Genomic DNA, 60,948 nt, shown 5'->3' with positions numbered 1-60,948 from the left:
CTGACCACCTCTTCGAGGAACTGTGGTTCTGTTTTCCTGGGCTGTGAGCCATCCGAGGTCTGACCCAGCACCTGCATCCCTGGGAGCAGGTCTCTGTTCCCACAGGTGCACTCCATCTGGGGGCTCCCCGGTAACACAGCGTCTGAGTTAGCCCTAGGTGACAGCGTCTGAGTTAGCCCTAGGTGACAGTGTCTGAGTTAGCCCTAGGTGACAGCGTCTGAGTTAGCCCTAGGTGACAGCGTCTGAGTTAGCCCTAGGTGGGAGGCCTGGGTCAGAGGCTGCTGGGGTCCTGCCTCTGAGCATGGGTGGGTGGGGGTCCTGTGGCCAGGGAGACGCCTCAGAGCAGGTCCAGGCAGTCTCAGGCAGGCATCTGGCTTGGGTTGGACGGCGTAGGACCGGGGGAGGGTTCACGCTCACCGAGCAGCCCACCAGGCAGCCCACCAGGCTGCGATGTGTCGGGCCCTGCTTCCTAAGCTGAGGATTGAGGGAGGGTACTGTCCCTGGTCCAGATGTGGAAACTCAGGCTCAGAGAAGCCCCGGAATGGGCTCAGCGGCCCAGGCAGTGTGGCTGCGTCCCTGATGCCGTAGCAGGTTACGTCTGAGGCGGGCCAGGGTGAGGCGCTGTGATTGAAGGGACACCGCTGGGGACTGACGTCTCCCCACAGCTGACTAGAAACAGCACACAGTTCCTCTCTGAGCAACAGGGAGCAAGGAGGACAGACAGAGGAGGGTGGTTGCCAGGGGCGCCGGAGGGCGGGAGGAAAGGGAAGCGCGGGCTTTGTAGGTGCAGTGACTCCGCTCTGCGCGGCTCCTCCTGGCGGTCCCTGTCATTCTGCACTGGCTCAAACCCCTGAGACACGCAGCACCCAGAGCAGACCCCAGCGTAAACGGGCTCTGGCTGACAATGGTGTGTCATGTAGGTTCATTTAACAAGTGTGCCCTCGGTGGGCTGTCGGCGGCAGGAGGCAGTGGGTGGGGGCAGGAGGAATCGGGATACTCTCACCTTCTGCTCATTTTGACTGTGAACCTAAAACTGCTGTGAAAAATAAAGTTAAAAAAATAAAAAGGACAGAGGCTGGGAGAGGGACAGGGCCTGAGGACTGTGCGGACCTCCTCTGGGGACAGTGTGGTGCGTGGAACCACGGCAACTGCTCAGAATGACTTGGGTGTGGGGGGCTGTGGGTTGCAGGCGACCAAGGACAGTTCCAGCTCCCCGACTCAGGCCCTGGTGCCTGCAGGCAGGTCACAGAGCCTCTGTCTTTCCGGTGAGGCTCCTGGGCCGAGTCTCCCTCTGGGCTCACCTCCGAGGAGGGGAGGAAAGCACCTTCCGATGGGTCACCACGCAGTGGCAGATGTGCAATAAACCAGGCCAGTGCCTTTATTATCATTGAGGGAAAGAACCTGGGAGGAAAAGGAGTGGGGAGGCTCCCGTAGTCAGGTCTTCACTGTCTTCATGAGCCGGGCCATCAGCCACCCTGGGGGGACTTGGCACCACGCTCCAGCGGGAGGCAGGTGGACCAGCATCGCAGCCCAGGTCTGGGGATGTCCTGAAGGGCTGCCCTCCTCCGGCCGAAGCGGCCCACAGGCCTGATCCCACGGCCCCTGTACCAGGCAGGATTGATGTCAGGAGCTGAAAAGGGAAGAGCAGAGCAGCACGTGGGTCCCCTGTCCCCAGGGTGTCCTGTGCCCCCAAGGTGCCAGGTCCAGGCATACAGGCAGCACCCTCACAGGGACCCTCAGCTGGTTACCAGGTCATGCTGGAACCCACCCTGAGTAAAGGGCACCTGGCAGGTCTGGCCAGGCCACTTGAGGTGTGGCTTTGAGAAATAGGAACTTAGACATATACCAGGGTCAACTTCTCCTTCTTGCCCTTCCTTCCAGGTTCAAGAGAGACCAGGCACAGCTGGGCAGAGGTGGGGATGGAGGGAGGGGACAGGGCTGTCCTGGGGAGCGGACTGGTCCAACAGGAATGTCCTAGCAGGAGGTCGGTCCCCAGAGTGAGAGCATGTGGCGCAGGAAATGGCCAGGCCCCACCCGCAGGGACTGAGCACCCAAGGGGTCAGGTTGTGGGTGGGGGGATGAGGCTGCCCAGTCATGGTCCCTGCACTCACTGCGGATCTCCATGGAGTGCTGAGGGGCTCGGCTTGCAGCCCCCCGAAGGACAAGGCACAGCAGCAGCAGGCACAGGAAGCAGGCGTCCAGAGCCCTCATGCCTGGCTTCTTGAACAAGGAGGGATGACACAGGGTGAGGGCGCAGCCTGGGGGCAGAGGGGAGGAGCAAGTTACACATGCTTGAAAGTGTGTGTGTGCAAAGCCCAGGAACTTGGGAAATTCACGTGCAAGTGTCTGAGCGTGTGCCCATGTGGAGCAGTGTACTGTGCACGCACGTGCGCGTGTGCGAGAGTGTGTGTGTGTGGGTGTGTGTGTGTGTGTGCAGCCACGCCTCCCGTGTACTCCTCTGGTATGTGCTGGACCTTGTCCACGCCCCTCGCTCCCCATGGGCCCCACGCTCTCCTCTGTACAACCAGATGCCTGTGTGTGCCTCAGCCTCTGACGCGCTCGGTCACGTCGGCATGGCTGCTTTGTCAAAGAAAGGCCCCAGCAGGGAGGCGTGTGAGCAACACATCTTAAACGCAGCTGTCCTGGGGCAGCCTCGGATCCATCCGTCCTGTGCCAGGATCCAGGAGGAGCATACCAGCCTTGGGTTTGTAGGGAGTTGGCTCCAAAGAGTCCCAGCAGCCTCAGGGTGGAGGGAGTGCCTTGCCAACCCAGACCTGCCTGGGGTTTGGGTTTGAGACCTCAGTGCTCAGTCCTTTACCACCCTTGGCCCAAGGCCTGCAGACACTGAGGCCCAGCCTGCCACCCTGCCCTGCCATCAGAGGATGGCAGCTGGCAGCTGGGCGTGACAGGACACTAGGCATCCTATGTCCTCATGAGCACCCCCCCATGACCTTCAATCCAATCTGCTGAAGCTCTGAGCCGGACCTGCAGCAGCTGGGACCTCTTCTCTCACACAGGACGGCCCCTACAGGGTAGGAGGGTCACTGGGGTCGAGAGCAGGAACCCCAAAACCCTCCTTTGCCCTGCCCACCTACCTAAACAGTGTCCATCTGGGAAGGCCTGGCAACACTGGCCACAGGCGACCCCTCGTCCCTGCTCCCACCCTTGGCATTTCTGTCACCACTGGAAGAAGCCTGAGAGCCCTGTCTGTTTCAGAGGAGGACCCCTCAACTGACCTCGACTTTCCAGCCCCTCCCTGAGCCCACCAGAAAGACCTGTCCATCAATGTTGTATAAAATGTTCACTCCTGTTTTTGGGGGAGTCCCACACAGGGCAGGGAATCCCAACCTGGAGAAAATGGGGGTGCCTCTTTGAAGAAGAATATAGACATGCACCCAAATGGATTGGCCCCTCTGCTTGTGTCCCTGGAACAGGATGCACACTAGGTGACGGGCATCCTGGGATTCGGCAGTGCTGGGTCCTGATCCCCAAGAACCTGCTTCCTGGAGTTGAAGACTTCCTCCGCCCAGCGGGGTTCCCGGGTTGAGCTCTGTGGACACCTTTGCTCACCTCTCCCCACAACAGTGCTTGAGTGTCAGGGGCTCCAGGCGGCCTGGATGTGGAGACCGAGGGCAGCTGCCACTCCTGTCCTGCTCAGCCCAGCCCCGGCTGCCAGGAGAGCAGGCCGGGTCTCAGGTAAAACCCAGCCCACGGCCGACAAAGGAAAGATTTCACAGAGCAGCCAAGCAGAGCCCAGAGCCAGGCCAGCCTCTCCAGCGCCTGACGCGCTACTCACCGATCGATCTCCCTCCGTGTGGCCGAGCCTGCCCTGGCCATGCAGTGAGGTCCAGGCGGCAGCCCGCTCACCTTTATAGTCCACGGGGGGAGCGGCGACGCCCCCAGATGCCCTCTCCGAGCCAGCGCCTTTGCCTGCCGTCCCTAGCTGCATCGTCTCCCTGAAGGGCGACACCAGGAGAGAAGTTGTCTTTTTTCTTGTCCTTCTTTTATTTTTTTAAGAACTCTCATCAGCGAGGTGATTTGTTCCTTCCTGGATTATATAATTTCATTTGGGCCAAGTGGTTTCAAAGCACATTAGCCGCCCTCTTCGCGCTTGCCTCTGGCCAGGCTCCAAAGTCAAGTACCAGGAGACAGTGGCTCCGAGAGCCACGGCCTCGCACCAGGAAACGCCCTGCACCAGGCTCCTCTCACCCCTTGCTTGTCCCTCCCTAAGTGGCGGCATCCCGCCCTGCTCCTCCGCCTGCTCGGAGCTTCCCTGGCTGGGCGCAGACCACTTCCATCCGACTCCGTCACGGAGAACACGTCCTCCAGGCTCCAGTCCTCACGGCTAACGTTCAGCCCAAGCTCATCCTTCCTCTAGAGCAAACAGCTTCATTTTTATTGTAAAAAATGTTTATTTCATTATAAATGCAATTCACACACTCTGGGAAAAAATTAGTGCCTACCAAAAACAGAAGGAAAAGCACAGAGAATGTCCCAGATGCGGCCACCTTTCACGTGTGGTACTTTCTCTCCAGGCGAGCTTCCCACACACCTTTCCATCAGTTCAGCTGACTCGAGGCTCATTCTTTCCACCTCATGCTATAACTGTTGCATCCTCAGTTGCTAAAATATCTGCGTATTTATGTCACTTAGAATAACTGTACAACATTTTGCCATTTAACGTGGGCCTAAGAAGCTAAGTCACCAGTGTTCTGAGTGATTGTAGATTGCATTGAGGGTCTTTTGAGCCAGTTGAATACTGTCTTCTTTGGGAAGCTGAGCTGGTGGAGACGCAGCAGGCTGCCCCTCTTGGATCCATGCCGCTGGGCGGTTGGGGTGCTGCTTCCTGGGCTCCAGCAAACTTCTAGGGAGAGCTTAGGACAATTCTGCACCCTGTGGGGAATCTCTCACGACTTCTCCTTTCTCCAGGCCTGGCTGCCTGTTCCTGGACATGAGGATTTCTGGCTGGTGGGCTGCCTGAGAGATCTGGTAGGGGCTGGGTCGGGTGAGGAATCTGGAAGGGTCGTGTGGGGCACGGTGTTCCCCTGCAGATTAGAGTCACAGGGAAGTTTTAAAAACTTTCCCAGTGCCTGGGCTCCACTTCTGGGAAATTCCACCTGAATTCCTGGGTGAGAACTGTGTGGTGGAGCGTGATCCTCTCTTGGAGGTGGGTATTCTGGGTGGTCCCCGTGGATGTGTGCTCTGTTGGAGGGCCACCTGGGGCAGTGGAAACTGAGAGACTTCAGGAGCCGGAGAGAGAGAGCTGAACTTCACCATGGGAGTGTGAGTGTGTGTGTGAGCATGTGTGTGTGAGCGTGTGTGTGTGCACATGCGTGGGCGCACGTGTGTAGGTGTAGTCATGAATCCTTTCAGCAAAGCAGCTTCGTCTCAGTGTGTTGTGGGCACCTTGCTACTTTTCCACCAGTGAGAGGCAGCAGGTGGCACAAGGATCTTGGCATCAGCTGCCCCATAGCCGATGACCCAAGCTAGAGGACCTGGAGCTATTGAGGGCACGGCGGATGGCTGGAGATGTTGTGACAGCAGGTGACACAGAGCACAGGCCCAGTGTGGGCTGTGACGTCTCTCTTGGTAGCTTCTCAGAGCCCTGGGCCACAGGCCTGGCCAGGCCGTCTCAGGCTGCACCGGCTTCTTAGAGAAGCAGATCCCACAGGGCTTCGGCCCAGTGGGGAGGGGCAAGCTCTTCCCCAGGCCTCTTTATTGGGGCCATGGACCTGCGGCAGGGAGGGCCCAGTGCTCTTGGTGCAGCAAGGACTTCACATGGCCTCTTCAGTTGTAAGTCCCTCCTGGAGAAGTATAACCCCCACCCTCCCTCCCAGAGCACCTGGGAACAAAAATGCTCTTAGTCCTAATTTGCTAGGCTGTTGTGATTGTATGCTCTTCCTCACTGGTTGAAACGGACTTAGTGGTTTTCCCATTTAGTTTGTTACCACAAAAATAGATTTTTTTCTAACATCAAAAACTCTTGACTCTCCCGGAATGAATTTTACTTGGTTAAGATACATTCAATTTTTAAATACATCATTGATTTTTTTCACTGAGTTTTTATTTAGAATATGTGTATCTTTGATCTGTTGTTGCCTTTAACTTTCCTTTTTCACAATGTCTGTTTGGTACTGAGGTTTCTCTAACATCACACAGGAGCAGAATGGTCCTCTGAGGGACTCTGAGGGAGGACAGCAAGTCCAGCACAGGGAGACACCAGGGGAGCTAGGAGCACATGAGAGGAGATGGTGAGGGTGAAGGGGGTCCTGGGTTGAGGGTTTCTAAACCCAGAGTTGGTGGCTGAGAGAGGAGCTTTGGGGACAGGGTAAGGATGTGGCACTGGAGGGCAGGTGTTTCAGGGCCTGGTGGACAGCCATGGGCCACTCTGGGTCTGAAGCTTTTAACGGAGGTCTTGGCCTGGACTTGAACCAGGGTGTGAGCAGAGCACAGGGTGCTGTGAACCACTGGGAGCAGCAGAGGAGAGGACGGGGCAGAGGAAGAGGATCTGTGGAGGAAACGAGAAAGGATGGTGGAGGACAAGGGAGGAGCCCCGGGCAGGACTGCTGGACAGAGGCACCCGAGCCAGGCCCGGTCTCTGGAGCCCCTGCAGCCCCTTCAACGGCTGGTCTGGGTGACTCTCCACCTGCCCTTTAATGTGCTTCATTTTCACCTCCGTAGGGGCTGACGAGCTTCTGCACTGGGCCAGAGAGCTGTGGCCCTCGGTCTCAGGGGCCGCCGGGCAACCCAGCGTGGGCCATGCACAGTGGGTGCATGAGCCGGGTGTGGCCCCTGGCTGCATCTCTTACTGGCAACTTCTTCACAACAGATGTGTGTCCTGGGCAGGGCCTCAGCCCCTGGAGGCTCTGCAGTCCTGATTCTGAAACCCGTTGTGTGAAATGGGAGAATGATAGACCCGAACGTGGGTCCTCATAACACACAAGCAGGCCAACACAGCCTGCCGCCCCTGCTGAGAGGCCTTCATCTGGCACAGGCCACCTGTAGGTTGGCCACTCTGAGGACGAGGCTGGCCCGGTGCCTTCTCTCTGTTGTCTGGAACAGGGAGCCGTGGTGTAGGGGTGGGTCTTCACGGAGAGCTGGGCCTGAAGAGCCAGGGGGCACTCTGAAAGTCTGAGGAGCGGCTGCCAGTCAAGAGGGACAGAGGGGGCACAGGGAGGTGGCGGGCGGTGAGGGCCCGGCCAGGCCGCTGGGCTTCCCAAGGCTGGAGGAAGCCCCATGCTGCCCCAGTATCTCACTTGGGCTGGTTTGAGTGGATTTCTGCTCCTTGCAATGAAAAGAGCCCCAGGCTGGGGAGGTTCCCAGGAGGAGCCCACCCTATTCTCAGGTCCCCCACCTGGAGAGCCTGAGCTTTCACCCTCATCATGGAGAACGTGTGGCAAGGCTGGTGTCCTGTGAGGTCAGGTGGTGCCCCTCCAGCTCAGGTTCATGTGGAAGCTCAGAATACGGCCTCACACGGAAATAGGATCTTTGCAGATGTAACCAGTTGAGGAAGTCACAGTGGATTGAGATGGGTCCCAAGTCCCATGATGGGGGTCCTTATGAGAAGGGGACAGACACAGACACAGGAAAGGTGGGGCAGAGACCAAGGGCTGCAGCTGTGAGCTGGGACGCCAAAGTCGGAGGAGCCAGGAGGGGACTGGGTGGGAAGCTCGGAGGGGGCCGCCCCTGCCCATGCTGCGGTTTGGACTTCTGGCCCCCTGACCTAGGACAGTGACCGATCACATGCTGTCCAGCGGTGTGCTCTGTCGTGGTGGCCACAGGAGGTGAATGCCGGCTCCGTAAGCGTGTTTCTGAGTGGAATGACCACGCTTTTTCCTGGAGAAAACCAGTGTTTGTGGCTTTGGCTTGCATGTGTCCTAAATGTGGGGTTCTTCTGGGGCCCTAGGAGGGCGCCCACCCCCTGATGGGAAGAGGGGACTGGGCACTGTGGTGAATGGCCAGGCGCCAGGGAACTTGTCAGCACAGCCGTTTCTGAGGCAGATGTTGCCAAAATCCGAGTTCTTGAGAAAATTTCCAAGTGCTCACACTGTGAGTTAGAAAGCCGGGTCTGAAGTGCGAGTTGTCTACAAGGACAGTCCCCAGAGGCCCCAGGGGTGATGCCAGGAGGGTGGCACCTTCGAGAGGGCGTCCTGGTGGTGAGCAGTGTGCCTCTCCTGCCTGTGGACCATGAGGAACTGCAGAGCGGGGCCGAGCGAGGGGGACGCCCTCAGCATTCAGTGGGTGGTGCCTTCAGTCACTTGTCCTGATGCCCAATTTCCAGCCACCCCACACAGACACGCGCCCGCCCTCGCCCCGCTCCATGCCCGCAGGAACACGTGCCTGGCCGTGGCCTCCCCGCAAGGCCTGTCTCCTGCTCCACGCACGAAGCAGCACAGAAAGCAGGAGTGGAGGGTCGGGTCACATGGGAGAGGGCTTCTGGGTGTCCCTCTGGGTTGGCAGCCTTGTCCTGGAGGACAGCACATCTGCTCAGCTGTGTCTCACAGGTCAGAGGCTGGCAGGGCGCCTGGCCCTGGTCAGTGACCTGGGCAGGCGCTGAGGCCTGCGGGCCCTGCACTGACCAACGTTTCTTCTGGTTTCTCTCTGGGAGGGTGACTGTGTAGCAGAAAGCCCAGAGCCCGTGGGGGACAATGGCTGTGCGGAGGCACAGTGTGGCTGCCCAGCTGCTCTGTCCTGGGCCCAGGGACCTCGCCGTTCAAGGCTGGTGAGCCATCACGGGTTTCTGAAGAGGACAAAGACACATTCACAGGTGAGTGTGCCGCAGACTCCTGTGCACCACATGCACACAGGCACACCGGCAGGCAAGCGACAGATCCACAGGCAAACCAGAGAAACGTGAATACACAGGTGTGCACACAGACCCCCTTGATGTTCAGGAATGGGCACATGCACACTCATGGTGTGCTGCAGGTGCACACACGGGTAGCACGCACACTCATGCAGCACACATACCCCTGTGCACACACAGTCCAGACAGGGGCGTGTGCACAATACACATGGGTGAGCACGGAGAAATGTAAGAAGCATGTACGCAGGCAAACTCAGATGTAGGTGCTCGCACACGGTACACGTGAACACGAGAGCACACACAGGCCGAGCTGCTGCTGAGATGCATGGGCTTGCTTTCCTCAGGCTGTACTTAACCCCTGTCTGCCCTGTCCCTAGTCCTGTCCCCAGCTAGGGATCTGGGTCAATGACAAGGGCCCTCAGATAATGGGTTGGTTAAATTGGAAGATTTAAGGCTCAAACACAGAGACAAATTTTTCTGAAAGTGCTGGCAGGTACTTATTTCAAGGTCATCGGTGCTCTGTGGGGGATGGCCATGCTCTGGCATGGGGTCCAAATGGCTGCCTCCTAGCTGGGTGTGTATCGCAGGCACCTCTGACCCAGTGCTGGCTGGATGGAGCGTCCACCCCATCTCCCCATTGTTACCAGGGAATTTCTGCAGAAGCAAAGCTCCTGGCAGGGTTGGCTGCTTCATCCTGGTTTTCGTGGGTCTCTATTATGAGATACTCTGTAATTACTTAAGGTGGAATTCATGACCAGCATGGGCCATGACTTGTGTGGGTGCCCCTGACTAGGCTCCCAAAGGACCAACAGGACAGGGCTGCAGGTCGGTGAGCTGGGAGACTGCTCTGCAGGCACTGCTGGGGCGACCTGCCTCGGTGAGGGTCAGAACTGCCTGCCTGGGGCGACCTGCCTCGAGGTGAGGGTCGGAACCGCCTGCCTGGGGCGTCCTGCCTCGCGGTGAGGGTCGGAACCGCCTGCCTGGGGCGTCCTGCCTCGCGGTGAGGGTCGGAACCGCCTGCCTGGGGCGACCTGCCTCGGTGAGGGTCGGAACCGCCTGCCTGGGGCAACCTGCCTCCTGGTGAGGGTCGGAACCGCCTGCCTGGGGCGTCCTGCCTCGGTGAGGGTCAGAACTGCCTGCCTGGGGCGACCTGCCTCGGGTGAGGGTCGGAACCGCCTGCCTAGGGTGTCCTGCCTCCCGGTGAGGGCCAGAACCGCCTGCCTGGCACACCTCTGCTGTCTGGTTTCTGCCTCTGTGGCAGTTCTGCTACCACTTTGGGAAAGGGATTTAAAATATGCCCTGAAAGTCACCTCACTTGGTCCCATTTTATGTAGAAGTCTGCAGAACAGAAGCTAAAGACCTGAGCAGAGTTCTCTGGAGAAGCAGAAAGAGGAAGTCCAGGCTGCGCCATGCCACTCCTGAGCCCCTCTGGGGCACACCGATTTAGGAAGAGTGGCAGGTATAGGAGCTCGAATGGTGGAATTCAGCTAAATGCCCACTGAGCATGCTCCAAGTCCAGGCCATCTGCCTGGCGCATGGAGACCTGCCCTGGAGCACGGCGCCTGGTCATGTGCAGCTGTGGGAAGGGATGGGGCCGCAGGCAGAGGACTTCCCAGACAGGACACCACCCCCACAGCACCAGCACTCAACCCTGACGCAGGGCAGGTTCAGATGCATGTTCAAGAACTGCTCTGAAAATTCCCACGCGACTTTCTGAGAGAAGAGTAAACTGGGAGCACAGTCTTCCTTAGACGGCTCCTCCCTCCCTCCCTCCCTCCCTCCCTCCCTCCCTTCCCTCCTTCCTTCCTTCCCCCTCCTCCCTCCCTCCCTCCCTCCCTCCCTCCCTCCCTCCCTCCCTCCCTTCCTTCCCCCTCCTCCCTCCCTCCCTTCCTATGGTGCTGGATACTAAACCCAGGGCCTCCCATATAACTAGGCAAGTGCTCTGCACTACATCCCTAGTCCGTCGGTTGGACAGCTTCTGAAAAGACTGGAGTCAGTTACTCAAGCCCTGGTAACTGGTATCAAGTTGAAGTGACCGTTGGGTGGCAAGAATTGTGGTCAGCAGGCTGAGCTTGTGGTTAGCAGGCTGAGCTGGTGAGACATGGGGCGGGGAGAGCCGAGGGGAACCGGGGTGCCATGGCCTGGACCTGACGTAACCCCAGGTTCACACACGGAGGCCTGGTTCCCAGTGTGGCAATGTTGAGGTGGGACACCTTCAAGGGATGGGGCCTAGTGGTCCCAGTGTGGCAGTGGTTAGGTGGTACACCTTCAAGGGATGGGGCCTAGTGGTCCCATTGTGGCACTGGTGAGGTGGGACACCTTCAATGGGTGGGGTCTAGAGGTCCTAGTGTGGCAGTGGTGAGGTGGGACATCTTCAATGGGTGGGGTCTAGAGGTCCTAGTGTGGCAGTGGTGAGGTGGGACATCTTCAAGGGGTGGGGTCTAGAGGTCCCAGTGTGGCAGTGGTGAGGTGGGACACCTTCAAGGGGTGGGGTCTAGAGGTCCCAGTGTGGCAGTGGTGAGGTAGGACACCTTCAATGGGTGGGGCCTAGAGGTCCCAGTGTGGCAGTGGTGAGGTGGGACATCTTCAAGGGGTGGGGCCTAGAGGTCCCAATGTGGCAGTGGTGAGGTGGGACACCTTCAAGGGGTGGGGCCTAGAGGTCCCAGTGTGGCAGTGGTGAGGTGGGACACCTTCAAGGGGTGGGGCCTAGAGGTCCCAATGTGGCAGTGGTGAGGTGGGACACCTTAAAGGGGTGGGGCCTAGTGGTCCCAGTGTGGCAGTGGTGAGGTGGGACACCTTCAAGGGGTAGGGCCTAGAGGTTCCAGTGTGGCAGTGGTGAGGTGGGACACCTTCAAGGGGTGGGGCCTAGAGGTCCCAGTGTGGCAGTGGTGAGGTGGGACACCTTCAAGGGGTAGGGCCTAGAGGTCCCAGTGTGGCAGTGGTGAGGTGGGACACCTTCAAGGGGTAGGGCCTAGAGGTCCCAGTGTGGCAGTGGTGAGGTGGGACACCTTCAAGGGGTGGGGCCTAGAGGTCCCAGTGTGGCAGTGGTGAGGTGGGACACCTTCAAGGGGTGGGGCCTAGAGGTCCCAGTGTGGCAGTGGTGAGGTGGGACACCTTCAAGGGGTGGGGCCTAGAGGTCCCAGTGTGGCAGTGGTGAGGTGGGACACCTTCAAGGGGTAGGGCCTAGAGGTCCCAGTGTGGCAGTGGTGAGGTGGGACACCTTAAAGGGGTGGGGCCTAGAGGTCCCAGTGTGGCAGTGGTGAGTGGTACATCTTCAAGGGGCGGGGCCCAGCAGGAGCTCCTTAGGCCATTGGGGTGCTGTCTTTGAAGGGGTTAAGGGGGTCCTCGGGGGTCCTGCTCAGTTCTCCTGAGAGTGAGTGGCTTAAAAGCCTGAGTCTGACCCCAAGTGTTCCTTGGTGTCATCTGGTGTGACCCCACCTGAACTCGTGGGGTTTGGGAGGAGCCTGGGAAGCTAACACCCCTAAGTCTGGAGTAACCTTCGATCCCGACACCTCGCACCTGATTCAGCTGAGGAGACTGTGGTGCGGGGGGCCCAAGGGTTCCCTGGAGGGTCCCCACCACCTCATAGCGGCCCCTCCTGGACACAGCCTCCCCGAGGGAGGCGGTCACTGGGCCACACCGTCTGTTTTGGCGTTTCTTCCTCATTAGTACGCTGTGTCTTTAAGAAACGTCTCCAGTTTCCTTTTGCAGATTTTACTTTGCCTTTTGTTCTGATTCTTTTTTGATGCTGGGCTGACCCCAGGGGTGCTCCACCACTGAGCTGGCACGGCCCTTTCTATCTTTCATTTTGAGACAGGGTCTCGCGTTGCTGAGTCTGGCCTGGGCCTGTGACCCTCCTGCCCGCCGCCCGAGTGGCTGGGATTGCAGGTGCGCCCTGCTGTTTTCAGTTTTACCCGTTCACTCCACTTCCTGTCACTCTGAAGACGTAACACCAATATGTAAATCAAAGGAATTTTAAAGGCTCCTTAGAAAGCGAGAGAACTCACCGCGAAGAGGTGGTTGGCCACGCCTTTCCTCCCGTTGGGGTTTCTCTGTGTCAGGGAACCGCAGTAGGCGGATTTCCGATCAAAAGAAACATCGTCCTTGCCTTTGGGGGAAACAGAAAAGGGAAGGCATTTTGTTGGGCACAGACCTACCCTGTCAAGTGCTTCTGACACCCAAGAAAACTTAAGAGTACCCGCCAGTGGACATCATCCCTTCTGGGAAGTTTCGCAGCGTGAAATATTTTTAATGAAGCATTTACATTTTGGCAGTTGTACAAATAAACAGTTGAGAACATTTCTTCTCTTCTCTGGAGCCAGCGTTGACCCCAACCTGGCCATGTCCCCAGGAGTGCTTGTATGGGCAAACCAGCGTGGGGTCCTGTGTCCTCCCTTCCCCTTGATCTGTGATGGGACAGTGGGCCTGCAGGGTCTTGGGGCTCTGACCTCAGAGCAGAGGTCTCTGCTCGGGGCCACAGTGTGGAGCGGGGGCCCCGGCCTCAATCTCAGCCAGCATTTGCTTCTGGGGGTGCAGAGCCAGCCTGTGGCACTCCTGGGTCAGGTGGGCACCTGCTGACCTGGGCATGTGCCGTGGAGAGCAGAGCGGGCCAGCACACAGGGCTCGCGGAGCCACCTGCAGGCACCTCCCCGGTGCTGTGTTCAGGGACGAGCTCCACACCGGCCCCTCCCGCCCTTGTCTGCTTCCTAGAGTGGGCGTGCCAGCACGTGGCTGTCCCTCACGCTGTGGGCACCTGCCTGGCTTTGAGTGTGTACGTCCTGGCCCTGGGGCCAGCCTCTGCGAGGGCGCTGCCCAGCCCAGCAGTCGTAGTGCTGAGAAGTGAGGACACAGGTGGCCCTCTGGACCAGGGACAGGCCTGAGCACCTGCCAGGGTGCAGGGGTGCAGCTCTGGCAGACCTGGTGACCAGCTGCCCTGGCCCCAGGCTGGCCCTGAAGATGGTGGCAGGAGAGACCTGGGAGGGCGGCTCAGACCCTGAGAAGCTTCGGTGGCCGGGTGGGGAGACATTCTGGCCTGGGCCTGAACAAGAGGCCTCTTAACAGAGAGGGCCGTCCCTTCCCAAAGCCAGTCACAGACTCAGGGATGAGTCCTGCTCTCTTGCTGCAAGCATGAGTCTCCGTTTGGATGTCAGGCCATGGGCCAGGCTGGACGCTCGCCTTGAAGGTCAGCTTGGGCACTCCACAGTTGCCCCTGGCTGGGCCTCAGGCCCTTTCTGGTTTGAGCTGAACATGTGCTGGCGGCTCAGGCATGGGAGCTGTGGGGGAAGGGGCCGCGGGCTGTGGGGTCCGTGCTCCAAAGGGTGCTCTGAAGCCCTGGGAGCACGCTGTCCCCGAAAGAAGAGTGCACCGGGACCCGCAGGAGGCTGGCTGGGCTCTGGAGGGCAGGGCCATGAGTCTGCAGGGCTGTGCTGTGTGGTCTTACCTGGGGAAGCAGGTAGGTGGGAGCCAAGGGCTGCTTGGGAGCAGAGGAGGGGCACGGAGAGCCCTGCCGTGAGGAGGCTGGCACGTGCAGAGAAGGCCCCCAGGCCCCATCCCTTCTGTCCAGGACAAAGCTAATGTCCTTGTCTCTGTAGGACTTCAAGGAGGGCCACATGCCTCCTGTTGGAAGCACCAGAGGCACCGTTGCCACTGCATCACCTTCACAAGCTCAGCCAGCGATTCCAACCACCCGGGACACCAGGGCAGTGGGCCCCGAGCTGGCAGAGCAACAGGGCACAAGGCGTGTGCCACAGGCCACAGGGAAGCCCACGGAACCTGACTGGCCACTCCCTCCCCCGGCGCTCCCAGGCCTCCTGGGGACAGGCCCTTCTCACCTGGAGCTCTGGGGGAGCACCCCCCCCTGGGAAGGCAGGGCGCCGTCACCTGTGGGAAGGAGAACGAGGGTGGGTGCCACTAGGCCTGATGTGCGGGAGCCCCGCCCGCCCCTTTTGGATTTTGTGCTCTTTGGATTTTGACTTAACCAGCAGCCATTTTCCGTGCTGTGCAGTATCTGAACTTTCAGCCGTGTCAGAGCGTGCCATCTGTACGGCAGCACCGCAGGCCCGACTCCAGGAGACACCCAGCTCCAGGGCAGCTGCAGGCCCTTGGCGGTGCGGTGGAAGGAGCGCAGGTCACAGCCCGAGGACCTGAGTTCAGATCTCAGGGGACCCCTTACCCCATGTGACCTGGGCTTATCCTCTGTGAGCCTCAGTCTCCTCCTCTGTAAGGTGGGGCGGTGGGAGATTTGACTGTGGGAGATACCCTCCCAGTTCCGCCTGGCTGCTGGTCCCCGCACCCGCTCTCCCTCCTTTCTGGCAGGCTGCTCTCTGCCTTGTACTAAGACTTTCACTCTCTGGCCTTCTCGGTGAAGAGAGGGAAGAGAGCCCACTGGCCTCCTGCCCCCGTGTCCAGGCCCTGGGATTTTCCTGCCTCCTTCGTGGGCTCTACCTTCGTGGGCAGCAGAAGCCTCAGGGCTGGGCTTCCTGGGGCTCTTTGGTCAGTGAACCCGCGGATGGTGGGGCCTGTGGGCCTGGCCAGGACCCCACCGCCTCTCCCTGTGATCGCGGTCCCGAGCTCCAGGGCCATCACCGTCCGCCCCGGGGTTTGTACACGTCGAGTGGAATGATGGAGACAACACAGTGTGTAACAGGACGTGATGGACAGGCCATGGCCCCCGGCGGGTCCTGGCTGCAGGCAGGCCCTGGAGCAGACCCACTTCGCATAGCGTGCTGGGAATGGCAGCCAGACCCTGCCACCTAAACACAGGCCATCTCCCTCCCGCCGGCTGCCCCCTCCACGCCCCATCTGGGAGTGTTCTTCCCATATCCTCCCACGTCCCAGGGACATTTCCTGGGAGTTCAGGTGCCCATACAGGGGAGGGCCGGGTGCTTGGGGGGTTGCCGCCCTGGGCACAGCCCTGACTCTAGACGGGTGGGTGTGGAGGGACCAATGCTCCTGTGATCCCACTCAGGTACACCCCCAGGGTGCGACCCCGTGTCCCCGAAGCTCCCAAGCCCACGAGGGGTCTGCTGGCCTCTGTCTCTCTGGGACCCCGTCTCCATGCCCCCAAAATACTCCTGCACAACCCTGTGCGTGCGCCTCAGGGAGCCGCCCAGAGCTGCCAGTCCTGGGGCAGGGTGCCCGCCAGCCCCTCACCCCATGCTCCATAGAGAGCACTGAGCTGTGGCTCCGTCCAGCCTCAGGAGGGTCGGGGACGCACCTTGCCCTTGTTCCCAGGGTCTCTGCTCGGATCCTCTGGACTCCCGCCACGTTTCCCAGCGACTCGAGGAAGGAGTATCTGGAGGCGAGGGAGGAACTAGGCTGTTGGCGCCCTGCTGAGCGGTGAGCCCAGGGCAGGGCTGGGAGGCTGGTCGGTCGGAAGCAGGCTGGCATTCTCTGGGCTTGGTCAAGGATGCTGGGACAGCAGTTCTGCCCCCAAACATGCTATCCCGTGTTTCTGGGGGTAGGGCTGTGGGCTTAGTAAATTGAAACACAGGATGCCCACTTCCCTTGCAATTTAAGACAAACAGTGGATAATCGCTTAGTGTAAAATGCATGTCCCCAAAGTCGCGTGGGACATACTTGCATTTAAACATTACTGGCAACGCTCACTGGGCATCCTGTGTGTGACCTGGAACCCCCTTAGGAGTTCCTTAAAAACATCTTCCGGCCTTGTGCTGAATTTCCTCCCTAGCGTGGTGTGGTAGGCAGCCTCCTGACTGGGCTGGGAGGGAGGGTGCTGGGTGCAGATCCTGCCACAGGTCCCTTCGCCCGTACCTTCCATTGACTATTCTGGCCACGCCCATCTTAAAATGGCCACTCGGCAAGTCTAGGCATCTAGGTTTTCTCATCTAGGCATCTTTTGCGTTTTAAATCGCATGTGCTTCAATTTTCAAAGCAGGGCCTGGGGCCCCTGCATAAGGGAGAATGACAGAACACGGCCAAGCCCCGGCCTGAGCACTCGGCGGGACTGGCTCCTAGGACACACACTGGCTCAAGGCGGAGGGTGGCACCTGGCGCCCGGACCCCCCGCTGGCCCCACTCACCGGCAGGTTCGACTTCCGCCGGGGCTTCCCTGAGGGCTTCACCGTGAGCCCCGCGGCCCTCAGGGCTGCGATCCTGGACTCAATGTCTGAAACCTGGACGGGAGCAGACAGACAGCTGGACGGTTAGACAGACACCACCGGGCTGCCCCTCCCAGGGTCGCGGGTCAGAGAGCAGGTGGACTCAACTGGGGTGGCTTCCCTGAAGACTGGCGCCCCACCACATGCACAGCCTGCTGGTCCTGCGTGGTGGCTAGGGGTGCTTTCGGGGGCACCAGGCCGTTGGAGAGGGTCTGTGAATTTTCGGGAGGCATTTCGCTGGCTCCTCTCAGGAAGGGGCCATGCCTGGGACAAGGGCAGCTCTGGCCTATGCTGACCTAGACTTGCCACCCCCAGGCCTCTCCCCCGAGAGACACCAAGCTGGCCACTCCGGCCCCTTCAGAGCACCCCAGCATCTCCTCAGGTTCATCTTTATTTCCTTTCCTTTTCTTTTTTCTTTTTAAGTTCTGGGGATCAAGTCCAGGACCTCGAAAAAGCGAAGTCTGTGCTCTGCCACTGAGCTGCACCCCAGCTCCTCCCCACCTTCTTCTCTGTGGCCTCCAGGCCCTCTGAGACCTCCCTCCTCCTCCTCGGGGACCAGCCTCCCTGCCCTGTCCCCGTGCTTTGGTTCAGGTGGTCACTGCTGACCCCTGAGTGTGCCCCGCTCAACCCCAGCTGGGCCTTGCACGTGCTGTTCCCGCTGCCTGGACGCCATCTTGGGCGCCCCTCCCCCACCTTCCCTCCCAACCCTGCCCGGGCACTCTGGGGTCAGCCTCGCTTGATGTCTTCAGAGCTGTGTTCCTCCCGCTGGAAACGTGAGCTCTGTGAAGGCGGGGCTGGACAGGTGTTCAAGGCAGTGTCCTCTGGGCCAGTCACGCACCTGCCACACTCCAGGAGGGACTTAGGAAACATCCTGACCCTGCCCCGTTCCTGCGATGTGAGTGTCCTCGTGGGGCACTTAGTAATTAGAGAAGAGAGCGAAGGGCCAGGGCCACAGGCTGTCCCCGATGACTGGGTGCAGGGCTCCGGGGGAGGGGAGGGCAGTGTCCAGGTCACCATGGCTGTCCCTGGGGGCTCATGTGATGGCCTGGCCTTCGACCTGTACACTGGGTGTGTCCCTCACCCAGCTCAAGCTCTGCAGCCACAGTTCCAGCTCCCGGTGGCCCTGGGCCAAGTCCCGTCCTGCAGCCTAGCTGTCCTAACTTCTCAGCCTGCTCCTGACCCTCCTGCGGGAAGGGAGCCGTGGGTATCCACACCTTCCCTGTGGCTGAGAGCCCACCTGCACGTCCCCCAGGCCTGGGCCAGGAACGGGGTGCGCGTGGGGAGATCTCATTCTGCCTTCCCTGGCTGGGCCAGGTCTCGGACCTTTGGGGCTGGTCCCAGTCACTGGGGCTCTAGCTGTCTTTGGAACCTGCGCTCCCTGGGCAGTTGGGGCTACCTCACTCTCCGTCTGCTGAACTTCGGAGGCTGTCATGGCCACTCTGTCCTCCAGCTCCGACAGCTCCTCATCCGTGGTCCTGCTGGACGGGACGGGATTTCTGGGGCTCCTTTCCTCGGCATCTATGGCTGTGCACACCTAGGAAGGGAAGGGCTGGGGTTGGCTACCAGCAGGAGGGACCACCGGACACTGCTCTTCTCTGGGAACTGCCCAGGTGCGTCAGATCTCCAGGTACCCAGAATGGGTCACTCCATTGTGCTCTTATCAAGGGCCTTTGGTGACCCTCTGTGGTTGTGAGAGCCCATGGCCTGCCTAGAGTGTCCACTGTGCTCCTGCCTCTGCTGGGTCCTGCAGAGACGCTGGGGAGGCCTCACCTCTGGGGCTGCCCTGGGGAGCACCCTGGTGGGTGTGGCCCCATCCAGCTGGGCCTCTTCTTCCTCAACCCCCTCCTCCTCGGATGAGGTGCCCTGGTCGCTGATGTTTCTGGTCAGCTCCTCGAGCTTCCTCCTCAGGACCTCCTCCTCTCTGTCCGCCTCTGTGTGTGCAGCTAGACCCTGGCAGGAACAGGCAGGTGGCACTCAGGCAGGCTGGGAGCTGGGCTGGTCCCAACACATCCAGCCCTGCTGGAGCTGAGGTCCCTGTCCCTTCTCTAGGTGAGCCTGTCCCCAGGCCCTGAGGGGACACCAGGCCCATGGCCATCCAAGACCTATCATTTTATTTTCCTTCTCTACCCTAAGTCTTCTTCATCCAGTCACCACACTTATGAAATTTACTGTCTGAACCACTTTAAGTCTACGACTCTGGCATTAACACTCACATCGGCGGCCATCACCACCCCCTGTCCGCAGGACCTGGTCTTCCCTGACTGAGACTGTCCCATTCAACACCAAATCCGCAGCCCTCCCCAGCCCCGCGGCCACCACCGCCTCTGTCTCTGTGAACCTGGCCTCACGCGCGTCTGTCCGCTGACTTGGCTTCCACCAGCTCCTGGGGCCTGGCCTTCTCCTTTAGGGCTGACCCGCCAGGCTCCAGCAAGACCTGAGCTTTCCTTGGTGAAAATTCTCACAGCCAGAGGACAGTTCTTCCCTGTCCCCAAAAGGGCCCCCAGGCATGTCACTGGCCCACAGCCCTGGGACTGAGGTGCTAAACCCCACCAGAGCCCTGGGCTGAGGGTTGGGGATGGATCCAGGCCCCTGGGTTCTTTCCGCTGTTTGGGGTTCAGACTGAAACACACAGGCGGTGACAATCAGGGTCCCCTCCACGGGGCTCTGAGTTCTGTCCTGGACTTGCGTAATTACAAGACTATTCAGGTCTCACATTTATGGTAAGTCTTCGAGGTCCAGGGATGGGGCAAGATGCCAGGCCATATTCTCGAGTCACCTTTCAGTAGGGAACAGGCTCCTAGACGCCCACACAGGCTGCCGGAGAGCAGCTGTGAGGCCTAGGAGCCTCCGAGGAGGTCTGGAGACTCGGCAGTGGAGTGTCCTTTCAGGGTAGGGACCCTGCTCAGATTAAGAGGCAGGAAGGCTGGCCAGCTGAGGGAACCTGCTTCCTCATCTTAGAGGAGATTTCTAGAATCAGGAATATGTCTATACGCTGTGCTGGTTAGAGAGGAACTCGGAGTTCCTTCATCCCCTGGCTCATTTGCCCACCCACCACCCCTTTCCTCTGTCCCACACAGTCGACTTTGGGGACTGTTCCCAGGAGAATTCCAGCACCTCCTCCTCGCTGCCTCCCTCCTTCAGGAGTGAGTCACCTCGTCAGTGAGCACCCAACAGAGGGACAGGCCTCTCCGCCAGGAAGCTCTCACGGGGCCCCCCTCCAGGCAGCATCGATCCCTCCCTCGCCCGGCTCTCCTGGGGAGCCGAGGGTGTTGCTCGTGACCATTCAATTTTCTGTTTGAACGGAACCTATTAAGACAGATGGACAAGCCTCACTGCTAGAGCCTCAGAGACACCACCAGGTCGATTGGACTGGGCTGGGGCCTGTCTCATCTGGGTCTCGTTCTGCTGAGGCTCGGAGGCCCCGGTCTCCTCAGAGACCAAGCAGGAAAGAACCCTGGTGACAGGCAGCCTGCAAGCCCTCCTGGGTCCTCTGGGAACCAAACTTCTTCCAGACCACTCGGAATGAGCAACTGCGGGCCCGTGAGCAGCAGGAGGACAGGGTGAGGCGGGGTGGCGTCTGTGGCCCTCCGAGAGAGCAGCTGGTGCCTCCACCTTGTGAGCGAGCATCCCTGCAAGTGCAGAGGTGCAACGGGCCTCGGCGTGGGCGTGCACCCACACTCCCCGGACAGCACACAGAGCACCCGATGTGGCCTCGACGTGGGCGTGCACCCACACTCCCCGGACAGCACACAGAGCACCCGACGTGGCCTCGACACTCCCCGGACAGCACACAGAGCACCCGACGTGGCCTCGACGTGGGCGTGCACACACACTCCCCGGACAGCACACAGAGCACCCGACGTGGTGGTCCCTAGGCAGCGAAGCAGGACACGGCTGGGCAACCACCACGTCCTCGCTGGCTAAGGGTTTCCAGGCGTGCGCACCACACGTCCCTCGCGTCCCAGGATGTCAGCCACCTAATCCAGCATCCTTATGATGCTCAGGGGTCTGCTCCCCCACTGTCAGAAACTTCACTGGTTGTCAGGGGTCCAGGGTCCAAATGGCCCAGCAGGGTGGTCCTGTGAGCAGTAGGGAGCAGGCCCCCACTGCAGGCCCTGGGCTCATCCCCTGCCTCGGATCCACTGGACCCTGCCCTGGGATTTGTACCAGGAAAAGGCCAAAGTGAGGAGACACTTACCAGAGTGGAGCAGAGCAGCCTCCTGCAGGCCACAGGAGTGGGTAGACTGAGGGACAGTAGTCCTGGGTCAGGAGGAGGAAGGAGTTGAGCAGGAAGTGGGCAGGAGAGGTGAGTGACACATGGACAGTGCCTATCCACCAGGCAGAGCTGGGGCCTGAGGGTACCTGGCCAGCATCCAGCAGGAGCCCCGGGGCAGGCTGGGGGCTGGGTTGCTGGGGTGGGCCCTGTGGGTCTGCGGGGTCACAGAACCTGGTTCAGGACCACCCTCACCCAACTCAGGTGACGGATCTCCCCGAAAGCATCCCGAAGGAGGAGCAGCTGTGCCCCAAACGGCGCCTTGCCCCTGGCTCCCCAGCCCACCATGGGCGGAGTCCCTTATGAGAGCGCAGCCTCCAGCTCCTCACGCGCAAACCCGGGAGAGCACGTCTACCTGACGCGTGCCTCTCCAGAGCCCCGGCCCGCGAGAGGTGCACAGCTGCAAACCTGGGGGCTGCAAGGAGGCGTCCAGGCACTAGGTGGGAGTGTGGCTGGGGCTCGACTGGAAGGGCGACCGAGCCCCTCCTGTGCTGGCCCGGGCTGCTGTCTCGCAGGCACACCTGCATCGGGCCAGGCTGAGTGTGTAAGGCTGCCTGCGCCTCAGATGTGTCCCCCAAAGCTCATGGGAACCTCATCCCAGTGCTGCAGTGTCAAGAGGTGGGAGCCCTGAGCAGTGACCAGGGCCGAGGCTGAGGCCTGATTGAGGGTCAACGCCATCAGGAGAGTGGGCCTGACGTGACCGAGGTTAGGCCCTCTCTGGGCCTTGCTCTCCTCAGCCTTCCACACGGGGCGGAGCGGTACCCCTGCTGTGGCCCCTGCACCTTGGACTTCCCAGACCCTGAACCACCACTCAGCCAGCCTCTGCTCCTTTGGTATCACCCGGGCGGCGACACTCGGTGAGGGCGGCACAGACAGGCTGAGGCTGTGCGGAGACCTCACCCTGCCGTGGACTGGCCTTGGGACTGCGGGAACAGGCAAGTCCCATGGGTTCTCCCCGGCTGGGCCTTCCCGGCCGCCCCTGGCTGGTCTCAGGGAAGTCTGTGGGTCTGCTGGGCTCCCACACCTGCGTGCAGGGCGTTGGGGGGTGGGCCTGGGTGGGGTAGGGGCTCTCGTGGGCGGCCTGTGCAGGGAGGCAGCCTTGCCCTTTGGGCAGTACATGTGGGTTTGGGCCCAGGCGCTGTGAGGCCTCAGGCAGGGCTGGCCTCGGACCTCAGCCTCCCACCTGGGGCTGCGAGCACCTCCTGCTGCCCCCAGCGTTACCTTGGCTGGGGGAGGCACGACCGTGTTCTCCAGGCGGACCAGCAGGTGCTCCACGGCCGCCACACGCTTACTCAGCTGGAGGATCTGCAGCAGAGGGAGAGGAACCGTGGCCACGGCCAACCTGCTCCCTGCAGCAGGACCCTGGCCCACCACCTCCGAGCCCGAGTTCCCGGGAGGAGAAAGGAAAGCTAAGGCTGCCCACCACAAGGCCTGGGCAGGTGAAGAGACAGCAGGGAGGCGACCGAGCCGGGGACGCAAGGAAGCCACACTGAGGCTCTGACGTGTCCTTGCCGCCGGCAGCTATTGTCACTGCCGACACCGATCGGCACAGGAAGGTGTGAATTAAGCAGGACACAGTGACCAAACCGAAGCCATTAGCTAGCAAGAGCCCTGGGTCACTCGTGGGCCAGCGGTGACTCCAGGTGACATGGCAGAATGACCAAAAGCCCCACTTCCTCATCCTTGAGTCACCAGACCCTTGAGTCACCCGAAGTCTATTAGCTCCCAGATTGAGACAGGAAAATCAATTTCCTTTGGTTGCCGCAGCAGAGGCGCGGTCCCTGCATTAGCTCACAGGCGGCCGCCTGGCTTTCAGAGCGGGAAATGGCACGGGCTATTTCCCAGCGCGTCGTGGGGAGGGGATTAGTCTGATCTCAGCCCTGAGAGCCTTAAGTGGGAGAAGGTCAGACGCTGGCGAGGGCCATGCCAGCCAGGTGCGTGCTGGGAGGTGGCCCTCGCCCGCCTGAGAGCCGCTGCACACCAAGACCAGCCTGGTGGCATCAGTATCTACAGGGTGGTGATCAATACCCTCAGGAGCATGCTCACTGGGTGGCAGGTGTGGGGACTTGGGAGAGGACGGGAGCTCCACCCAGCACCTGCCACAGAGAGCACTCCCCGCTGAGTACCCCTGGAGGAGGGTGGGCGGGCTGGGCTGGGGAGGTGACTAGCTGTGGGGAGGCCAGCGCTGGAAGGTCAGCTCGGGAGGGGGGCTAGGTGCTGCCTTCTGACAGGACCCTGGCTGGGGCTGGACTCTCCCAGCAAGGAGGGGCTTCTCCCTGGTGTCCAAAATATGACCCCCTTCCAGACAAATCCAGGGCACAGTGGCTTCTTGGGCTCTCGAAAGGACTTCAAGCCTCTCTTTTTGCCTCTTGCCCAAGTGGCAGAAGGAAAAATCAGCAGCTTAATTCTCCATGTTGATAATAAGGGAAAAGCTGGGGGTGGAGCATACTTGTAATCCCAGGGACTCAGGAGGCCAAGGCAGGAGGATCTCAAGTTGGAGGCCAGCTTCAGCAACTTAGTGAGACTCTGTCTCCAAGATAAAATAAAATGGGCTGGGGTGTACAGCACCCTCGGGTAAGGGAAATCTGTCCCCTTCCTTCCTCTCCGTTTCCTTCCAGGATTTCCTTCTCTTTCCTTTTCATGTTTGTAAATCTTAATCCAAAGGCCTCAGTCAGTCTATAACTCAGGACCCCGGAGCTGCCTTTTGGAAATGCAGACAACAGGACAGTCTCCAGGCTAATTGGGTGGGAAAGAGGCCAATTGCAGAGGGTGCCTTGTAGCAGTTTGCAGAACTTCCTCCTCCTAAGGACAGAGCTGTGATTCTCCTCCTGATAAAACCACACAGGAGGTCTCCCCTCCACTGCAGGACAAAATTAGGACTGCCTGTGTGACAAGGGGCTCCTTCAGGTCCTGTCCCTGGGACTGCCTGCCTGCTTATCCTGAGGGCACGGAGGACAAGGGATGCTGGGTAGGGGGTGGGACCCCTCTCAGCTTCCCAGCCTCCCAGCCTCCCACTCATTGCCTGGGTGCATCAGGCGCTGGTTATATATTTATTCAATAATAAACCTATTTTTTTCTCTCGTGGAGATGTTTTCTGGATTGGGAAAAGATTTTTAGGGTCTTAAAAAGCTGTGCAGTGACAGCATCGTCCCCGCATGATCCCCTGGTGTTGGGTCTGCCTGGTGCCTGGACAGGTATGCTCGGGAATCGGGGCAGGAGGGTCCTCTCCCCTCCTGGCAGCCTCTGGGGGCTCCTTCTCGGGGCCTGCTGTGCTTTTCTGATTGCATCACCCAGAAAGTGGCAATCAAGAATGCGGAACCAGTGGCCACAGACAGATGGACAGCATGAAACACCCGGGGCTCTCGGGCCCCAGCACGTGTCCGTGAGCCCTGGTTTAGACACTCTGGCCTGAGGGTGGGTCGACTGAGGGTTTTCTCCGGGGTCCTGCAGAAACCCGCCAAGGACCCCAAGACAGACTGGGGTCTCCACGCTGAAGGGTGTGCTGTGGCCAGCAGGGGCTTCACGCTGACTGCCTTCGTATGCAGGCCGCCGAACATAAGGAGGGCAAATGAGGTTACAGCACACGAAAGCAACTGGGGATGAACACGGAGAAAGGGTTCCAGAGGTACGGCCTGCACAGTGGACACGGGGCTGTCAGCCTCCCCTCCTGTCCAGGCTGAACTGTGTCCCGAGTGTCTGTCCAGCTGAGGGTGGACATGTGGGTGGTTCCCCAGTTCAGCCATGTGAATCGTGCTCCACACTTGGGGACACAAATACCTCTGAGTCCCTCCTTTCAATCCTTTTGGGGACATATCCAGAACTGGAGTTGCTGGGCCAGATGGCGGCTGTATTTTTATTTGACTTTATTTATTTTCTTTTAGGAACTGCCATACTCAAACTGCTAGCTTTACGTTAAGTGAATCACTTCAATAAAAAATGTATTTGATGATGGGCATGATGGTGCATTACTGTAATCCCAAGCAGCCCGGGAGGCTGAGGCAGGAGGATCTCTCATAGTCTCCAAGCCAGCCTCAGCAAAATCGAGGCGCTACGCAACTCAGACCCTGTCTCTAAATAAAATACAAAATAGGGCTGGGATGTGGCTCAGTGGTCGAGTGCCCCTGAGTTCAATCCCTGGTACCTCCCCCCAAATGCACTCGGTGCCATGTCTCCAGGATCTAGGTGATTTCAGTTTGAAAGCCCTGAAGCTTTAGTTTTTCCACAATGGCACGTGTGAAGGTGCACACCTTACACTGTTCCCGAAAGCCGGGACTCTTTCCAGCCCGGTACCTGACTCTGAGCTGCGGCCGGGCCTCTCCGTCTGCACTGCTGGGCAGCCGGCCTGCTGGTCCAGGAGCTGTCTTCGTCAGAGCTGTCCACGTCAGCCAGGTACTGTGAGGGCGGCTGCTCGTTCCTGATGAGCTTTGTCCCTGGAAGCCAGAGAGGTTCGAATTACTTGGAGGGAAAAGCTAAGAGTCGACAGACGCGATCTGTCCAGATGAAGAGGAATCAGAGAACAAAGTAAAGCCACAATTATGTTCCTCTGCTACTCTGAAGCCACAGTGAGAAGGTGGCAGAATCCACAGCCCCACACGAAGGTCTTCGGGGAACAAGGGGCCCCTGGCCAGCGCTCCGCGTGCCGGTGACTGTAGACCTGTCCGCTTCGGCACGGCCTCTGCTGCTGTTTTCAGTCTAGACCTGGGTTCACAGGCCTTCCTGGTCCTGCCCCACAGTGTGACTTGAGATGCTTATTTCTGGGCCCCAGGGGGAGGTGACATTGCTATCACCATATCCTCACCAGAACGTACCCTCTGCACTGCGGCTGGCAACACGCACAGCAATGCGGGTGAGTCGCGTGGAGGCTGCTGCACACCAGCTCACTCCCCAGAGCCACGGCACCTGCCTCGTGCAGCACCCAGAGCGCAGGGAGCCACACTGCACCGTGACTCCTGCCAACCAGCTGAGCGGGCGAGCGAGACCGTGCAGAGGGGCCACGCTAAACCCGCCTGCCCTCCCAACACCGGTGAGATCACAGGCACGCGTCTAAGCTGGTGAATGTGTGGCCGTTTGTCATGCAGAAGTGTCCACAGAGGCCCCCCCCTCGTTCTCTCTGTGGGGCCAGACATCACCAATGTCTTTGTTCCCGTGAGGACGCTGAAAAGCCCACCAGGGCTCGATCCCGTGGCTGGCTCGCGTGGGTTCACTCATTCATTGTTTTGGGGCAGGAGAGCACAGCCCCATCTTCCAAAGCCCCCGGGTGCTAATCAGTGTGAGGACCACGAGGCGGGGTCCCTCCAGTACAAGGAGATGGAACTGGAGAGGTGTCCCTGCGCCCAGCTGCACGCGGTCCCAGAGGCGCTGCCCCTGTGATCCCATGTGCTCTGACTCACAGGGTGTCTGAACTCCTGAACCCAGCGCGCTCCCTGGGGCACAGGAAAGGCAGCCGTTCAGGGATTTCATTTAGAAGCAAAACTGTCTGACGACATTACACTGAACACATTTAGGCTCTCTTATTCCAGGGGCCCTGATTGGTAGCCAGGGGCGGCTCGGCAGGACCCGCTCCATCCATACCCACGTGCAGCCTCCGGCCTGTGGAGCTGGCCTGGCAACCAGGTGACCTGGCCAATCTGGGAAATCTGCGTGTCCCTCTCCCAGACAGCAGCAGTGAGCTGGGCATGGTCAGCCCCTCTGCTAGAATTCTGGGTTCACAGGGCCGCACCCAGCCCAGGGAGAGCTGGGGTCCATGCTGTGTGCCAGGCAGCACATGCTGGTCAGCTGTGGGGAAGAGGCTTTTCTGATGGCCCGGCGCATCTGCACTAGTCCCATGGAGAGCCGAGGCACCAGCCACCCGCCCTGCAGAGCCCATCGGGGACCCTGGCCAAGGGCACCCACCTAGCGCAGCAGCCGTCCCCGCGGTCGTCGTCGGGGAGTCTCCGGGCAGGCGCAGCTCTGCAAGGGCGTCCTGTCCGGTAGGCGAGGTGCTGTCCGGCTGCTCTTCTGGACAGGGGTGGCAGCCTGAGGCCCCAGCCTGAGCCTCTCCCGGGACAGCATCCTCCTGGGAGGCCGCGTCCTCTGAGCAGGGCTCTCCTGAGAGGAGCTGAGCACATGGGCCGTCAGCCTCCACAGCTGCTGGGAAGTGGTCTCCCCAGTGCAGGTCTCGAGGGGCCCAGGCCTCTCGTGACTGATGGAACCCCGACACCCACCCGCTCGGCCCTTGGCCGCTCAGTTCTCTCGTCAAAACTCACGCCCCGGGCGCTGGCTGCCTGTTCTGCACTGTGCACCTGCAGAGCTGGGGTTCCCAACGGCCCCCGGCATCGCACAGGTCTGGGCACAGCTGATGCTGCCCCGGGATCGGGTTCACCGAGGGCAAAGCCCCACGACCCCACTGGGAAGCCCTGTTCTCTGGAGAGTGCGCTGCGGCTCCCTCTATTGCGGTAACCCTCGAAGGGTTATCCTTGGACGGGACAGCGCTTCCTGAGCCTTCCAGCAGAGGGGTCTCTGTACTGTGCCACCACCCCGGGAGACAGGTGCCCAAGGCATCTAGAAGTGACACGCCACAGCTCCCTTGTGACCTAACTGTTAGTGGGTGGTCAGGAAGGAAGCAGTGGCTGGCCCTGAGGCTGCTGGACGTGGTGACACCGGGCCCAGCCGCAGGAGCAGGGCCTGTGGCCTGGAGTCCACGTGGGTGCTGGCATCTGGGGCCCTTCCCTGGCATCCCTCCTCCCAGCAGTGGGCAGACAGCCCTGCCCAGCCCTGGTGGGCACTGCCTGAGTCTGGGGGACACTGGGAGCTGGAGTCTGGGACTCACTGGGAAGCTGGGTACCTCTCCGGGCCTTGTCCTGGCTCTTGTGCCCACAGCTGCCCTCACTGCCTGACTGAGCATCTCATGAGTGCTGGGCACAGTCTCCAGCCCTGGAAATGCCCTGCAAGGCAGAAGTGGTCACCCCTCTTCCAGAGGAGGGGTCAAGGCCTCACAGCTGATGAACAGTGACCACAGGTCCTGGTTCACCTGAGGGCCACGTGCATGCTAGGTGTCCAGGGGTCACCATTAACAGCAGCCTTTTTCATTCCCAGGACTGGCCAGCCTTGGCAGCAACAAAGTATATGGTGCCCTACCGTGAACCAGAGACTCGGGCACAATGCCGGCCCCTGTCTGGCTGCACTGTGGATGCCACTCTCTGCCCTGCCCTCCCAGGGTCGGCCAAGCACTGACCCCCACGGCCTAACTGCTTGCTCAGCCTAGGCCCTGCCTGGCCCACCTCTCCAGGATCTCTGGAAATCCCAGTCCGGGGAGGGATGGAGTATCCTTATTCCTTGTCCCAACTGTCCCCGGGCCTGAGAGCCTGGTACGACTGCATGGCTATTCAACACTCCCAGAGCGCCGCCCCACCTGGAGCCGAACACCTGCTGCCCCAGTTCCCGGGAGGGGCAGGGTCTGCTGACCTTCGGGGAGGCCGCAGCCACAGGGACTGAGGACAGGCTCCGGGGCTGATGGCAGGCCTGGGAGGCGGGGTCCAAGTCCTCCTCGAAGTCCACGTCGCGGAAGGAGAGGAGGCGCTTTTTCTTTGCAGGTGTGAGATGCGGAGACTCAGCTGGGGGCCAGTGACAGGACCGGACCCTGCCCACTCCGCCCTGGGGCTTGGGGCACCTCCGAGGGCACATCCACCTCCTATGCTAGAACAACCCTGCACGAGCTCCCGTGGCCAGGGGGCCACCCCGAGCCCCGAGGAGCACCACCCTGAGACCCTTGGGGTCTAGTCCCTGCCTGCCCGGCCCCTCCTCCAAACCACTCCCAAGCCCGGGGCCTGCTTGCTGTGTCTACCGCCAAAAATAAGTCAAGAAATAAGTAAAACCAGGCATGACTACCAACGAAGACAAGGCTCAGGATTGGTGCCAGAAACAAAAGGCCCCAGAGGGCCTGGGGGTCTTCTCTGAGGTGCCAAGGCAGCCTGCCTGTGGGACCCCACTGGCCCGCAAGCCCGCTGGCCAGCCACCCTGTGTGCCCTCGCTCTGGCCCCGCAGGCTGGGCCTGCCCTCAGGCAGCTGACTGGCCTTGGTGGGAGGTGGGCTCTTTATACTCGGCTGCAGGAGCTGGCTTTCAGGCACTAAAGCCCGGGCCAGGCGGGGAGGGGCCGGCAGGGTGCTGGGAGGACTCACTCTGCTGCCGGGGGGCCGGGCCTGGGCCTCGGTGCCCCGTTCCCCATCCTCATCTGTCTCCTCGCTGTCTCCACTCCTCTCTGCCAGGCTTGGCTCAGGCCCACCTGCAACAGACCCCTGCATGACTCCACGCCGGGAGCCACCTGGGACCCAGCCACACACCTATCTGCCACCCACCCGCCTACCCTTCCTCCCTCCAGGAATTCATCTACCCTCCTCCCTCCTCCCTCCCTCTCCTCCCCCTCTCTTCCCCTCCCCCCTGCAGCAGTCCATTCATTCGCTGGGAAATAACCAGGCAGGGCCTCCGCCGGCCATTCCAAGACCTATCCAGACATGAGTTAGGAGTCGGCCTGCCTCACAGCATACAGCTCCGACTCCGCATCAGCTGAAGGACGGGTTCTGGCCACATCTTCAGGCGTTCACCCTTCACGACCGACCACCTCTTGGTCAGTCTGAAGTCCCTGGGGCTGTGACGGGTGAACAGGCTGATCACACGGCCTCATCACTCGATGTCAGCAGTGCTGCAGGGGAGGTAAAACGTGGTCTCGGCAGCCCTTCGTCTTCTGTCCCTCGGGCCCTCTTCACCAGGACACCCAGGCCTGGCCTTCCCAGCCAGCCTCCCATCTCCCCTCTTCTTCTTCCCGTTCACACCAGCTGGTCTGAGCTCCATCTCCTTAGACCACTGCAGAAAGCGGCCAGTGAATGGATCCCTGGGAGTCAGAGCTGAAGAGCCTGGTGGATCGTCTGCCTTCCAGTTTCTGGGGTCACAGAGGGCACAGGTGGCCTTGTGCAGCTTGGGGAGCCAGGTCTTGCTGTCCTCGGACACCCTATTTCCCATTCCTTGGTCTCTGTGTCTCAGGGGTCTCAGGTGTGAGCCAGCAGGACATTTTGGTGCACAGGAGGGTCCCTGTCAGCTGGAAAGGGAAAGGCCACTTGGGGTCTGTCCTTTCTGCAGACCCCTCACGTTCTGCTCCGAGACGCAGGACCGGCACTCTGCACACCTCGGCGGCCCCTCCGCAGCAAGGGGGAGAGGGGGAAGGCGTGAGTTCCTTCCCGGGGCTTCCAGCCCAAGGGCCCTTGTCCTGACAGCTGGTCCAGCTTCACGGCCCCCATACCGGCCAGCAGTGTTCCCTCCTCAGGGGACTGGGTGCCACTGTGATGGCAAAGCCAGGCCTGGTTGTGAAATGAAATCACAAAAACACTGTGGGAAGCGTCCAGCGCCGGGGAGGTGTCGGGTCCGCCCCTCTGCCTTTCTCCAGGAGGCCTCGGTAACCAGGTCCCTACCTTCTGCCTGTCAATACCGCCCCAGGGGTCTCACTCCTCCTCCCGAAACTAACCCTGCCGTGAGAAGAGCCCCTTCTTGTCTGTTCGGTGAGCAGCTTCATGCTAGAGGCCCTGCACAGGCCCTCAGCCGCAGGTCAGGGATCTTCCTTTAAAAGAGGAAAAACTTCCAGTGACAGGATGAGTCTAAGATGACGTCAAATAACCTACAAATATGGTGAGCAACTGTGGAGCAGGCTCAGAATCTGCAGGCCTTGTTCTCTGGACCCCCGCGTGAAGCCCAGTCCTCCTCTCCGCGTGCGGCTTGCTGCTTCCTGTGACGCCCCTGGGCGGCCTCCTGGGGCTCGTCTCTATAAATCACGCCTTGGCTCCCGGCCTGGGGGGGCTGCCGGTGCTCCCCCCAGGCGCCCTCTCCGTTCCTCTTTCCACTCTTCCCTGACCCGCCTGCTGGCCGCCTCCACGGCTCTGCCCCGTCTCTGGCCCTGCGCCTCCTCCGGGAACCTCCTCGCAGAAAGTTCCTCTCTTGCAGCACTCGGTCCCTGGGTGCCCGTGTCCACACTTGCTGGATGGGCCGTGCAGGCCTTCCTAGGGGGCAGCAGGGCCTGCCTCTTCCACACGCTTCTCCTCGGGATGCCTGGGACCCAATGCCCGTCAGGGTCCACAAATGCAGTGGCTGGATGGTCAGTGCGTTTTCCAGAAGCTTCCCTGACAGGGACCTCAGCGTGCATCGTCCGACCACGCCGCTCAAGGTCCTGGACGGTGAGCACGCAGTAGAGAACTCTGAAGTGAACGGGCCTTGGACTGCGCTGCTTCTCAGCTGTGTCCCCACCCATCAGTGACCTTACTTGAAGTCGGTCTGGTAGCCTGGTTTTCCATTTATAAATCAGAGAGAGAGAGAGAGAGACAGAGACAGAGAGAGGGAGACAGAGAGAGAGAGGGAGACACAGAGACAGAGAGAGGGAGACACAGAGACAGAGAGAGGGAGACACAGAGACAGAGACAGAGAGAGGGAGACACAGAGAGAGGGAGACAGAGAGACATAGACAGAGAGAGGGAGACACAGAGACAGAGAGGGGGAGTCAGAGACAGAGAGAGACAGAGGGAGAGACAGAGAGATAGAGGGAGACACAGAGAGAGAGAGAGACAGAGAGAGAGAGAGAGGGAGACACAGAGACAGAGACAGAGAGAGGGAGACACAGAGAGAGAGACAGAGAGAGAGAGGGAGACAGAGAGAGAGAGAGACAGAGAGAGGGAGACAGAGAGAGAAAGGGAGACACAGAGACAGAGACAGAGAGAGGGAGACAGAGAGAGAAAGGGAGACACAGAGACAGAGACAGAGAGAGGGAGACACAGAGACAGAGAGAGGGAGACACAGAGACAGAGAGGGGGAGACAGAGACAGAGAGAGACAGAGGGAGAGACAGAGAGATAGAGAGAGGGAGACACAGAGAGAGAGAGACAGAGAGAGAGAGAGGGAGACACAGAGACAGAGACAGAGAGAGGGAGACACAGAGAGAGAGACAGAGAGAGAGAGAGGGAGACAGAGAGACAGAGAGAGGGAGAGAGAACCAGTGGGAAGCACTGGATGTCCCAAGACACAGGTTCTTTGCTGGCCCTGTGACGGCCAGCTTGCCCAGCAGTGTGCTGCCCATGGAGAAACACCTGGGAAGACGCTGGCAGGACAGAGGGGACCCTGTGGGACATGGGCCTGGGACTCGTAGTTTGACTAGTGGAAGGAGGGACAGGGCAGCTGCCTGGCTCATTCCTTTCTGAGACCTTCCTCTTAGAGATTAACACTGCCACATTTCAAAGGGGCCCACTGCCTGTCCTTGGGGACACAGCAGAAGCCTGGAGAGCAAAGGCAGAAAGCAGACCTGGCCATGGTTCCTGTTCCTGGGACATTGGCCAGTCAGAGACTCACCCCAAATCTGCAGGGGGAGGCGCAGAGGCAGGTTTCCTGCATTGAGGGAGTGTGGGCCTTGGAGGGGAGGCCAGCTAGCCGCCCACCTCAAGTGAGGCTCCTGGGCCTCCAGACCTGTTTAGTTTGGCTCCTGATGTCTCTACACTTGGGACAAGGGTTGGAGCCATGCTAACCATGTGACTGTCACATTGAGACTGTCCCCGTGCAGAGCCCATGGCTCCCGTGTGGAAGATCAGGAAACAGGCCTCCCCCTGAAGGTGGGGAAGACCCGCAGCCCACCCACCTGCTGGACAAGGTCTGAGCCGTGATCTGCAGGGTCAGGTACCAAAACACTAAGGTTAATCTTTTTTTTTAAAGGCACGACTCTTCAAGACCCCACCCCCAGTGCGATGCGCCTGCGGGCCAGCAGGCAGGACGCAGCCAGGCCGGCTGCACTCTGGGAGGGGTGTGTGGAGGGCGCCTCCACCAGGGCTGAGGGAAAGCCTGGGATCCGGCCACAAGGGTCAGGTTTCTGTGGCCCCACAGCGCCACCTCCTGGCCCTCAGCGACAACTCCGAACCGGGCAGGTTCCGCAGCAGGCAGGGTTACTCTGCCGCTCTGGACCCTGGCCAAGCTTCGGAAACCTTGCCACCTTTAAATGGCAGGCTTCTGAGTCCATCCAGCCCCTAGAAATATTTACTCAGGCCTCCAGGGGTTCTTATGTGGTGTGGGAGGCACAGAGACCCTTGGGGCTTTGTAGTGAGGCCTTTCTGTCGTAGAGGTGCTGGGCCAGGTTGCTCTGCTGGAGAGGACACCTCAGTGGGCACAGGATGTGGGGTTTACCGAAGTGCTCCAGCCCGAGACGGACACCCCAAGGACAGGGGACAGCCTCTCCCGTGCATGGGGCTGTCCTGGTCCCATCTGCTGCTCCAGCACGGATACTGGTAGGGCCTCCTCTTACTCAGAAAAATGCTCTGGTGGGGATGATTTACCACACCCCTCTGTTCCTACCATCACCCACATCTGCACTGCAGGGCTGATCACTCTCAGGGGGAGACTGCCCTGGGTGGTCTCTCTGTCCCAAATTAAAGGACCGGCTGAGACGCCTCTCAGATACTCGTGCCAGGCCCGCCTGAGTTCAGATGCTCTGAGGGCTGGGCGTCCTGCTTCTGTTTTTCCCTATCACAGGAACTTTAAGAGACAGGCACAGGGCTGGGGTCGCAGCTCAGTGGTGGAGCCCTTGCCTACCATGTGTGAGGCACTGGGTTCCATTCTCAGCACCACATGTAAACAAATAAATAAAAATAAAAGTCCATTGACAACTAAAAACAAAAGAGAGACAGGCACAGACAAGGCACCTCTGCAGAGGGGAGGTTTGGGTGGGGGCAAAGTAAGGACACCCCAACCAAGAAGCCTGGCATGTGCACAGCCGCTGGAACCCATGCGTGCCGCGTGCCCAGGGGTCTCCCCTTGGTTCTGCTGACGGAGACCTCCCTCCAGGGTGTGAGACCCCACACACCAGGCCTACTGAGCTGCCTGGCCTGACTGCTTGGCCAGGCTTAATGACAGACCTGGGACTCAGGGACAGGGACAAGGCCAGATCCTCCCTAACGCCACTCAATTTCCCCTTTTCAGCTCCAGCTCAGGCATCCTCCCCTCCGGCCCCTGTACTGTCCTCTTTCCGAATGCCTTGAGGGGGATGTGGGTCATCACGTTCCTCAGCGCAAGTTCATCATGGAATAAACACTTGTGTTCTAAACACTAGGATGAATGATGGAGGCAGTAGAGTTCTCTGTCTTGGTCTGCATCAGCAGCCCTGAGATGGGGCCTCTGAGACCAGATGTCCAGGGCAGCCAGGCTGGAGGAGGTGTCCTGCAGACACACGCCAGGAGCCCAGGACGGACACCGGGCTGGGTGTTTGTAACGTGGTGTGAGGCTCTGGAGAAAACAGATTCAAACAGTGGGGAGCTGGGGTGGGGCGGAGATGCCACCAGGTCCCAGGACACCAGAGGCAGGAACCGACAGGTGGTCAGTTCATACTCTCTCTCTCTCTAAAGGCCCTGAGACATTAACACACCCCTGGAAATAAAAGAGCGTCCCGTGGTCCTCTCCTTACCGCCACCCTGCAGCCGCCCGCAGAGGGACCGGATCACTTTGGCGCTCCCGAACTGCTTGAAGCGGGCTCTCAGGGGCTTGTGGTACCACTCCAGCGAGCCGACCTTCAGGACTCTGCAGGAGAGGGGCGCAGGCCCACGTGGCACAGCGTGTGCAAACGCCACGCGTGCGTGTGTCTACCCCACCTCAGCCCCACTGAGGGAAAACCCCGGGCCCAGAAACCGTCAGGGCCGCTTGGGAGGAAGCCCCAGCTCACCTGGCCAGGTGGCAGGGGTCACAGAGCCAGCCTTGCTCCTCGGGGTGCACATGGCTGCAGCTTTTGCATGTGAAAAGGCCACAGTCCAGGCACTGCCTCCTGCTGCCCACGAGGAGCCGGTAGGGCCGCAGGCAGCGGGCGCAGTGGGTGTCCTTCAGGTGGGCCGTGTCGGACAGCAGCTCCCTCTTGGAGCTTTCCTTCTCGATCCTGCCCCTCAACTCCCTTGGGAAAATACAGAAACAATATCAGGTATCTTCTTTTTACAATAGGTGTTAAATGCACGTGCAGGTGTGCATGCACACAAACCATCTCGTGTGCACAGATGGAGACCCGAAGTCAGGTGGAAGCAGCCTCAGGCATCCTTAGCATCTGGTGCCAGCCAAGCCCTTATTCTCTCCCTGGGGGGAGACCAGTAAATTGGGCTTAAGTGTGAGCGATCTGGCAGCTTGGAACTAAAACATAAGATCTTCTTAGAAATGACATTGCACGTAGGCATTTCTGTGGCTGTTACAATTGTACCAGAGCTTGGATGACAGGGCACTGTGTCCTCCCCAGGGTCACAGAGTCCTGAGGGCAAAGCTAGGTGATATCTCAGCTAGAAGTTTGGGGGCTCCTCCAGCAGGGGAGCAGAAATTGAGCTGAGGTCACAGGTATGTTCCTGGAGCAAAGCTGGAATGGTTTGGCTTGGAGAACTTCCAGACGGGAATTGTCCAGCACCCGAAGTCCCAGGAAATCACAGTTCTTCCAGCCCATCTGGTTTTAAATAGCACAGCTTCCTGGTGAACCTGGCAGGTTGCACTCACTGGAAAATATACTCCCAGATCACAATGAATGCTTTCCCTTTGTTCCGGGTTTCAGAGACTGTCTGCCAAACATAATATTTTCAGTTTTTGATGAGGCAAAATTAATCCATTTTTAGTGGCAAAAATTAGTGAGACACTAGGTGCCATTGTCTTCTGAGGAGTCTGAAGTACTCAGAATTTTGATGGAAACAACCCAACATGGCAAAGGTGACGAGGTGCTCAGAGGCCACTTCTGTTAGAAGTGGCTTTGACTGAAGTTCACAGTAGGCCCTGCTGAGCCCCAGTTGCAACTAACCATGGTCAACAAGAAAAAGAAGGGCGAGTATTGCATCGTAAGACAGAGAGTGAGTGAGCTCACGTTCACGCACGTGACTTTGATCATAGTGTTGTTATAATTATTCCATTTTATTGGTAGATTATTGTTGATCTCTTACCCTGCTAGTGTGTAGGTTAAACTTTCCCACAGGTAGGCACACATGTAAACATAGAGTGTATAGGCTCAGTACTACCTATGGTTTCGGACATGCAGCGTGCATCCTGGAAACTGTCCTCTAAGGAGTGATACTGTGCTCAGGGGATGAAAAGAAGACCCTTTTCTGGCTCTGTAAACCAAGGGTAAAATGAGCAAGAAGACGTAGGACTCGAGGGGGAATACTGCCATCTACTGACTCAGTGCAGGTGAAGCTGGGTCAACACGCAAGTCTGCCTCAAATAGAGGCCCATGAGGCGTCAGGAGGCGGGTAGGAAGGCGCATCTCCTCCAATTCCACTCCTGCCAAATCCCCATCCGAAGGCCCCCTCTCCCCCAGGTGGGCTTGACCGGGTTCCCAGATCCAGGCTCAGCACAGCAGGAAGAAGGACAAGGATACGCAGGAGGTGAATGAACAGCCCAGGCTACTGGGGATGTGGCTGGAAGTTGATATACTTTAGGTGCTGAATCTGGCGGAAGCATGATTCTATTCTGCTTCAGGTTCTTTAAAACAGCTTCCCTTCACAGCAGAAGAGAAAGGGGGGTGGAGGAAGCTCCATACGGGAGGCCAGGAGGCAGCTGCCACCCGCCAGGGCCACGGGGCAGAGCAACCCACAGCTGTGCTTCTGTGCTCTCCGGGCTGGCCAGGTGTCACTCCACCGCAGAGACCCGCAGGCAGGAGCCCAGCCAGCCACAAGTTAAGGTCACCTTTTCGGGTAGCAGACCCCCAGCATGTGACTTCATCAAATCAGGAGACCTGAAACCAGTCTGCTTGCTGTGCTACGCAGGGTGAAAGAAGGTGGTCCCAAGGAGGGCAGGGGGTGCAGGAAGAAGCCAGGTTGGGAAGGAGGGACCAGGCGGGCAGGGGAAGAGCTGGCCAAAGGGAAGACAGCAAGGATCCGGGACAGTAGGGGAATGAGCAGAATCTCCTCTGCAGAATGTGAAATCCAGAGAAAGTGTGGCCCAGGGACCCCTGGAGGTCCCTCAGGCCCTGTAAGAGTTCAAGGTCAAAGGGTTTTCATAACAACACTAGGACGTCAGTTGCTCTTTTTCCCTCCGATGCCCCGCCGGATGCAAAAGCAGTAGTGGGCAGAACCGCCCGGGCCTCGGCCTGGACAGAGGCAGTGGCCCCAAGTGGCCTAGCAGGTGCTGCAACTGCAAAGGGAAGGAGCAACAGAGTTTCGTGCAAGTATGGTCTTGAAGAAGCAGTAGGTTACTGCTCCTTCTGGACACGGACCTGAGCACACCTCTTTTGGGACTCTGTGGGGACAGCGGGTGACTCACCTGCTGTGAGAGCTCGAGGTGGACGTTGAGATGTGAGAACAGGGTGACTGGTTGCATTGTGACCCCGGCTGAGAACTCTCATCACAAAATACCACTTTATCTGGACAAAGCCCTGAGCTAGGTGACTACGCTGACTGCGGTGTTTGCAGGCATCGCCTCAAAAGTGGACACAGCGAGCCCGCCTCCTGGAGGAAGAGGACCACAGCACTGTTGCTGGGACAGAGCTGAAAGCTCCAAATGACAAAGCAGAATTTCGGGAAATCCTGTTGCCTGCCACGAACCCGGCAGCTTCCAACACCCAGGGGTTCCGGACGAGTTCAGTGGTGGAGTGAGGGTGGTGGTCTCTTGTGCCTCAGGAAGGGCATTGGCGTTTGAAAACACGCAGGACGCAGAGAGGCGGTAGTTTTGAAGGACAGGTGAGTGAGGTCATAACACGTGGGTAGAAGACTCTTCCGGACAGGAAGGACCCATGGATTTTAATGTAACAGGAAAGGAAAAGGCCACTGAGCTGCTTCAGAGTCCACGTGGAGACCAGCCTTTATGAAACTACCAAGCACCAGCTTTTTAAGTGGTCATGCAACCCAAGGTCATGACCCTGTAATGAGGCCTGGTGGATTCCACTTTCCAGCCCTGGACACCTGAGGCTAGATTGTCCTCCAACACTTCTGCTCAGATGACATGTCACAGCACCCTGACCTCGAGGCCAGAGGAGCGCTGAGCCGTCTTCCTTCTTTGGAGGGATTTTTGAAAATGGATCAATGCTGCTCTTCTTACTCAGACTTTTGCTTTGGAAAAACAGTTATTTTTCATAAAAATGATACTTATGTTAGCATGTAAGTGCTGCTATTCTAAAACAAATGGAGTCTTTAAACTGCCCAGTTTTAAGTTCTAATCTGGTCAATATGGATAGGCATGACCCATGGAAACAATCCGTTTTGACGTTCTGGAGAGTGACTGTCGAGGGATCCTAAGGTCAGAAAGTTTGGGATCCACCGATTTTGAAGTCAAGTTAGTCTCCCTCAGAACGCAGAAAGGACGGGGAGATGGGAGTCAGGAGAGGAGATGACGGCAGGAGAGGAGAGACGGGCCCTTGGGTAAGCAGCACCTGGGAAGCAGGGCCTGTGGAACAGGAGAGGAGCGTGTGGGCCTCGGACCCCCTGGGACACCCATGTCCAGGGCTGTGGGTGTTGGTCACAGGACAGTTGCAGGTGGAATCCAGGGAGATCCCTGCTCTCGGGAGGGTTTGGAGTCCCTGAGGAAAAGACAGAAATGATGGGAGGAAACTTTCCTAAGACAGGCAGAGCCCCTTCAGTCAGGGGGGAGGAGGGGAGGAGGGCCAGAGGCAGGCGAAGCTGTCCGACTGTGTGTCCTGCTCTGCTGCTCTTGGGATGCAGACCAGTTGACAGCCAGGTGGCAATGTGCAAGAGTAAGGTGGAGAGACAACAGGGGGACCCCCCTCCAGGCACAGCCTGGGGTGTGCCCTGCAGTGACCACACTGGGCAGGGCCCGGCAGTGGAGGGGAGGGAAAGTGGGGAATTGGGTAAAGGGCATCTCTTGGGCCTTAAGACTGAGCTCAGCAGGACGGGACAGGTGCTCAGCAGCCAGGGGGCTGGAAGTTGCTGGGATGGTCTGAAGAGGCCACAGCATGCGGGTGCCTGGCTGGGTCTCAGTGGTGGGTACTATGCACTGAGACCCAAGTCAGCCAGGACCATTGGCACAAGAGCGAGCAGACAGCACACGGGCTCCTGTGAGCAGCAGCCACAGAGTTCCTGCTTTCTTCCCCAAGGGGTGCAGACTCAGGAGTAAGCACGGACATAGGAGAACTGCACCTCCTTCGCACGGCCACGCTACAGCAGCAGCAACCACCCTAAGCACATGAAAAGGCTCCCGACCAGAAAAGGAGCAGGGGCTCATGCAGGAGGGCCGCCTGATCTGCGAGAATGACAGCTCTGCTGTGCAGGGAGGAGGAGCCGCTCCCACTGGCAGGAGCGGGCAGACAGCCCACCGCCGGGTGAAAGTCAGGAGGACCACTGCTTGTCCGCAGGCTGGAGCCGGCAGCCGGGGGCACCGGCTTCACTTCCTATTGCTATTGTATAAATTTCTGCAGATTTCCTGTCTTGAAGCAACACACATTTATTCTCACAGTTCTGGAGGCCAGAAGTCCTACACAGGGTTCACTGGGCTGAAAGGAAGATATCGTAGGGGACTCTGGGGGAAATCAGACCCTGGCCCGCCAGCTTCCACAGGGCACCTGCATCCCCAGAGCTAGAGGTTGGCTGCATCTTCACGGCAAAGCCCTCTGACCTTCCTCTTCTCTCCCTTTCACTTTGATGACCCTGGGCCCGCCCAGAAAACCCAGGACGATCTCATGTCCCACTCAGCTGATCAGCAGCCTTCACTGCACCTGTGAGCTCAGTTCCCCTTTGAACAGAGCCCGGCACCCCCAGATCCTGGGCCTTAGGACATGGGCATCTGCTGGAGGTGGTGGATGCATCCCCAGAGCCCTGAGAGGAGTGTGCCAACCGCGGTCTCACCCCCAGGCAAGCAGAGCAGCTTCTCATACGAAACACACACTCCAGGCCACTCCCGAGATATGGCCAGAGAGTGAATCTGAGGGGACCCTAAGCCACTGATGGCAGGGTCATCAAAGCAAGCCCGCCGACGAGAGCTGAAGTGGGGCAGAGGAAGCACCCCAGGGAAGGGCCAGGGCGTGGACCCAGCATCCCCATGGAGCTGGAGAAACAAGCTAGCCCTCCAGGCATCCAGAGGGTCTGGTCAAGACGTGGTCAAGAACCCACGGAGGAAGCCGCGGGGGGCGGGCTGCAGAGCCCCTCCCAGCATCTCATCTGTGATCTCAGACCAGAGCCGCCCACCAGGCCCTGCACCACAGCTGATTTCCTGTCTCAGCCTGTGCTCTGCAGCCCTGGGAGTGGCCTGTCTGCAGTGACAAGTGGCCCAGCTAAGGGTGACTTCAAACTTCTCCTCCTCCCTCTTCTTAAGTGAGCCAGTGTGCCCCTGTCTCACACTGAGAGGACTTTTACAGATTATCTTCGGAATTTCTGTCTGTTTGTGGAGATCGAAAATCCACATCACCACCTATTTGTCTTTCTGGGATGGTGACCAGGCCTAATATTTGATTTGTGGGCTGTGGACTTTAAAACAGGGTGTTCCATTTAGGTACAGTTCCGTCCTACCCCAGGGCATGAGTCACCTGCGTTGCTCTGCCTGGTTGTGGGAACATCCAGTAATTTCTACCAAAACTACAGCTGGGTGGCCCCCCCAACACACAAGGAAGCAGCTGGTGAGTGGACTTTAAATGGGCACCATAGGGGGTAGGCCTGACACTAGTGTGTGGCTCTCTAACGTCCAGGCTGGCTTCCTAGCTTCCTGCCCAGCGCCAACTCCTTCAGGGCCAGGATGGGGTGTCCAGGAGTTCTGTGCTCCCTCCCAGAAGTTTACTTTGGCATATTTTGTGATAATATCCCAAAGTACTAACACGCGATGATTTCTTCTGCACTAAAACCTTTCCAACACCCAAGTGACCAGAAAGAGCACAGAACACCAGGAAGACGAGAGGTTCCCCAAACTATTCCCTAAACTCCGAACCCAGAGGAGCTAGGGATGGAGGAACCTCGATACGACCCCCAGTCAGCCAGCAAGTTCCCGACCGTGAAGAACTACAGTTAACACACTTCTTCCACGGCACAAAGAGTTTACAGGTGGAAGAGACGTGAGAGACACGGCGAGCGTCTGGCATCTGGTGAGGAGTGGACCAGCGCAGACTGGACATTCCCTGCTAACCAGCCACTGGTTTAGGTGCAGTAGAATTTTTGTGGGAAAAAAAGATGAGAAGAATAATAACACAAAACAGCACAAGCCAGACGAGCCTGGATAGCCCCAGAGTTTACGTTTACTGGGTGCCCTCCCACAGGGAACCTGCTTCCTCCTCATCTGTCACTGGGGATGATGGAAGTCGCCATGTGATGGCGCTCGGTGGGGATGAATGAGAGCGCGGATGTTAGTGTGCATCCAGCCACTGAGCCTGTCTGCAGTCAGGAACGGAGCCAGGGCTGGTGACAGAGCGGCAAACAAGAGAACCCCAGGGGTCAGAACCTGTGGGAGACACGCCAATGAGCGAGCAGCTGCTCTGGCACCGGGTGAGCACTGTGGGGGGATCAGGTGGGACAGGAGGTCTCAGACCAGAGGGGTGAGGTCCCAGGAGCGGCAAGGTCACCTCCCTCATTAACACGGGAGAGTCTCCAGGGATGAAGAGCCGGGTGAGACCACGACCACAGGGAGAGTCTTGGGGCTGTGGGAGCAGGGCAAGAGGGCAGCGAGGGAGAAGAAGGGCTGAGTGGACGGCCACTCCTGGTGTCCACGTGGGAGAGGGTGTGACTAGGCCAGGGCTGGCCTGAGGGTGCTGGGCAGCAGATGGGGTGGGGACAGGGTTTGACAGCTTGCTGACCTGAGGAAGGTGGCGTGGGAGAAGAGGGGGAACAGTGACTCCTGGGACCCTGACCCGGGCAGCCGGGCCGAGAGGAGAAGGCGGCCTTGGTGGAGAAGGGGTCACGAGACGACGTGGCCCAGGCGCCGCGGCCCAGGGCTGAGTCGGAGACGAGGGCTCAGCTGGTGGACTTAATGTGGGGCCCGTTGTCCACACCCACATGGTCTGGCCACCACCATGGTAGGCCTCTGGCCACTAGGTACACATGGCTACTTAAGTTTAAATTTAAAGAAAATAAAATTAAAACTTTGGCTCCCCAGTCGCCTGAAGCACCCTTCAAGTGCTCTGTCACCATGGCCCTTGCCCAGCTGCCTCACTGAGAAAGGCAGACGCCCATGTTCCCATCACCGCAGGTCTGGGCCACTGGAGACCTGGGGACCGACGCTCGGGGGCAGGCACTTGCTGAGCATGCACATGCCCGAGGCCCTGGTTCCTCCCAGCACTGCTATAAACAAACAAAAACGCAACCGGAAAACCGAACCCCTCGGGCTGGATGAGGCCCCTGGAAGGAGAGCACCCAGGAAGAGAAGAGGGTGGGGCCGGGGCAGGACCCTCACACAGAGCACATCGAAGGAGCTGAGGAGACACGAGGGGCTGGAACCCAACACGCGGCTGGGGAGACCCGCCCCGGAAAGAGCTCAGGAACGCTGAGCTGGATATCTCGAGATTTAAAAAGGTGCTTTTAAAAAATACGACGAGGTGAAACTGCTTCCTCCTCAGCAGCCGGGGGACTGTCCACGCCACTGTCTTCTCCAGCACTAGCATTTCAGTGGCTGCCCCCAGATCCACTCTCGCTTCCCTCGGTGAGCTTGGTGCTCACTGAGGCCTGTGGGTCTCCCCTCCACCTGGCCTGATTCCCTCCTGGGTGACTTTCCAAAGATGACTTGCAGCACAGTTTTGAGGAGCTGAAGTCTTCCTTTAGTTTTGATTAGTTCAAATGGCCACACGAGGCTACTGGTTCCTGTCATGGATGGAGTGGCCTTCAGGATACTAATACGGTGACTTAACTGGGCATCCTTGCATCTTTATCAAGAGGAGGCGTCAGCACGAGGCCTGGGGACACTCTGGTGTAAAGCAGCCTGAGGACGTGTTTGTGCCCTCGGGAGGGCGTGGCCTGGCAGTTTACCCCTTAATGGGCAGGAGGGGCAAGGGGGCTCCAGGAGAGTGTGGGACTGAGGTGGATGAGGAGGGACCAGCTGCGGGCGCTAGAGGGTTGCCAGGAGGCAGCTGCCAGGGCCCTCTCGGTGGGACAGGAGCAGACCTGGGAAGCACCTGGAGCATGGGTGGCCATTTCCAATCCAACCAGCAAAATGGGCCACACTCAGGATGGGGAACAGGGCCCAGGGGAAGGCTGTGTTCTTATCTGTCTCTTTGACACGGCAACTGATTGTATAACCCACTCTGTAGGAGCCAGGGGAGAGGGAATAACTGAGGCAACCCCTGGTCCAGGAAGTGGGGGAGAGAGGAAGGGGGACAGGAGGGTGGGTCTGGACCAGGTGGGGACGACGCACAGGCTCTGCCTGGTAGCCTGGAGGAGGAGGGGGAGCTCCTCTCTGTGAGCAGCAGCTGAGGCCTGAGCTCAGAGTCTGGAGGACAGTGACGAGGAGGAAGAGCCACCGTGGGGACCAGGAGCAGGGCCTGCCAGGGCACGGAGCAGGAGGCAGCCTGGCACCCAGGCGGGGGAGCCGAGACCTGTAGGCTGCAAGGCTGGGGCGTGCCCCTCCAGCTGTGGCCCTCGCGTAGGGTAGGGAGGTCACTCAGAAGAGTCCTGGCCGGAAGGGCAGCTGCATGAGCGAAGGCCAGGGCAGTTGGGTGGCCTTGAGCCCAGGGGAAGAGCCTTCAGGGTCCAAGGGAAGGATGCTAATGGACGGGGACGCAGTGCAGCCATGGGGTCAGCAGGTCATGGCTAGGACAGGTGTGTGGGGCGGGGAGGAGGGCGTAGGGCACGTGGGATGTGGGTAGGATGTGGGGCGACGTGAATCAGCAGAGGGCAGTTCTGAGGGGGCCTAGGAGTGGGAGGCCTCAACGAGCAGCGTCAGCACGGAGGTCTCCGAAGGCGGGCGCCGTGCTGGTGACCTCACGGGTACCACGGGGTGCCCATGGCCCTGCTGGTCCCAGGGGCTGGGCAGCTAGGAGGGAATGCGGGAGGAGACCAGGGCCGCGGCCGCTGGAGGGCTGGACGGTGGGGACGAGGGACGAGGTGTGCCTGCAGTCTTACTTCTCGGGGGTCCTGTGTCTTGGGGAAGCTGTGACGAGTCAGTCCACACTAGGGTCTAAGTGCCTGTGTGGGTCAGCATGGTCTCTGCTGCTGGGTCCCTCCATCCTGAAAGACGACCTGTCACGCCAAAGCTCTGACCAGAGGGCAGGTGGCTGTGGCAACACGAGTGGGGGGAACGGGCCTTGCCTTACGCCCCAAGCGCTCCCCCGGGAAGTCCTGTGCCGGTGCTGAATAAGGCTGACCCCTCTGCAGGGCTGGCTGGACTCCAGGAAGACGCAGTCCCAAGGAGGGCGAGTCCCTGCCTGGTCCTCTGCTGGGGTCCTCCACGCGGAGCCTGTGCTGTGAAATCCCCCTGGTCTTCATGCTGTCCCCAGGGGCTGCCTGTGACACGGGACTGTCTGACTAAAGGCGAAGGAGGAGGACTTGGAGTCCTCTCCCAACAGCGCAAGACAGCCTTTCCAAGAGCACGTCTGGCTTCTGCTCCCGGGTGGGTGTGGCCTGCCACCGAGCTTCCTGCTGTCCTCCACCTGGCTCTTTGCCATGGTCAATCCCGCCCCCACCCCCAGGGCTGGTCCTGCCACCAGGTGAACCCGGAGACTCTTCCTGGGTGGTAGGAGAGCACAGGCGACTGTCAGGGTGGAGCTGCCCTTTTGAGCAAAAAATCTCTTTTCTCCCCCACACTGGAGAGAGTGCCAATCAGCACGCTCGGCCCAGGACGACACATGTCCTCATCGCAGCACCTGCCAGGGACGGGAGGGCCAGGAGAGCGGGGGACAGAGTCAGTTCTGTCCGAGGCCACTTTTCTGATGCCAGCGGCCTCAACATTCTACCTTTGCAGCACCTCGAGATCGTTCTGAGTCTTCGGCCCCATCCGGGTGCTGATGGGGAGCAGGAATACTGGGCACCCAGTGCGGCAAGCAGGGCTCCCAGGGCCCCAGTCACAGGGCGGCTCCCGGGTCCCCAGTCACACAGGACGGCTCCCAGGTCCCCAGACACAGGGCGGCTCCCAGGGAGACTCACGTCGGCCCGACGCCGCTCTGAAGCAAGATGGCCGCCTCTGCCTGCAAGCAGCAGCACCGCCCAGAGCGGCGGTGCAGAGAATCCCTCCCAGTCCTTCACGGGAGGCTGCCCAGGTTGCCAGTGCAGCCACAAGCCTGGCGCTGCCTGGTATGCCAGGCAAGGACTGCTAGACTGGCCTTTTACTACTGGACATGGCCTCTGATGTGTGGTGGCCGCAGGTCCTCCCGGGGGATACGTTTGGCACAGCCTGGAGGGAGGGCAGGCCTCACCAGGGGCCAGGGTACTGGTTACCTGGTCTCACGGCCACGAGGCCTGTGCTCCTCTGGCACACCAGGGACCTGGGCCAGCTCAGAGGAGAGATCAGAGGTGTGCTGGCCTGACACTCCTTGTCTTGAGAGCGCCCTTCCCAGGGGCCGGCACTGCCAGACGGCACGGAACTGCAGCCACAGGGTCCAACCAGCGGAGCTCACCCACCCGCTTCACCAGCGTGGCCTGGGCCTGCCGCTCCCGGGGTCAGCTGAAACTTGCAAACGGCTTCTCCAGGGCAGAGGTGGCCCTGCCTTTTATGGCAGATTTAAGATAAAACTAGCAGGAAGCCACGCAGGCAGTCCTACAGCACACCCCTCCCCTGCAATGCCACCTGCCGCCCCCATGTCACCGGCTGGACCTGGATCTGCATAGTAAGGGCCATCTTGACCCTGAGGCTGACTTTCCAGGTGCAGCACGCTTGTACTCCAGTGCCCTGCTTCGCGGTGTGGTAGCATTTGGGGTGCCTACCGAGCCCACTCCCTAATCACAATGACACCAGAAGACAGCAGTCAGCCAACTGCACTGTCCCGACCTGACTGCAGCTGGCCCACCTGGAGACGGGTCCTCAGACTCCCTCCCAAGGAGTGGACAGGTTACCTGGGTGCCTCTTCTCTGCATGTGAAATGACCAAGGAGCATGAAATAAGGAAAGATGATGTCAGAAGGCAGTGATCCGTGTGTAGTTAACACCTGAGATTTCTGAGAAGCTGCTTTGGATGACCCGCCACTGAGGGACAGGAAGGCCCCGCCCTGAAGGACAGGAGGCCCCATCAGAGTCCCGGGGAGACAGCGCCTGCTAGGACTCCTGCTGGGTCCCTCTCTGCTCCCTGGGAAGCAAGGTTCCCTGCATTCCACATAGATGGGTATGGGCAGGTAAAAGCTGCCCTTGAAAACAAAGGCCACAGTAGCCCGGGTCTCACTGAGGTGGGGTGGGAGCCTCCCCTGGGAAGGGGCTCTCCCGATGAGGAAAGGCGGGATGCCGAGTGGGCTGAGGTGACATTCAGTCCTCCCTTTGGCTCAGCCTGGGGACTGAGGCAGAGAGCCAGGGCTTGGGTTAAAATTTCAAGAGGACATTTGAGCTCTCTATGGACAGAATGGGAAAGACAGGAAGGGCTTGGGACTGTGGACAAGTGGGCCAGCAGGGGCTGGAGGGAGGAGGCCGAAAGGGCAGGCCCCAGAGACCCAGCTCTGCCCTTGGAGAGAGGGCAGGGCCGCAGTTCTGGGTGGCTCGCTGCTTGAGAAGTGGGACCAGGCCTGCTGGGCGCCAGGCTTGTGCTGGCCTGTGGCTACACAGCAGGACGGGTCCTCCCCAGGGGCCAGCAGTGGGGAGCTGGTTCACAATGCAAACCCGGAGAGGTCAGGCAGCCCAGGGTGGAGGGAGAGCAGGGACGGACAGCTCAGGGAGGCGGCACTGACCAGATCCCTCCCCACAGAGGCCGGAGCCTCTCTCTGCATTGCTGGGCTGAGTGAGCCCTGCCTGCCTCCTCTGGCGATTCAGGGTGGACTGCACTCGCTTTTGGGACCAGAGCCCCCTCCTGGCAGCTCCTTCCCCGTCTCTCTCCTTTGTTGGCGCTTTGTCTTAGCAACACACTAAGTCAAGTTCCCTGGCCTGACTTCCTCTGAATCCCTCCAGGTAGCCTCCTGCAGCACCCCGACCCCAGCTTTAAAAACTGAAGTTGGCTGAGCAATGTTCCCCACCAAAGCATCCACATCCTCGTTCCCAGAACCTGTGGGTGACACTCTCCAAGGTGACCGGGACTCTGCAGAAAGGATTAAATTAAGGATCTGGAGACGTGAAGTTGTTTTGGATACCTGAGGGTGAATCCCTAAGTGGTAATCCTTAAGAGGAAGGAGCGGGAGATGCAGCAGAAGTGGGGTGGACAAAGCCAAGCCGAAGGACGTGGAGACAAGGAAGGGCAACCTGCCAGGGAAGCCAGGCACCTCCAGACCCTGGAACAGGCCAAGAAGCGGACTTGCCCCTTGAGCCTCCAGTGGGACATCCTGCTTGTAGGGCTTCTGACCACCAGAAAATGCTAAGTCCTTCTCCGGCAGCCCCAGGAAACGACAAGCACTACCTGTCTGGCGAGAGCTCCCCTGGCTCCTGCCGAGTGTGTGCCCGGCCTCCCGTCGACTCCTCCACTTGGTACACAAAAGGCCATGGACTCCAGCTCATCCGAAAGCACTTCCTGGTTTCCCCAGAACCTGCTTCATCTGTGCCCTCCCCAGCTGAGTTGGCCTCAGCTCTATCCTCTCCGCTAAGCAGGCCACAACCTTGGAGCTGCCCTTGACCCCTCCCCGAGGAGACTGGAAAGCCAGATGCCCTCATGTTCATTTGAGGATCCTGAGGCCCAGGGTGAAGCCAATACCCACATCATGGCTTCCTGTCCAGTCCACTCACCCGCACCTCAAGCCTCGTACCCACCCAGAGATGGCCGAGCGGCAGTGCTCGGAGCCATGAGAGGACCAGGGCTCTGTGGCCGGGGCCCTGACACTCACTCTAGTCTCTCTTCTTCTCTCCTCCGGAGGTCGAAGTCCCTCTGCACGACCCCCCAGATGTGCTCAGCCTCTTCATCCGTGAGCTTGGACAGGTCCAGTTTTCTCCCCATCTCCGCTTCTGGTCTGAGGCACCCCTGGAGTGTCACAGGGTCACAAGTGGTCAGCCCCAGGGAGCCGGCAGATGCCAACCACTTCCTAAAGTAAGAGAAGGAGCAGAGAGCAACCGATTCCCCTGTGCGTCATGCGGCTTCTCACGAAGCACACGCCTGCCTGGCACCTGGGCTCATTTCACAAACCTCACACGGTTTAACACTTTGGATGAGCCTCTGTTTACAATCCACACACACACATTTACAAGGGAATTTCTTCCCACCCTGGGCACGTGCAGAGCCGCTGGGTTCCCTGGCCTTGGTGAGACGGGAGGCCCTGTTCCTCCGTCAGCGCCCACTCCCCTCCTGTGCTGGGTGGGCGCGGCCACGCAGCATCCCTGGTTTCCAGGGAGAGGCAAGACAGAAAGGAGGAACCTCGTGTCCAGTTCACCGCCAGCTCAGTTTCTGGTACGTTCCCCACCCCTCCCCGGGTCAAGGGTGCAGTTCCTGAGGGTTGGGGCCTGGGAGGCTGATGGCCAGGAAGTCCTCTGGCTTGGGGCACGAGGGCTGGACATGGGGTTGGTTAGGCTGAGAGAGCTGGAACCTGCCTGGTCCCCCGCGTCTGAATGGACTGGCAGGTGGCAACTGTAGGCAGTGGGGCGTGGCTGGAGGAGGTGGGTCAGTGGGCTGCCCTGAAGGGGCGTCTTCCCTGCAGGCCACCCCTCTGCTTCCTGACGGAGCTCAGCAGCTCTCCTCCGGCCTTCCGCCACGATGTGTGGCTCGCCTGGGCCCGAGCAGGGGAGCGGCCACCTATCCCCAACACGCTGTCCCTGCTCTAAGGTGTCCTACTCGGCTGTTCCGATCACAGTGACAGAACGGGGACTGTTCCCCTGGGTCTGCACATGGGGGAGGCTCCTGGGGCTACACGGTATGATGCCCACCAGGAAGGCAACGTGCTGGGGTTGGGAACATGGACACGCATGCCGTGAGGTGAGGGAGACGCAGACTTCTGGGCAGGCGGTCACCGAGGGAGGCTGCCCGGCAGGAACTCCAGAGCCTGCTGTAGTGAGGATCATCTGAACGTACGATGGCCAGCCGCTGCCCTCGGGTCTGGATGACAGGACCCCCTCACTGTGCTGGGGCTATGAGTCTAGGCCACCCATGGGCTAGGAAGTCAAGCTCGAGACCTCGGAGTTTGCCACACTGACCCCCAGCAACACCGAAAGGACACAGGAAGGAAAATACAAATGTCAGAAACCAGGACGAGCAGAACCTTAGAACCTCTGCTATTTGAAGTGTGGTCCACAGACTGCGGCCTGCCCTGGGAGCTTGGTAGGAACGCAGGCTCTCGGGTCCCACCAGCCCGATGGCTCGGAATCTGCATTTGGACAAGGTCCTGGGCTGTCTGCACAACAGTGATGGCCACTGCTGCTGGTCCTCAGGCCCCTCCAGGTGGCAAAGCTCAGGGCTCACGCACCTGGGTGGGGAAAAGTCACAGAGGACCTTGGTCTGTATGTCCCAAGGGGTGGACCATGGGTGTGGGCGGGCGGCGGATGGCAGTGTTGGTGGCTGAGTAGAGGACAGTCCTCTCGCAGGCTATTCAGATGACACTGCTACTGTGTGTAACGCTGGAGGCGTCACTGACGAGGGAGAAGGGAGGACCCTCCTGGGGACGCTGGGGACACTGCAAAGCTCCTCTCACTCCCCACAGGGCCTCCCCAGCCACCTGCACTCCTTCCCTGTCACCCTGTGCCCTTCGCCCCGTCTCTCCATCTTTATGCCTCCTAACAGTTGGTGATAGGTAAGTTACTGTTAGGCTCTAACGGTAACTCTGCTGTTGGGGACAGTGACTCTGTCTGTCCTGGACACACAGTGGGTGCTTTCTGTGCCCTGGCACACTAGTCTGCTGCAGACCTGCGTGGGAGCCCTTTGGCCTGAGGTTCCTGCTGTGGCAACCAGACCAACTGGGCTCCAGGCACTGGGGTTCCAGGGAACACGTTAGGACCTTCAAGGGCCTGCTCCGGGTGACCAGAGGTCAGAACCCCAGCGCATAACCCCGGCAAGCCTCCTCGAGGACTTGACCCACTTCCGTGTGACATCAGAGAAGGGGCAGTTAGTGCACTTCCAGCGGGAGCTTGGACGCACAGAGACGCGTTCTTGCTTTGAGCCTCGCACAGTATCCTGCTCCAGAGCCGCTGCACGGTCCCAAAGGGTCCTGGGAAAGCCTTAAAAGCACTTGCCTGGCCCCAGTAGAGGTCAATGATGAAAAGTGACATTGTCTAGCAGATACTATTTAAAATGAAAATTTCCACAGAGGTCCACAGTTGCCAACCAAAATATTTTAGAAATACTTTGTGTCTTAAAATCAATTGGTGAAAAATAATTTCTTAAAATGGTGGCCACCAATAGTAACAAAAATGGCATGGTATGGCACCAAAACAGACAGGTAGACCAATGGTACAGGATAGAAGACACAGAGACAAACCCACATAAGTAGTCACCTCATACTAGACAAAGGTGCCAAAAATATGCAATGGAGAAAAGATAGCCTCTTCAACAAATGGTGCTGGGAAAACTGGAAATCCATATGCAGTAAAATGAAACTAAACCCCTATCTCTCACCCTGTATAAAACTCCACTCAAAATGGATCAAGCACCTAGGAATTACACCAGAGACTCTGCACCAAATAGAAGACAAAGTAGGCCCAAATCTTCATCATGTTGGCTTAGGACCAGACTTCCTCAACAAGACCCCCATAGCACAAGAAATAAAAGCAACAATAAATGGGACAGATTCAAATTAAAAAGCTTTTTCTCAGAAAAGGAAACAATCAATAATGTGAAAAGAGAGCCTATAGAGTGGGAGAAAAATATTTTCCACACACACTTCAGACAGAGCATTAATCTCCAAAATTTATAAAGAACTTAAAAAACTTTACAGAAGAAGATATACACACTTCACAGAAGAAGATATACAGGTTATCAACAAATACATGAAAAAGTGCTCATCATCTCTAGTAATTAGAGAAATGCAAATTAAAACCACCCTAAGATTTCACCTACTCCAATTAGAATGGCTATAATCAAGAACACAAGCAATAATAAGTGTTGGTGTGGATGTGGGGAAAAGGCACACTCATACACTGCTGGTGGAGTTGCAAATTGGTGCAGCCACTCTGGAAAGCAGTATGGAGATTCCTCAGAAAACTTGGAATGGACCCACCATTTGACTCAGCTATCCCACTCCATGGTTTATAACCAAAGGACTTAAAATCAGCATAGTACAGTGATGCAGCCACATCAATGTTCACAGCTGCTAGATTCACAATAGCTAGATTGTGGAACCAACTGAAATGCCCTTCAATTGATGAATGGATAAAGAAACTGTGGTATTTATAGACAATGGAATATTACTCAATCATAAAGAATAAAATTATGGCATTTGCTGGTAAATGGATGAAATTGGAAAATATCATGCCAAGTGAAATAGGTCAAGCCCAAAAAACCAAAGGCCAAATGTTTTCTCTGATAAGTGACTGACGATACACAACAAGGTGGGGTGGGGAGGAAGAGAAGAACGAAGGAACTCTGGAGGGTGTAGAGGGAAATGGGGCGAGAGCAGGTGGGGAAGGAAAGGTAGTGGACTGAGACAGACATCATTACCCTATGTACATGTATGATTTCACGAATGGTGTGAATCTACATTGTGCACAACCATAGAAATGAAAAGTCGTGCCCTGTTTGTGTACAATGAATCAAAATGCAGTCTGTAAAAATAAAAAAAAATTTAAAAAATGGTTGCCACCACACCACGGGGTCTCTTGCACTCCATGCGACTGGGAGACGCTCAGGAGGAGGCTACCCAATGGTGGGAAGCATTCCACCTGCGCGTTTCCACGTGGGTTCAGGTTCCAGACAAGAAAGCGCGGTGGAAAGCTAGCATTTCCACGCTCCTAGAGCACGTGGTGTCCGGCTGCTGGGATGGGAACGAGCAGTCCTCCTCTGACGTGTGACTGGGGTTTATTCCGTTTTGAAAAAAAGAAGGAAAAAACCGTATCACAAGGCGAGCATTCACTGAGATTCTATTTTCAGAACGGAAGAGCAGCGTGACCCTCGGGGAGTCCTGATTCTCCCTCCTCCCAGAGGAGAGGTTGGAATTCCAGGCCTTGAGAGAAGACACGTAGGTGCTTAGGTGTGAGGGAGAGAGGGAAAAATCAGAAAGGGGAGGGTTCTTATCCTGCAAACCCGCCTTTCTTAGAGGGAGGCCAAGGTCACAACTTGTCAGAACCGACGTCCAGGGCTGCCCAGTGACATGAGGAGGTCTGTTCCCTCTGCCCGCTCAGGGCTCTTTCTTCCCTTGATGCCTGCCTGCTCCTCTCAAGGAGGGTCAAATAACAGACCAAAGGGGCAGTCAGGGAGCCCGCGGGCTAGCGAGGGACTGGACCCCCACGTTGAGAGGTCCTTGCCAGGGTGGGACTAGGACGGCAGAGCTGCTGGCCTGTAGCGAGGCTGGGAGCAAAATCACGCTGAGACGTGTATGGGACTCAGCGTGGGGAGCGGGGCACAGCCTCCCCGCCTGGCTGGGAAACTTGATGGTGGCAAAGCTCGTCCTGGAGGTTCCAGCACAGCCCTGATTCAAGGAAACACACAGGCTGTGCTGTTGAGCAGAGCCCGGAGCGATTTCAGTTCCTAAGCTGAGGATGGGGCATCCCACGTGCTAAGCCAAGAGCCGCGCACGGGGCGGGAGTCCCCTGGAGCGCTCTGCTCTGGATCTCAGCCACAGCCTCGTGCCCTAGTGAGGGGCGGGCAGGTCAGGAGGCCAAGACGCCTCAGCTCTTGGATGGCTGCTTCGGAGGCTGCACCCTGCTCCAGGGGCATCGCCTGTCCAAGCACATCTCCTGGACGGAACGCGTTCCCAGCAGCGTGGGACTGTATCCACCACGTCCTTCCCTTGACCAAAGGGCCAAACGCTTTTGAAAGCAATTTAAAGTCAAGTGGACAAGGGGTTTGACTTGAGCATTTGAAATGCACAAACCAAGTTGGTGGCATCTTGGGGACGTATTACTAGCCCCCTCTGCCTGCCCCAGCCGCTCACGTTGAGGTCACTTGCGGTGTGGTAGAGGGGTCCCCAGCCCCTCAGTCAGGCTCACCCACAGCCTTCAGCAAGTAGGGCTCCCTGTGCCCACCGAGGCCTGGGTCTACGCCCGGTACTCCACCACCCACAGCTGTCAGGGGCTGGGGGCAGGGGAGGCACTCGCCCCACGTGGGTGCAGAGCGCGCTGTACTTCCCCAGGGAGGGGCTGCTGGGCGGCAGGCGCACTAGGGATCTGCCAGGCTGGGTTCCGCTCCGCCTCTCTGCAGATGACTCCTAGTCATGAGGTTCCTGAACAGAAAGACACTTGCAATGTGTGTCGCTACGCGCTCTCAGAGTCAATCCTATTTCACACTGGAGAGGTCAGCCTTCTCCAGCTGTTTAATGGTCATACTGGAGGAAAGGGAGGTGACATGGAGACGGACCAGCAAGAGAGTGGAACTGGAAAACACGGCTGGGCTCACATCACTGAACGCCAAGGGCTTGTCATTGTCATGCACTAAAGGCTGGAATTCATATTTTGGTCCAATGGAAGGGAAATCTCTGTGGGAGTTTCTCCTAGACACAGACTTGGCTTAGTCACCTCCGGGGCTTGCTGCCTCCAGGAACCTCGGGACAGTGACCCTGAGTGGGCAACACCCAAGCAAAGAGAAACCGGAAGTCCAGTCTAAGTCCATCATTAATGCCTGGCTAACGGGTCAGGGCACTGGCTGACTAGTGGCAAGGTGTGTTGTGTGGCTGTGCTCCTGCTGCGGTGCCCTCCGCCTTGCCCTCTGTGGCTGTCCCACATTCTGCCCTCACAGCTGGCCTGTGTGGTCACTGCTGTGGGCAGGCCTAATGCCACTGAGAGAGGGAACCCTGGCGCTTCTCAGCAGCAAAGCCAGCACATTCCCACGGAGCAGACGCTCCCTGCCCTGCAGGCTCCGGGCACCACCACAGCTAGGGTGGCTCGTGCAGGTGGCTCTCGGGCAGCTCAGCTGCCCACCTGTCCCCTGTCCATTCCCTCCACTCCCCAGCACGCTGAGAGTCTCTGGTGAACCTCACTTGTCCACAGACATAAGCTCTGCACCTCCAAAGCGTCAGCTCTCATCTCTGCAGCAAGTCCAGACCCAGGTTCAGCAGCAGAGGGCTGGCAGCTGGGCTCTGATCCCAACTCAGGCACAGCCTTCCCTGCACCGGGACGGATTCCTCCTCCTCCCAGGTCTCAGCTTTCCCATCTGTCCTGTGGACAGTGGTTTGGGCTCCACGACCTCTCCGGTCCTCTTTAGCTCTGTATGATGCTAGGATGTCAAAAGCAAGAGAAATCATTATGTGGTGGGTGCAGTTTGTGGGTGGGTGGGCTCTTCTTCCAGAAGTTGCTTTTGAAAAGAGCAATTCAGTCATCCTGAACGCTCCCCCGGACACTCAGACCAGGGCACAACTGGGAACAGGGTCAGGTGGCAGTGGAACAGGGTGAGACCCACTGAGAACAGGGTCAGGTGGAGTGGAACAGGGTGAGACCCACTGAGAACAGGGTCAGGTGGAGTGGAACAGGGTCAGGTGCCAGTGGAACAGGGTGAGACCCACTGCGAACTTCCCTGTGTCATCCCTGAAGGGCTCCAAAGTCACTCTGGGACCTTGTTGCCATCCCCTGCCCCACTAGGCACACACTCAGCTGCTTTTAATTCTTCAGTCACTAATGTCTTAGTACACCCCACCGACTCCCTGTGTGTGTGCCTGGCATTGTCCCCAGGTCTTGCCACCGTCCCACTGTTTGGATGGGATACTGGGGCTGGGCAAAGTTGGGAATGCAGCCACGTCTGCCTACCGGGTAGGTTCTGAGGAGCCTGGAGACTTGGGCAGGGCCAGGGCTCTTGTCCAGGAAAGGCTTGGCCTTGCCAAGGTCCAGTGACCCCATGGAGGAATGAGCGCCGAGGACACTCATGTGCCAGCAGTGGTGCACCTTCAGAACCGAGATAACACCTGCCTGCACTTGTCTGTGGTCTGCAGCTGGGCCTCTTTACTGAGACTGCCCACCTCTGGCCAGTGCCAGCCTCTGCACCACTGTGCTAGTGGGGCCTGGACCCCCGTTACCATTCCAACCCCTCAGAAGGAAATATGTGAGCGAGCTAACAATCACTCCACAAGAAAAGCGGAGCGGGCGAAGGCCCCCGGCTGCGTGCCAGCTGGAAGAGAGGGGCTCGGTCTGCACTCAAGGTCAGCAGAGCTGGTGTCAGCCTGAGATCTCTGGGGATTTGTAAGCGAGATTCTGATCCTGGAGGGTCTTGGGGCCAGTGGGGACAATGCCAGTGATGCTCACTGCCCACCGATCCTCTTCACCTCTCCACAAGGGCGAAGAGGGGCCAGGGAGCCTGTCAGCAAACAAAAGATGATTCCAACCATCCTTGGGCCTTCAGGGTCCAGAGAAGGGCCGGTGTGCCTCCTCCCGTGCCAGGATCCTTGGCCTCTCTTCCCCAAGCTGAACTGGGCAGCTCAGAAGAAAGTCTCTCTGCAAGTGTCCCTGGACCTTGGGTGACCAGCTCGAGTCTCTTGAGTCCCTTAGCCCAGTCGGCACTGCAGATGGACAAGGGCACTTCTGATTAAAACCAACTGTTTCCTGCCCCGAAATAGGCCTCCCCAAAGATTGAGATCAGTCTGATCAAGGACCCCTGGGGTCTGGCTTGGCTGAGCTGGGCTTGCTCTCTTCACTAGCTGGGAGGAGGGCCTGGAGGCAGGCGGCTGGGGCCACACGCCTCCGCGGACGCTTCCTAAGCCGGGACTCCCTGTCCTGGAGGCGACCAGGACCAACTTTCCCTTTCTCAGCGCACTTACCAGCCTCTATCCTGGGGACGCTCAATCTCTGGCCACGCTGGTCCTCGGGGCTGCTCTTCCAGATCCTGCGAGGGAGAAAGAGGATCAGCCCGGACGGCAGTCAGGGCGCACCAGGGCCAGGAAGAAAGAGCCGAAGGTGGGGGGGGCGTGGGCAGGCTGCCGCTGCGCTCCAGACCGACCTACCCGGCAGGAGGGCAGTAGGCGAGGCGGTGCTGCCCGCTTAGGTCACGTGCGCTGCACCCCGCCCCGCCCCGCCCAGCTCCGGGATCGCTGGGCACCTGGGGCGCCGGGTAGGATCGAGGGCGGAGCAGACACCCCGGGGCTCCCTACAATCCAGTTTTGGGAAAAAGGGGAAGGCGGGGAAGGAAGAGTGAGCACACACCTGCGAGTCGCGCACGTTTTGGACAACATTGCCTGGGTGCTGGCGCCAGCGTGCTGTGCGCGCCCAGGGAGCGCGGTACCTCATTGAATTGAATTCTCTTTCTAACTCTACAGGGAGAACGCTGTTTACTCTAGCTTTGCAGAGTAAACAGCTGAGGCTCAGAAAAGCGCCTTACCCAGACCCACCGACTAATAAGTGGCACTTTGAAGGTTTCCTACCACAGACCGCGCCCCCTCTCCGCCTTAGATTTTGCCAGGCATCCGAGTACAGCTGGATCTAGACGGTCCCACGGCGGGGAGGGGGCCGGGCCTTGTGCACCAGAAAAGTCCAGTAGGTCTCACGTTCGCGACTCTCCGCCCGGTCAAGATCCCGGTCACGCGAGCAAGGAGGCGCGGCGCTGCGCTGCAGCTGGAGGACACGGTGCCCGGAAACTGCTCTGGACTCTCGGGTCAGCGATTGAATACTCAGGGGCACTTCAAACCCAACCCGTCCCAAGTCAAATTGGCATCTGCAGCCGCCCCCCCGCCCCCCCCCCCCACCTCCCCGGGGCCTTCTTAGCCTCCTGAACTGCCCTGGACTTTAAGGGAGTTTCATCCTCTTCCTCCAGTTTGGGACATCAGAGTATCTTAACTCCCCTCCCCCACCACTTGTCTTTAAAAATGATCAAACAAACCTGCCTTCTTTCCTTCAGGAACTACTTTTGCAACTCAGTTTCCACATCTGCAAAATAGGGATGTGAATATGAATAAATGAATAGTTACTGGGTGAATGGATATTACTCTCTCCACTTAGCCTAGGAGGAAACAACCTCAGGGAGCCTCCTGATAGCACACTGGAAAATTCTAAAGAGCTTTCAAAAGCCACCAAGGCCTTCCAGTTAGAGCATCAGGCTGCCTGCTGAGCCCAGCGGCACTGGAGGTGACTGGGCATTTCAGGCTCTGGGAGGTTGGGACAGGATGCTTCCTACCACCTGCTGGTCTGTGTGAACGCTGGAACCGGGTGCCAAGGCCCATGGGATCCGGTTTTCATTTCCTTACCCTATGCTTTACTATTGCTTGTAAAATTAACACTTAAAAGTTGGTGTTGAAAATTTAAGTTTCTTAAGGGCAGAATTTTTTAAATACTGTAGTGCTTGTTTATTTGAACTCTTTATATCTGTCTACTCAGAGATCCACTTCACCTTCTAACTGTTGCAGAGTAGCCATTGGGGGGGTTGCCATAGTTACTTACCAGTCTTCTATGGATAGTTTTTATTTTTTTGTTCTTTTAAAATGATTCCGTCATAAATATCACTATAGGCAATTCTTAGTAACATGGATGTATAGATATGGGTGGTGTAGAAATGTTGTACAATATGCATGTCATTGTTCACGCACGCTTCTCTCATCATATCTGTAGAATAAAATCCTTAAGTGGGAATTGCTGGGTGAAAGGTCGTATGTGATTTTTACCAGGAAACTCTAAAAGTGGAACCATTTTGAATTGCTGAAACAATCTGCCCCCTGTCGGATCACCTGTTGGTCTCAGGTCCTGGCAGAACCTTGCTCTCAGTTATCTTCCATGTCTGTGTGGTTCTCTGGTTAGCACCTGCAGTTCTCTGCTCTGGGCTTGGGGGCCCAGAGGCCATGATGTTGTCCTGGCTGTCCCATCGCCTTGCAGAGTGCTTGGGGCATAGTTCAAGTACCAGTAAATATTTGCTGAAAAAACATTGTTCAGTAATCATAATCACATTGTAATACACTTTGCTATTGCTCTTGGTTCTAACTACCTGATGAGAATTTTCCAAACAGAATTCTGCCCTTCCCCACCCAGGTGGACTGAGCTCACAGCACCTTCTGGGTTCCCGGGGAAGAGACTGGATAGGATGATGGTATGTGGGACTTGGGAAGGAAGAGCTGAGACCTGAACCGTCTGCACAGGGAGCTTTGCTGCTTTTTTTGTTTTGCTCTTATGGTTTGTTGGCCCTGTGTTTTCAGACAGTGACCCCAACTCAGCTCAGCCTCTTGCTCTTCCTTGAGTTGGTTCAAGATGGTCTCCGCATGCTGTCCAGGAGTGTGCTAGAGGCAAGACCCTGTCCCCTTCTTCTTGAAGCTTCACTGAATTTTATTTCAAATGTTCATACCCTGATGTTTCCATGACAGAACACTTATTTATGTTGACAGTGTGCTGTCCCCTCATCTGAATACACAGGGAGCTACCTCTCGGCAAGGGCTTGGAGACCTCCAGTCACCCAGGGCCGCCAGAGAAGAGCGAAGCCCTGGAGCCTGAAACCATCAGGACACACTGACTTGTGGTTTATGTGAGACATGGGCCCGTGAGCATGGATATCTCTGAAATAATTTAATTAACCTAATTAGGAGTCTTAACCATCAAGGACTCAGGAACGAGGCTGACACCGTTCAAGTGAGGGAGGCTGAGACACTAAGGATTTGTGCTCTACTCCAGGAGGCCTGCCTCCAGTGATCTCAGTTGTGTGGCCACACAGGAGAAGAGCGTGGGGGATGGTCCTCAGGGAAGACCTACTGTGTGTGGAGCAAGCACCGTGTGAGTTCGAGGGCCTGATTTACATGGTCTTAGCAGTCTGGGTGCTCGAGCTGCACAGTCACACTCGGCTGGTGCTTGCCCTGTGTGGATCAACTGGGCTGGGCCTTCAAGGAGGCAGAAGCATGCAGATGAGACCCAGTGCAAGCCCAGGCCTGAGCCTCTGGACCTGGACCTCCACTCTGCCAGGGGAGGCCTTGCAGTGGTGACCAGCCCGTGGTGCCAGGACGGCCAGGGCACAGAGGCTGTGGCAAGCAGAACTGGAAACACGCAGGCAGAACCCGCCAGTGGCTCTCTGCCAGTCAGCCTCAGTACGCGTGGTGCCCTTGGTCAGGTGGTGGGCAGCTTCCTGCCCCAAGTCACGTTGGTTAGCTCAGGCATTATGGGAAAAGTTCTTTCCACCCCTTCACTTCCATGCCCAGAAATGGCCTAATTTCAGTTTAAAGGGTATAAATTGCACTTCCGTTTCACATGAATTTCTTTTTTGAACATTCCAGAATGTTTGCAGTGCTGCTAATGACTCTCCCCACAGTGAAGTCTGTCATAAGACCTTTCAGCTCAGTCTGATGCCAACACAGGGCGTAATGTTCAGGTCAACTGGCAGCTAACGCAGAAGCAGGAGTGAGATTCCAGCAGCACCTCCCTCTGCATGACCTTTGCCAGGGCCAGATCCCCAGGCAGATTACCAACCAAGAGACACAGCCATGGTCCACACCACACTGTCCTCTCACTTGAGCTGGCCCTTCAGGGTCCGTTTCCCTCACCTTCACCACTTAAGCCCAAACCCAATGGATTTCCTGTGCATGTTCTGCAGCTGCCTGACCCCACAAATCCAAGCCAGTCTGATTGCTTCCTGGAACACAATACATGCCTCCAGTCCTGAGTGGAAAGTTACTTTTTCTCCTCCAGTTTTCCAAAGTAAACCTTTAAAATTGGCTAAAATCCTATCTGCAACTCAGTAGCTGGGCTCATTTTGAAGTTAGTTTTGTAAATTGTATTTCAGGGCTCTGGAAATACTTGATTATAATTTTTAAAATTAAAAATCACTCACTCACATAATAAGAAATTCACACGTGCATGGGAAGTGGGATGAGGGACTCAGGTCTGTCTCCTCGATGGGGGTCCACCAAGCCAGGAGGCCTCCAGAACAGTGAGTAAGAAATGCATGTGGGGTCCTCTCACGTGGGGGTCCTCTCACGTGGGGGTTCTCCCGCGTGGAGGAGAAAAGGGTTGCTGGAGGAGGATATTGGTGGTTTTTCTATTACCCAAAAAACTTACCTACTCAATAAACACACGAGAGTCAATACTCTTTTTATGAGAGGGGGCGTGACGGGTCTGGCCATACCTATGCCGGTCTCTTTACAACAACTGAGTTGCCCAACACTCCTTTATTTATAATATGCAGGGGCAAGGACTGGAGGAGCTACTTCTGTGATGGACAGGATAGGGTGGAGTTAGGGGAGCCATCCTCTTAGAGGGAAAATTCCAGAAGCAGATAGGGAACCACTCCCACGTAGCACCACATGTTTCCCAGCAGTTCCTAGAAGCCAGGCCTCTGCGTCCCATGGCTCAACCTAGTCAGATTCTACTAAATAAGGATGGCCTCCCACATCCTAATCTCCTACCAGGTATATTGGCACACACCTGTTATCCCAGCAATTCAGGAGGCTGAGGCAGGAGGATTTCAAGTTCAAAGTCAGCCTCAGCAACTTAGCAGGGCCCTGTCTCAAAATAAAATATAAAAGGGATAGGGATGTGTCCCATTGGGTAAGTGCCCCTGGGTTCAATCCCCAGTAGAGGAAAAAAAAAAAAAATCCTCATATCCTTATCTCCTGACCCCTGGGGAACAGATTATGTTGAAAACCAGACCTCAAATATAATTCCAAAAAGTAGTATTTCCAGATGATATACAGGCCACCCAAATTTGAATTTCAGATAAACAATGAATATTGTGATAAATATTATTGTTGTTTATCTGAATTCAAATTTAACTGGGCCTCTTGTATGGACATCTTGCAAATCGAT

At 58.2% G+C, this 60,948-nt stretch overlaps 2 protein-coding genes across 4 annotated transcripts; both read right to left on the bottom strand.

The window, feature by feature from the left end:
• Positions 1-1,355: 1,355 nt before the first annotated feature.
• On the bottom strand, positions 1,356-14,659 carry Prlh (prolactin releasing hormone). Of its 2 annotated transcripts, XM_047547265.1 has the most exons (5): positions 14,638-14,659; positions 12,814-12,914; positions 3,868-3,956; positions 2,112-2,258; positions 1,356-1,630 (listed from the first exon to the last, which is right to left on the bottom strand). In XM_047547265.1, exons 3-5 carry the CDS (start codon positions 3,947-3,949, stop codon positions 1,467-1,469), a joined length of 393 nt encoding a protein of 130 aa, XP_047403221.1. In that variant the 5' UTR covers positions 3,950-3,956; positions 12,814-12,914; positions 14,638-14,659; the 3' UTR covers positions 1,356-1,466. The 2 variants fall into 2 exon arrangements, with proteins under 2 accessions (XP_047403221.1, XP_047403222.1); XM_047547266.1 differs by lacking the exons at positions 12,814-12,914; positions 14,638-14,659 and having other exon boundaries at positions 3,797-3,931.
• Mlph (melanophilin) lies at positions 5,849-56,116 on the bottom strand. Of its 2 annotated transcripts, XM_047547263.1 has the most exons (16): positions 56,001-56,116; positions 48,009-48,142; positions 34,908-35,129; positions 34,653-34,765; positions 29,357-29,460; positions 28,643-28,762; positions 27,092-27,296; positions 25,490-25,629; positions 22,421-22,504; positions 18,697-18,876; positions 18,323-18,460; positions 16,849-16,941; positions 16,023-16,100; positions 14,638-14,686; positions 12,814-12,914; positions 5,849-8,740 (listed from the first exon to the last, which is right to left on the bottom strand). In XM_047547263.1, the coding sequence occupies exons 2-16, from the start codon at positions 48,116-48,118 to the stop codon at positions 8,714-8,716; spliced, it is 1,764 nt and encodes a 587-aa protein (XP_047403219.1). In that variant the 5' UTR covers positions 48,119-48,142; positions 56,001-56,116; the 3' UTR covers positions 5,849-8,713. The 2 variants fall into 2 exon arrangements, with proteins under 2 accessions (XP_047403219.1, XP_047403220.1); XM_047547264.1 differs by lacking the exon at positions 28,643-28,762.
• Between the last annotated feature and the right edge of the window lie 4,832 nt (positions 56,117-60,948).

Source organism: Sciurus carolinensis, chromosome 3 (assembly GCF_902686445.1).
Source record: "Sciurus carolinensis chromosome 3, mSciCar1.2, whole genome shotgun sequence".
Lineage (NCBI taxonomy): Eukaryota > Metazoa > Chordata > Mammalia > Rodentia > Sciuridae > Sciurus > Sciurus carolinensis.
The sequence above is the reverse complement of the archived record's forward strand: the minus strand, read 5'-3'. Positions and strand labels throughout refer to the sequence as shown.

Coding starts and splice junctions, on each gene's coding strand:
- Prlh (XM_047547265.1), bottom strand. CDS start 3,949: ATGCAGCTAGGGACGGCAGGCAAAGGCGCTGGCTCGGAGAGGGCATCT. Junction 2,259..3,867: donor TCCCCCCGTGGACTATAAAG/GTGAGCGGGCTG, acceptor CTCTGCCCCCAG/GCTGCGCCCTCACCCTGTGT. Junction 1,631..2,111: donor GCACTCCATGGAGATCCGCA/GTGAGTGCAGGG, acceptor TTCCCTTTTCAG/CTCCTGACATCAATCCTGCC.
- Mlph (XM_047547263.1), bottom strand. CDS start 48,118: ATGGGGAGAAAACTGGACCTGTCCAAGCTCACGGATGAAGAGGCTGAG. Junction 34,766..34,907: donor GACCCCTGCCACCTGGCCAG/GTGAGCTGGGGC, acceptor CCTCTCCTGCAG/AGTCCTGAAGGTCGGCTCGC. Junction 28,763..29,356: donor CCCGGCCCCCCGGCAGCAGA/GTGAGTCCTCCC, acceptor ACACCTGCAAAG/AAAAAGCGCCTCCTCTCCTT.